The following is a 72,089-nucleotide window of genomic DNA, read 5'->3' on the forward strand; positions in this document are numbered from 1 at the left end:
AATGCCTCTTTTTGGTCTGATGATATCTAACAATCCTAAGATGGACTGGTATAACATATTGTACTTTAACTATGAACATAATGTGACTTTTAATTTTGATTAGGTTTTAACTTGATTTGATGACTATTTTGCCTTAAATTTGTAACTGTAAAATGGGGTTTGTTTCTAACCATCTGAAAGCTTTTAAATTACAAATGGTGGTCTAGGCTCCTACGAGTGCCACAGCCTCCTCCAACTATTACTTGGGGCTCCTGGATCAGAGACCCTCATTATGAGGGTTAGGAGAATATGTTGCCTCAACAATTTAGGGACCATGCCCCTCAACAGCAGGAAGTAGTTATGGAATGAAAACGACCTTCTTTTCCCTTGGCAACATAATTTTCCTATAAGAAAAGGGTTGGAGAGGGGGGAAATGAGAGAGTAAGGCAGGTTGATAAGAAGTCCGGGGTCCCCAAGGAGGAGAAAGGAGTCTGGGGCTCTCAAGGAGGAGATAGGGGTCTGGAATTCTCAAGGAGGAGGAAAGGACAAACATTTTTTTCCACATTCCTTGGTAAGGATTATATAACATAATGTATCCTGCTTAAGGACATGTTTCTCCTTCCTGAAAGCTTTCTGACTAATCCTGTTATCTTAAAATGTATATTATGGGAGTGGGTCTAGTAAGATCTTTACAACCTTGTGACATTCTTTTGCTTTATTTTAATAACCAATTAAAAAGTATATAATTCCCTTGCTAAGACTAGGGAAGGGGGCATTCTCCATCTCCCTTCTGAAGTCTATGTCAGAAGCTTTCTCTGTCCCTCTGCTACACAAAAGCTCTTGAGTGATCAAGCCTGGCCCTTGGACCAAGGCTGAATTTTCTTTTTTGGAGATCACAAATTCGATATCATTCACTGTAAGCTATCACCAGCATCAGGGTTTTTCCCAGTGAGTTGGCTCTTCATATCAGGTGGCCAAAGTATTGCAGTTTCAGCTTCAGCATCAGTCCTTCCAGTGAATATTGAGGGTTGATTTCCTTTAGAATTGACTGGTTTCATCTCCTTGCTATCCAAGGGACTCTCAAGAGTCTTCTCCAGCGCCTCAGTTTGAAAGCACCAATTCTTTGGCACTTGGCCTTCTTTATGGTCCAGCTCTCACATTCGTAAATGACTATTGTATTATTGGGGGCATGTAATTTAGACAGACTTCCTAAAGCACTTAGCACACTAGCAGGTATCTAGTAAGTGTCTTTAGAAGAGTTAGCCCTGGTATTGCAAGTAGACCCAGGACTTGGTCTTCTTTAAGTTTTTGGCAGAAGCAGCCATTTTCCTGCCTTTCTGTTATTCATATTTGTTTCATCATTCCCCTCTGCCATAGCCTTGTTCCCAGCTGTAGTGCACTGAAGGTTGCTAACTTAGAGTATGTCGTTGTGTCAGGGGAAAATCAGTTCCCTTCTTTCACATTCATGACAGTTAGACTTAAATTTGTTTTCTTTTTGCCCACAAAATAACAACGGAATTTGAGAAACAAACAAACAAAAAGAAAGCTAAAAAAATTAGCCATTAAATCTTTTTTGTAAACTTTCCTTGTAGCCACTTCACTTCTAGTTCACTCATTTGTCCATAATGCTGACAGATATATTAAGAGATATGACAAGCACAGTACTGTATCCTGGATTGGATCCTGATTTGGAAAGGGAAAAGGAAAAGTGAATGTCTTAACTCCAAATGCCATAAAATACCGTCTGGGTAACCTAAAAAACAAAAGTTCATTCTCTGCTTGTTCTGGATGCTGGAGTTAGAGACTAGGGTGGCAGCATGCTGGATTCTGATGAGAACTTGCTTCAGGGCTTGCAGATGGATGCCATCTCACTGTGTATTCGTAAGGCTTTTCCTTTCTCTTCCTCATTTTATAAGGTCGCTGATCTCATCGTGAAGCCCCTACCTTCATGGTGTACTCTAACCCTTTAGTTCAGTTCAGTTCAGTCGCTCAGTCGTGTCCAACTGTTTGTGACCCCATGAATCCCAGCACGCCAGGCCTCCCTGTCCATCACTAACTCCTGGAGTTCACCCAGACTCACATCCATCGAGTCAGTGATGCCATCCAGCCATCTCATCCTCTGTCGTCCCCTTCTCCTCCTGCCCCCAATCTCTCTCAGCATCAGAGTCTTTTCCAATGAGTCAACTCTTCGCATGAGGTGGCCAAAGTACTGGAGTTTCAGCTTTAGCATCATTCCTTCCAAAGAAATCCCAGGGCTGATCTCCTTCAGAATGGACTGGTTGGATCTCCTTGCAGTCCAAGGGATTCTCAAGAGTCTTCTCCAACACCACAGTCCGAAAGCACCAATACTTAGGCGCTCAGCTTTCTTCACAGTCCAACTCTCACATCCATACATGACCACTGGAAAAACCATAGCCGGACCTTTGTTGGCAAAGTTATGTCTCTGCTTTTGAATATGCTATCTAGCTTGGTCATAACTTTCCTTCCAAGGAGTAGGCGTCTTTTAATGTCATGGCTGCAATCACCATCTGCAGTGATTTTGGAGCCCCCAAAAATAAAGTCTGCCACTGTTTCCACTGTTTCCCCATCGATTTCCCATGAAGTGATGGGACCAGATGCCATGATTTTCATTTTCTGAATGTTGAGCTTTAAGCCAACTTTTTCACTCTCTTCTTTCACTTTCATCAAGAGGCTTTTTAGTTCCTCTTCACTTTCTGCCATAAGGGTGGTGTCATCTGCATATCTGAGGTTATTGATTTTTCTTCCAGCAATCTTGATTCCAGCTTGTGCTTCTTCCAGCCCAGCGTTTCTCATGATGTACTATGCATATAAGTTAAACAAGCAGGGTGACAATATACAGCCTTAACGTACTCCTTTTCTTATTTGGGACCAGTCTGTTGTTCCATGTCCAGTTATAACTGTTGCTTCCTGACCTGCATATAGGTTTCTCAAGAGGCAAGTCAAGTGGTCTGATATTCCCATCTCTTTCAGAATTTTCCACAGTTTATTGTGATCCACACAGTCAAAGGCTTTGGCATAGTCAATAAAGCAGAAATAGATGTTTTTCTGGAACTCTCTTCCTTTTTTGATGATCCGGCAGATGTTGGCAATTTGGTCTCTGGTTCCTCTGCCCTTTCTAAAACCAGCTTGGACATCTGGAAGTTCATGGTTCACGTACTGCTGAAGCCTGGCTTGGAGAATTTTGAGCATTACTTTACTAGCATGTGAGATGAGTACAATTGTGCAGTTTGAGCATTCTTTAGCATTGTCTTTCTTTGGAATTGGAATGAAAACTGACCTTTTCTAGTCCTGTGGCCACTGCTGAGTTTTCCAAACTTGCTGACATATTGAGTGCAGCACTTTCACAGCATCATCTTTCAGCATTTGAAATAGCTCAACTGGAATGCCATCACCTCCACTAGCTTTGTTCGTAGTGATGCTTTCTAAGGCCCACTTGACTTCACATTCCAGGATGTCTGGTTCTAGGTGAGTGATCACACCATTGTGATTATCTTGGTCATGAAGATTTTTTTGTACAGTTCTTCTGTATATTCTTGCCATCTCTTCTTAATATCTTCTGCTGCTGTTAGGTCCATACCATTTCTGTCCTTTATCAAGCCCATCTTTGCATGAAATGTTCCCTTGGTAGCTCTATTTTTCTTGAAGAGATCTCTAGTCTTTCCCATTCTGTTGTTTTCCTCTATTTCTTTGCATTGATTGCTGAGGAAGGCTTTCTTAACTCTTCTTGCTATTCTTTGGAACTCTGCGTTCAGATGCTTATATCTTTCCTTTTCTCCTTTGCTTTTTGCTTCTCTTCTTTTCACAGCTATTTGTAAGGCCTCCTCAGACAGCCATTTTGCTTTTTTGCATTTCTTTTCCATGAGGATGGTCTTGATCCCTGTCTCCTGTACAATGTCACGAACCTCCGTCCATAGTTCATCAGGCACTCTATCTGTCAGATCTAGGCCCTTAAATCTATTTTCACTTCCACTGTATAATCATAAGGGATTTGATTTAGGTCATACCTGGATGGTCTAGTGGTTTTCCCTACTTTCTTCAATTTAAGTTTGAATTTGGTAATAAGGAGTTCATGATCTGAGTCACAGTCAGCTCCTGGTCTTGTTTTTGTTGACAGTATAGGGCTTGTCTGTCTTTGTCTGCAAAGAATATAATCAATCTGATTTTGGTGTTGACCATCTGGTGATGTACATGTGTAGAGTCTTGTCTTGTGTTTTTGGAAGAGGGTGTTTTCTATGACCAGTGCGTTCTCTTGGCAAAACTCTATATTAGCCTTTGCCCCACTTCATTCCATGTTCCAAGGCCAAATTTGCCTGTTACTCCAGGTGTTTCTTGACTTCCTACTTTTGCATTCCAGGCCCCTATAATGAAAAGGACGTCATTTTTGGGTGTTCGTTCTAAAAGGTCTTGTAGGTCTTCATAGAACCGTTCAACTTCAGCTTCTTCAGCGTTACTGTTTGGGACATAGACTTGGATTACTGTGATATTGAATGGTTTGCCTTGGAAACGAACAGAGATCATTCCGTCGTTTTTGAGATTGCATCCAAGTACTGCATTTTGGACTCTTTTGTCGACCATGATGGCTACTCCATTTCTTCTAAGGGATTCCTGCCCGTAGTAGTAGATATAATGGTCATCTGAGTTAAATTCACCCATTCCAGTCCATTTTAGTTCGTTGATTCCTAGAATGTCGATGTTCACTCTTGCCATCTCCTGTTTGACCACTTCCAATTTGCCTTGATTCATGGACCTAACATTCCAGGGTACTATGAAATATTGCTCTTTACAGCATCGGACCTTGCTTCTATCACCAGTCACATCCACAACTGGCTATTGTTTTTGCTTTGGCTCCATCCCTTCGTTCTTTCTGGAGTTATTTCTCCAGTGATCTCCAGTAGCATATTGGGCACCTACTGACCTGGGGAGTTTCTCTTTCAGTATCCTATCATTTTGCCTTTTCATACTGTTCATGGGTTTCTCAAGGCAAGAATACTAAAGTGGTTTGCCATTCCCTTCTCCAGTGGACCACATTCTGTCAGACCTCTCCACCATGTCCTGCCCGTCTTGGGTGGCCCCACAGGGCATGGCTTAGTTTCATTGAGTTAAACAAGGCTGTGGTCCTAGTGTGATTAGATTGACTAGTTTTCTCTGATTATGGTTTCAGTGTGTCTGCCCTCTGATGCTCTCTTGCAACACCTACCATCTTACTTGGGTTTCTCTTACCTTGGATGTGGGGTATCTTCATGGCTGCTCCAGCAAAGTGGAGCCTCTGCTCCTTAGCTTGGACGAGGGGTGTCTCCTCACTGCCACCCCTCCTGACCTTGAATTCATCCTGATATGAATTTCATGGGGACACAAAGGTTTAATCCAAGAAAGGAGTAAAGTTTATTGATAAAATTATTTATTTCAATAGGTGACACTATTGGACATTGAATTTTATTTCATTTTTTTATTGATACAAATTTAGATTCATTGTGTTAATAATTTACCCAAAAATTAGGTATTCAAATGTGTTTATTTCTTATTGTCCTTACAGCTAGCTAGTGCTTTAGTAAATTTTATCATGTTGGGTCATTTTTTAAAATTAAATTTGTTTATTTATTTTTGGCTGTGCTGGGTGTTCCTTGCTGTTTGAGGGCTTTCTCTAGTTTCAGTGAGCGGGGGCTACTCCCTAGTTGCAGTGTGTGGGCTTGTGGGCTTCTCATTGCTGTGACTTTTCTTTTCTTGGAGCCTGGGCTCTAGGATGTGTGGACTCCGTAGTTGTGGTTTACAGGTGCCCTGAGGCATGTGTGGTCTTCCTGGATCAGAGATCAAACCCGTGTCTCCTGCATTGGCAGGCAGATTCTTAACCTCTGGACCACCAAGTAAGTCCCTTAAAATATATTTTTTAATTGGAATATAATTGTTTTACAATGTTGTGTTTGTTTCTGCTGTACAACAACATGAATCATCTGTAAGTATGCATATATCCCCTTCCTCTTGAGCCTCTCTCCCACCCCCACCATCCCACCCCTCTAGGTGGACACTGGGTTTTAAATGATGTGGAATTAAATGATGATGCGGCTCTTCTAGATAAAGTGATACACATAATTTTCAGAAAAAAACTGGATGTATTTAAGGGCTTTAAACAACAACAGTGCTGTTATCCAGAGATTAAAATAGGATGATTTCTACTGCAGATTCTCCTTTCCTTTTGTTGGATTTCATGAAGAATCTTAGTACAGAGCTGACTGGCCACCTTGGCCTCCCTAATTCTAACAACCTCCAGATCATGCCCTTTCCATTCATGTCTATATCCTCAGACACAAGCACAGTGCCTGGTGCAGGATAGGCATCCCATACATCTGTGTTGAGTATGAATGACTGGGTTAGGCCAGACCCCAGCGAAGCATCTCTGCTTCATCTTTCCAATGTTTCCATTACCTGTGTTTTTCAGGGAGGGGAAATTAATTTCAAACCTACAGAAAAGATGCAAGAATAATAAAAAGACCTATCATGAACCCATTACCCAAATTCACTGATATTTTTCAATTTTTAGCAGTTTATTTTAAAATAATTTCATTCTTAAAGATTTGCAAGACAAATACAATCTAATAATGATACAAAGAACTACTCTCTACACTTCACCCAGGTTTCCTAATTATGAACATTTGTCTTCATTCTCTCCCATATATCATTATTTTCTTTTTGAAATGTTTGAGGTTAAGTTGTAGACATGTTTCCAAATTACTCCTGAATACTTTAGTGTATATATACTAAAACAATGACACTTGCATACGTAAATTCAGTATCCCCATTGAATTCAGGATATTAACATAGCAACAATACTTTTATCTAATCCACAAAATCCATGCAAATTTCTCCAGTTGTCTAATATAGAAAGGAATAGAGGACTTCCCTGGCAGTCCAGTGGCTAAGACTCTGTGATTGCAATGTAGAGGGTACAGGTTCAATCCCTGGATGGAGAACTAAGATCACACGTGCCATGTGGTGTGGCCACAAAAAAAAAAAAAAAAAAAAAAAGAATAGTAGTAACAAAATTATTGCCCTTCCCTCCTTTCCTTTCTGGTTCAAAATCCAATTCAGAAAATCATGCGTTGTATTTCATTGTCATGTCTGTTTAGTTTCTTTCAATCTACTTCCTTAGGTTTTCTTTGTTTTTCATGATTTTGACATTTTGGGAGTATATATTGGAGAAGAAAATGGCAACCCACTCCAATATTCTTGCCTGGAGAATCCCATGGACAGATGAACCTTGTGGGCTTCAGTCCATGGGGTCGCAAGAGTCGAACACGACTGAATGACTTTGACTTGACTAGAGTATATATAGGTTAGAATTTTATAGAATTTCCTTCAGTTTGGATTTCTCGGATTTTTTTTTTTTCATGGCTAGATTCAGGATATACTTTTTGGTGTGGATACCACAGAAATGGTGCTATTTTCAATGCCTTATGTCAGAAGGCACATTATTTTTTTCTCATTACTAAAGATAGTCGGTTGAGGAATTAATAGATTCTGGGGGGAATTTATTTTGAGACTCTGTACATACATATTCTTTTTCTCATCAAAATTTTATCCTGTGAATCCTCCTACACTGCTGGTGGGAGTGTAAATTGGTACAGCCACTGTGGAGAACAGTATGGAGGTTCCTTAAAAAACTAAAAATAGAAGCACCATATGACCCTGCAATACCACCCCTGGGCATATATCTGGAGAAAAACATGATCCAAAAGGATACATGCACCCCAGTGTTCACTGTAGCACTGTTGAGTCAAGACATGGGAGCAACCTAAATGTTCATTTACAAAGGATTGGATAAAGAAGATGTGGTATGTATATTTATGACAGAATATTACTCAGCCATTAAAAGGAATGAAATAATGCCATCTGTAGCAACATGGGTGGAACTAGATAGAGACTGTCATACTGAATAAGTCAGACAGAGAAGGAGAAATATTGTATCGTTGCTCTTTACTCGCTAAGTGGTGTCTGACTCTTTTGCGACCCCATGGAGTACAGCCTGCCAGTCTCCTCTGTCCATGGGATTTTCCAGGCAAGAACACTGGAGTGGATTGCCATTTCCTTTTCCAGGGGATCTTCTTGACCCAAGGACTGAATCTGTGATTCTTGGATTGGCAGATGTGTTCTTTACCACTGAGTAACCAGGGAAGCCAAGAAATATCATATGACATCCCTTATATGTGGAAACAGAAAAAGACTCAGACTTAGAGAGTGAACTTATGGTTGCCAGGGTAAGGATGGGTGAAGGGATAGTGGAGTTTAGGGAGTGGTTTGAAATGTTTGAGGTTAAGTTGTAGACATGTTTAGGGTGGACATGCACACACTACTAGATTTAAAGCGGATAACCAGTAAGGACCTACCGTATAGCACATGGCACTCTGCTCAATGTTATGTGGCAGCCTGTATGGGGGGAGTTTGGGGAAGAATAGATAAGTGTATATGTATGGCTGAGTCTGTTCACTGTTCACCCGAGACTGCACATTGTTAGTCGGCTATATTCCAGTCCAAATCAGAAAGTTAAAAAAAGTAAAAGAAAAAAAAAATGAAAAAAAAATTACCCTGTGATTATAATATGCATTGATATCTTTTGCCTCAATCATTTATTACAATGGTGATTGATGAATTTATTTTCTAATTCTATCATTCTGTCTATGTTTTTTAGTTGGAATTCAATTTTAAGATGGAGCTTTCTGTTTGTATTTGTTTACTTATATCAGAATGGGATCAAATTCTTATTTTATTGAATTAGTTATACTATATTGTTAAATATTATTTTATTACAGCTTTATTGAGGTGTATTTGACACATAATAAATTGCATACATTTAAAGCATACAGTTTGAGGAATCCTGGTGTGTATATACAGTGAAAAAAACACCACCACAATTAATAAAATGAAACCCTAACTTTCCTGTACTTCTTAAAATCCTGTCTTACTTCCTCTCTCCCTGTCCTCAGGAAACCAAAAATTTGATTTCTGATACTGTAAATTTGTTTTCACTTTATTCTATTATTTTATATAAATGGAACTGTACAGAATGTTTATTTTTTGCTGGGGTCTGGTTTCTTTCATTCAGTGTAATTACTTTGAGATTCATCCATGATATTGAGTGTATTCATAGTTCATTATTTTTATTGTTGAATAGTGCTGTATTGATTTGCCACAGTTTGTTTACCTATTCACTTACTGATGGACATTTGCTTATTCCTAGTTTGCGATTATTACAAAGTTTCCAGGAACAGGTACAAGTCTTTGCACTGTACATGTCCTTGTATGGACATATTATTTAATTCTCTTGGAAGGGCTGGATCATACAGTTGATATATATTGAGTTTTAAGAGAGCTTCCCTGGTGGCTCAGACATTATCAAATTGTTGTGGTATTAATATTTAGATTCACCCAGGCCTGGGACATCCCATGGACAGAGGAGTCTGATGGGCCACAGTCCATGGGATCCCCAAAGAAGTGGACATGACTTAGTGACTAAACAATAACAAAGCAGCATATAAATACTTCCACTGTTTGATGTCCTTTGGATTGGTTAGGAAGTGAGCTGAGGAAGTTTACAATTTATATTGTTTGCTTACCTTCTCTTGGGAGTCATTGCCCTGATTTCCAATGTCTGGAAAACCATTGTTTTACTTTTTCTTATTTTTAATGCAATAGATTTTATTTTTTAGAATGGTTTTAGATTTGCAGAAAAAAATGAGATGATAGTACAGAGTTCCCTTATACCCACACCTTGTTTTCCCTCTTATTAATATCATTCATTAGTATAATATATGTGTCATAACTAATGAACCAATATCAATACATTATTACTATTGTTCATAGTGGGTTGTTGGTGGTTGTTGGTCCCTCAGTTGTGTCTGACTCTGTGACCCCATGAACTGTAGCCCACCAAGCTCCTCTGTCCATGAAATTTTCCAGGCAAGAAAGAATACTGGAGTGGGTTGCCATTCCCCAGGGATTGAACCTGGGTCACCTGCATTGCTGGAGGATTCCTTACTGGCTGAGTCACCAGGGAAGCAGCAACTATTATTCACGGTTCATTTATATCTTTAGTTTTTAACCTAATGTCCTTTTTCTAGGACCCCATCCGGGGTTCTGCATTTCATTTAGATGTTGTATCTCTTTAGACTCCTTTTAGTTATGGCAGTCTCTTTCAAATTAGAATGAAAAGTAGGATGTTCTATCTCCATGGGACTAATTTTTTTTTTTTTTTTTCATGATAAGACTGGGCTTGTGGGTCACTGGGAGAAAAACCATAGGGGTAAAGTGCCATTTTCATCTCCTCCTAGCAAGAGTACATATTATGGTCATGACTTATGCCTGTCGATGTTGACCTTGATCACTTGACTGAAGTAGTACTTGTCAGATTTTTCCACTGTAAAATTATTCTTTTCCCCACTTCATTAAAATTTATTTGTTTATTTATTGGCTACCCTGGCCCTTTGTTGCTGCATGTAGTCTTTCTCTCCTTGCTTTGAGCAAGGCCTACTCTTTGCTGCAGTGCTTGGGCTTCTCGTTGCAGTTGCTTCTCATGTTATGGAACACGGGCTGTAGGGCATGCAGGCTCCATAGCTGCAGCGCACAGGCCTAGTTGCTCTGCAGCATGCGGACTTTTCCTGGACCAGGCTTAAACCTGTGTCCCCTGCGCTGGCAGGCAAATTCTTAACCACTGGACCACTGAGGAAGCCTCCCACTTTCCATCTTGTACTCTTTGGAAGGAAGTCATTATTTACAGTCCTCACCTACAGAATGGGGAGGTTTATTTCCCCTCCTTAAGGGCAGAATATCTACATATATTTTTTTTGGAATTCTGCACAAAAGATTTGTCTCTTCTCCTCCATTTATTACTTTACTCAATCATTTATCTATTTTCATATAGACTTATGGATATTTATTTTATACTTTGGTTTATAATCCAGTACTACTTTATTTTCTTGATCAAATTATTTCAGCTTTGGCCTTTGGATGTTCAGTGGTTTCTGTGCTCATTTGACATATCCACATCTTTTTTTTTTTTTGAGTACTTCCTTACTTATTGATACTACAAAATGCTCCAGGCTCATCTTCTGTAATTCTTGTCCTTGTCTTAAAATCAACCATTTCTCCAAGGAGCCCTTTCTTTTTATCAGAAAATCATATTAGAAACCAAGATCTGGACTCTAGGTTTGCTTGCTTCTACAGGAATATCTTTACTTTTTTACATACTTTAAGTTGACAGAGCAAAAAATAGTAATATATGTGTATATAGTAAGCTGTATATATATACATATCTATAAATATTTCTATATGTAACCATCTGTACCTATATTAAGTCAAACATAAATTCATACTTATGTCTCAAGCTATAATCTATTACTGTAAGGATCATTTGAGGAAATAATTTCTAATTAAATTTTATTTGTTTGATCAGATAAAGTAGTTAATATAGTTTGGAAGAGTAAAAGGACGTGTAATAAAGGTCTTCCTTTCTACCCTTTCTTAATATCCTCCTGGTTCCCCTCCTAAAAGAAACTAATCTTACCAGTTTTTGCAGGGCTATTGAGATGGGTAGAAGACCTTCATAAAACCTGCAAAAAATTTATTTTTTAAAGAAGTTTTACATATCTACTTTAATTTTAAACTACATATGAATCAATCAAAGAAGTCAATACCAGTTCCATTTTATTTTATTTTGAAGTTTTTTTCTTTTTCTCTTTCTGGCCATGCCCTAGGTGGCCTGTGGGATCTTAGGTCCGCCATCAGGGATCAAACCTGGGTCTCCTGCAGTGGAAGTGTGGAGTCCTAACCACTGGACTGCCAGGGAATTCCCCCAATACCATTTTAACAGTGAGAAAACTGGGGAATAAAAATATGTTTTCCTCCTTAAAAAAAAAAAAAAATTGTGTAAGCGTGTTTTGTGGACAATTTAAGAAGCAATATAGGAACAACAAAACTTTAGAGTCAGGATTTGACTGTATTATAGATCTCTTCTCTGCTGGTTTCTAATGATTTGACCATGACATATGTTTTAAACTCTGAGTCTCAATATTTTTTTCTGAACATTGAGACAATAAAAACCATCTAATACAGTCATTATTTCCATTTGCAATGCACTCAATGTTGTGCCTGACATAAAATAACTGCTCAATGAATGAGAGTTATTATTAAGTTGTAGTGGTTGAGCAGAAGACACTAAACTGTTTCATTATATGGCAGTGATATTTATTTAAGTTAGCCTCAAATATTACATGGCAAAAACTCTAGTTATTTCTTTCCCCCCTGCCATCTAAGCAGGTCAATTGGCAGAAAAGTATTATGTTCTGTATTTTTATAGTAAACCTTTGGGGGAATGTTCTTGCTTCCATCTCTTGATAGAAATGCAAAGTCAAATTTTTATAAAATAAACTGCTAAAATTGCTTTATGCCATCAATAACTACATACTGGAGTTCCCTTCAAGTATTTTAAGCATTTAAGGGGAGAATTTTAGTTTATGAATTTAAAATATGCTTGTCCTTGGAAGGAAAGCTATGACAAACCCAGATAGCATATTAATAAGCAGAGCTATCACTTTGCTGACAAAGTTCTGTATAGTCAAATCTATGGTTTTTTTCAGTAGTCATGTACGAATGTGAGAGTTGGACCATAAAGAAGGCTGAGCACCAAAGAATTGATGCTTTTGGATTGTGGTTTTAGAGAAGACTCTTGAAGTCCCTTGGACCGCAAGGAGATCCAACCAGTCAATCCTAAAGGAAATTAATCCTGACTATTCATTGTAAGGACTAACACTGAAGCTGAAGCTCCAAAACTTTGACCACCTGATGAGAAGAGCCGACTCATTGGAAAAGACATTGAGGCTGGGAAAGATTAAAGGCAAAAGGAGGAGGGGCAGCAGAGGATGAGATAAATAGCATCACTGTTTCAATGGACATGAATTGAGCAAATTCCAGGAAATAGTGGAGGACAGAGGAGCCTGGGGTGCTGCAGTTCATGGGATCGCAAAGAGTTGGACATGACTTAGCACTGAATAACAGTAACAACTTGAATTTATACCCTGCACTGAGAACTTTAAATGCGAATAAGATTCTAAATAAATCTAAATGACAGTTTGGCAGTAAGTGAGGACATTTCTCTCTTCTTAAGCTACTCTTGACAATGGACACTTAACAAGGCTAATCAAATGTGACTTATATCATCAAAATTAGTAAGGCATGAAAAACCTTTTTCATATCATTCCTTACACTTCCCATTTGAAAACATGATACCTTCTTAAGAGTGTACCTTCTTAAGAGTCATCACTTGGTGATCCTTCAGTAAAGTGAGAATTTTAGGTTTTTCGGGACAGTGTTTAACAGTCCAGAATTTACCAGTCCCTATGGAAGTCCTTTTATGTTTCGGACACGACTGAGCGACTGATCTGATCTGATCTGATCTGATGGAAGTCCTTTTATGTTCAGGTTTGCAAAAGAGCTATTGACTTCTTGCATAATTAGAGTTCTTTATCTTCTACTCTTTTTAACTTGGGCAATTTGTAAATGATTTAGCGCTACTTTCTCCAAAAGTCATACTATACTGTTTCCCAAGTTTGTAACCTTATATAGTTACAAACTTATAAGTTTGGTATTATATAGTCCTTGTTAAGAAGAGAGAACTCACTAATACCCTTTGTAGGGAAAAGTTAATTAAGGCAAAGAGGATAAGCAGGTATTTCCACACTTACTTATACTCCGACCCTTTTTTCTTTTTGTATATGAAAAATATAGCTTTTATATATACACATATCCAAATTAGTGTATTATTTTCTTCTATTTTAAGCTTTGTTTTGTTTTTCATTTCCAGGTGAGGTTTCAAATTAACCTCTAATTTTGTCATAAAGTCATTCACTTAAAAACATTATTTATTTAACTGTTGATTACACTGGGTCCGCGTTGCTGCACGCGGGCTTTTCAGTGAGTTGACTTCTCTAGTTGCAGAGCACAGGCTCTCGGGCTTTCAGGCTTCAGTAGTTTTGGCACATGGTCTTAGCTGCCCTGTAGCATGTGGAATCTTCCTGTACCAGGGATTGAACCCCTATCCCCTGCACTGGCAGGCAGATTCCCTTTTATTGGACCCCCAGAAAAATCCAAAGTCATTCACTTTTGTAATTAGTGATTATGCAATGGTGCTTGCCCAGTTTATGTCTCACTTTTTATAATTTACCAAGGGGATTTCTAGCTAAATAAACCTCACTCAGCTTGTTTTAAGATAACGCAGATTGCATCTAATTGGTGAACCAAATTAGATAACCTCATGAAGTGCAGATTTTAAGGGAATACTTTTTGTACCAGAGACTTTCCAGTTTGAGTAAAAATTCTTCTATGGGCATTTAGAAATAAAATGCAACTTTGGCTTGGTAATTGTGGTGTGACAGATCTATTACTGAATCCCAGTACACAGCCAATCTTAAAGGTGAGTTGTCAAATTGTTACAAGATTTTCAACCAGTGTCTGTAAACAGGTAGATGCAAATCCACAAGCGTGAGGATTTGGCAGATAAGATATTGCTTGATAAGATTGTACTGGGTTCTGGAAAACTGGATACAAATACGTGATAATATATGGTTCTCATGTTTTCCAGTGATTGCTAGACATATATGTGGAAAATTGTCTTTACGGAAAATTATCTTTACTAACTTAAATAAAAATTCATGTGACCTTTGACCAACGTGGGTGGAGGGGTGCCCACCCCTTATGCAATCAAAATTTTCATATAACTTTAAAAAATTATTTGATTTATTTATTTTTGGCTGTGCTGGGTCTTCCTTGCTGCACGGGCTTTTCTCTAGTTGCAGAGAGTGGGGACTACTTTCTAGTTGCCATGTCTAGGCTTCTCATTGTGGTGGCTTCTTTTCTTGCCAAGCTCAGGCCTAGGACACCTGGGCTCAGTAGTTGGGGCTCCCAGGCTCTAAAATACACGCTCAACGGTTGTGGTGCATGGGGTTTATTGCTCTGAGGCATGTGGGATCCTCCCTGATCAGGGATTGAACCCATGTCTCCTGGATTGGCAAGCGGATTCTTTACCTCTTATCCACCAGGGAAAACCCAGCATATAACTTTTGACTCCCTCAAAAACTTAACTACTAATAGCCAACTGTTGACCAGAAGCCTTACTGATGAACTATCTATTAACTCTTATTTTGTATGTTATATGTATTACATACAATATTCGTACAGTAAAGTGAGCTAGAGAAAAGAAAATGTTATTAAGAAAATTACAGGAATAGAAAACACATTTACAGGCAGCGGCTAAGAGGAATTACCCCACGTCCGAGGTCAGAGGCAGCGGCTGAGAGTGCCAGGCTGAGATGGCACAGGAACAGCCGAGAGAGCTACCCCACGCCCAAGGCCGGGGCGGCAGCTGGGAGGAGCAACCCCACGTCCAAGGAACCATGGCTGCATGGGCGCAGGAGGGCCTAGAGGAGCTATTCCACGTTCAAGGTCAGGAGGGGCGGCAGTGAGGAGATACCCCCTCGTGGAACGTAAGGAGCAGCGGCTGCGCTTTGCTGCAGTAGCCGTGAAGAGATACCCCACATCCAAGGTAAGAGAAACCCAAGTAAGATGGTAGGTGTTCCAAGAGGGCATCAGAGGGCAGACACACTGAAACCATAATCACAGAAAACTAGTCAATCTAATCACACTAGGACCACAGCCTTGTCTAACTCAATGAAGCTAAGCCATGCCCTGTGGGGCCACCCAAGACAGGCGGGTCATAGTGGAGAGGTCTGACAGAATGTGGTCCACTGGAGAAGGGAATGGCAAACCATTTCAGTATTCTTGCCTTGAGAACCCCATGAACAGTATGAAAAGGCAAAATGATAGGATACTGAAAGAGAAACTCCCCAGGTCAGTATGTGCCCAATATGCTACTGGAGATCAGTGGAGAAATAATTCCAGAAAGAATGAAGGGATGGAGCCAAAGCAAAAACAATAGCCAGTTGTGGATGTGACTGGTGATAGAAGCAAGGTCCGATGCTGTAAAGAGCAATATTGCATAGGAACCTGGAATGTTAGGTCCATGAATCAAGGCAAATTGGAAGTGGTCAAACAGGAGATGGCAAGAGTGAACGTCGACATTCTAGGAATCAGCGAACTAAAATGGACTGGAATGGGTGAATTTAACTCAGATGACCATTATATCTACTACTGTGGGCAGGAATCCCTTAGAAGAAATGGAGTAGCCATCATGGTCAACAAAAGGGTCCAAAATACAGTACTTGGATGCAATCTCAAAAAAGACAGAATGATCTCTGTTTGTTTCCAGGGCAAACCATTCAATATCACAGTAATCCAAGTCTATGTCCCAACCAGTAACGCTGAAGAAGCTGAAGGTGAACGATTCTATAGGGACCTACAAGACCTTTTAGAATGAACACCCCCAAAATAGGTCCTTTTCTTTATAGGGGCCTGGAATGCAAAAGTAGGAAGTCAAGAAACACCTGGAGTAACAGGCAAATTTGGCCTTGGAACATGGAATGAAGTGGGGCAAAGGCTAATAGAGTTTTGCCAAGAAAATGCACTGGTCATAGCAAACACCCTCTTCCAACAACACAAGAGAAGACTCTACACATGGACATCACCAGATGGTCAACACCAAAATCAGATTGATTATATTCTTTGCAGCCAAGGATGGAGAAGCTCTATACAGTCAACAAAAGAAGACCAGGAGCTGACTGTGGCTCAGACCATGAACTCCTTATTGCCAAATTCAGACTTAAATTGAAGAAAGTAGGGAAAACCACTAGACCATTCAAGTATGACCTAAATCAAATCCCTTATGATTATACAGTGGAAGTGAGAAATAGATTTAAGGGCCTAGATCTGATAGATACAGTGCCTGATGAGCTATGGAATGAGGTTCATGACATTGTACAGGAGACAGGGATCAAGACCATTCCCATAGAAAAGAAATGCAAAAAAGCAAAATGGCTGTCTGAGGAGGCCTTACAAATAGCTGTGAAAAGAAGAGAAGCAAAAAGCAAAGGAGAAAAGGAAAGATATAAGCATCTGAATGCAGAGTTCCAAAGAATAGCAAGGAGAGATAAGAAAGCCTTCCTCAGCAATCAATGCAAAGAAATAGAGGAAAACAACAGAATGGGAAAGACTAGAGATCTCTTCAAGAAAAATAGAGCTACCAAGGGAACATTTCATGCAAAGATGGGCTTGATAAAGGACAGAAATGGTATGGACCTAACAGCAGCAGAAGATGTTAAGAGGTGGCAAGAATACACAGGACAACTGTACAAAAAAGATCTTCACGACCCAGATAATCATGATGGTGCGATCACTCACCTAGAGCCAGACATCTTGGAAGGTGAAGTCAAGTGGGCCTTAGAAAGCATCACTACGAACAAAGCTAGTGGAGGTGATGGCATTCCAGTTGAGCTATTTCAAATCCTGAAAGATGATGCTGTGAAAGTGCTGCACTCAATACGCCAGCAAAATTGGAAAACTCAGCAGTGGCCATAGGACTGGAAAAGGTCAGTTTTCATTCCAATCCCAAAGAAAGGCAATGCCAAAGAATGCTTAAACTACCTCACAACTGCACTCATTTCACACGCTAGTAAAGTAATGCTCAAAATTCTCCAAGCCAGGCTTCAGCAATACGTGAACCGTGAACTTCCTGATGTTCAAGCTGGTTTTAGAAAAGTCAGAGGAACCAGAGATCAAGTTGCCAACATCCGCTGGACCATGGAAAAAGCAAGAGAGTTCCAGAAAAACATCTATTTCTGCTTATTGACTATGCCAAAGCCTTTGACTGTGTGGATCACAATAAACTGTGGAAAATTCTGAAAGAGATGGGAAAGCAGACCACCTGACCTGCCTCTTGAGAAACCTATATGCAGGTCAGGAAGCACCAGTTAGAACTGGACATGGAACAACAGACTGGATCCAAATAGGAAAAGGAGTACGTCAAGGCTGTATATTGTCACCGTGCTTATTTAATTTATATGCAGAGTACATCATGAGAAACTCTGGGCTGGAAGAAGCACAAGCTGGAATCAAGATTGCCTGGAGAAATACCAATAATCTCAGATATGCAGATGAGACCACCCTTATGGCAGAAAGTGAAGAGGAACTAAAAAGCCTCTTGATGAAAGTGAAAGAGGAGAGTGAAAAAGTTGGCTTAAAGCTCAACATTCAGAAAACAAAGATCATGGCATCTGGTCCCATCACTTCATGGGAAATAGATGGGGAAACAGTGGAAACAGTGTCAGACTTTATTTTGGGGGGCTCCAAAATCACTGCAGATGGTGATTGCAGCCATGAAATTAAAAGACGCTTACTCCTTGGAAGAAAAGTTATGACCAACCTAGATAGCATATTGAAAAGCAGACTTTGCCAACAAAGTCTAGTCGAGGCTATGGTTTTTCCTGTGGTCATGAATGGATGTGAGAGTTGGACTATGAAGAAGGCTGAGCGCCGAAGAATCGATGCTTTTGAGCTGTGGTGTTGGATAAGACTCTTGAGAGTCCCTTGGACTGCAAGGAGATCCAACCAGTCCATTCTGAAGGAGATTAGCCCTGGGATTTCTTTGGAAGGAATGATGCTAAAGCTGAAACTCCAGTACTTTGGCCACCTCGTGGGAAGAGTTGACTAATTGGAAAAGACTCTGATGCTGGGAGGGATTGTGGGCAGGAGGAGAAGGGGACGACAGAGGATGAGATGGCTGGATGGCATCACTGACTCTATGGACGTGAGTTTGAGTGAACTCCAGGAGTTGGTGATGGACAGGGAGGCCTGGCGTGCTGCAATTCATGGGGTCGCAAAGAGTCGGACATGACTGAGCGACTGAACTCAACTTCTTGTATTACTGATACCGTAAGTTTATGTCATCTGTTTAGAAGACTAATCATCTGTTAGTACTTACATCCTTGTTATCTTTAATTATACAAAGCACTATAGATGTTATACGTATTACTAGACATCAACAGTGAAAAAAAATTGGAATTGCCCAACAGACCAGTGGTTAGGATTCCTCGCTTCTATGTAGGGGGGCACTGGTTTGATCCCTGGTTAGGGAAGTAAGATCCTCATGTTGTGGCATGGCCAAAAAACAAAAAGAATGTGAAAAAAAAATCATCTTTATTTACAGATATAATGACTCATACATTGATAACGAAGAAGCAGCAATATAGATTGCTTTATGGTGGTGTAGTAGTTTATACAATTGCTTCAGAGTAGCCTGGCACATACACTAATGAATGAATCATCTGCAAGTGTATGTACAAGTTTTGATACATTTTAACATTTTGATAATAGATATGAGCATATTTTATGGCAGTAAATGATAGAATAGGTTAGTATCTACATATATTTTATGGATTTGTGACATACTTAATTTTTTTCACATTTTAGGCTATACAGTTTGTGAGTTTTTTTCAAATTGTCTCAGATCTCTGAGAAATTTTCAAATATATTTATTGAAAAAAATCCATGTAGAAGTAGGCCTACATAGTCTAAACCTGTGATATTGAGGTTCAATTGTATTTGGGAAGAAGGAAGATTTATCAGAAACAAAATTGACTTGTCTCCTTTAGATGCTGAGTTGATATGGAACGATTTAGCTCTGTGTGTGTGTGTGCGTGTGTGCACACTTTCTTATTTCTCTCATTTATAAAATTCTGGCTATTTTTATCTTTTAATGTAGCATGGTGTGGAAGAAAGCAGTATAATTGAGTTTTCTAGGATAATGGTAGCCACTAGACATTGAACTGTGGCTAATGCAAGTGAGTAACAGAATTTTAAATTAAATGTTAAGTAGTTTAAATCTGAGTAGGTGTCTGTGGCTAATGGCTACTGTATGGGACAGTGCAGTTTTAGATGCTGACAAATACCAGCAAGACTCCCAAAACAGTTAGGATTGCTAGGTTAGCGTATACTGTAGGGAAGTGGCTACTGAACCCTGCTACTAAACATTTCAGGTGTGAAACAGTAACATTCTCTCCTTTCTTGCCCAAGGTAAACCTTACCTGTATCATTGATTTGATTAGTATCATGTGTTATATCAACTTTTTGAAGAATTGATAGCCCTTGACTTCCCTGTATTTTTTCTTCATTCATTAATGAGTCTAGGTGCAGGATATGCAACAGTGAATAAGAATGGTCAGATCCCTGCTTTCACAGGGAAAGGTTAGCCTGTCCACTCCCTCATCCCAACCTTCACCATCCCCATGTGTCCAGCATCTGGGAAAGTATCAACTGGGCATATTGCTAAATGAACAATAAAAGTATTTCTAGATTATTCCTTTGAGATTCTTTGTTTCTAGACTGTATGAGGAACTTCATTGATCTTTTATGATTCTACAGTCCTTTTGATGTTTACCTTATTTACTTTTTCCCTTTAACCAGTTAGGTGCTTCATGTAGGGCATGCATGTCTACTCAGTCGCTCAGCTGTGTCCCACTCTTTGTGACCCCACAGACTGTTGTTCTTTAGACTCCTCGGTCTATGGAATTTTCCCAGCAAAAATAATGGAGTGGGTTGACATTTCCTCCTCCAGGGGATCTTCCTGACCCAGGGATGGAGCCCAAACCTCTTGCATATTCTGCATTGGCAGGTAGATTCTTTACCACTGAGTCACCCAGGTGTTCTATAGATAGGGCAGTTCAGTTCAGTCGTTCAATTGTGTCCAACTCTTTGCAACCCCGTGGACTGCAGCTTGCCAGGCTTCCCTGTCCATCACCATCTCCTGGAGCTTGCTCAAACTCATGTCCATCAAGTCAGTGATGCCATCCAACCATTTCATCCTCTGTCATTCCCTTTTCCTCCTGCCTTCAATCTTTCCCAGCCTCAGGGTCTTTTCTAATAAGTCATCTCTTTGCATCAGGTGGCAAAAGTATTGGAGTTTCAGCTTCAGCATCAGTCCTTCCAATCTAAAATATTCAGGACTGCTTTCCTTTAGGAATGACTGGTTTGCTCTCCTTGCAGTTCAAGGGACTCTCAAGAGTCTTCTCCAACATGATATTTCAAAAGCATCAATTCTTTAGTGCTCAGCTTTCTTTATGGTCCAACTCTCACATCCATACATGCCTACTGGTAAAAATCATAGCCTTGATAGATCTTTGTTGACAAAGTAGTCTCTGCTTTTTAATATAGCTAGGGCAGCCTTGTCCAAATAGAAGTGGCTGAAAATAATTATGGAATCACACTTTATTATGCTGTTTATTTTCTTCTTTACCTCTTGGTCTGTTTTCATATTAAATTTGAGATAGGAGATGAGTAAAGGGACAGATAGCCAAGCAGAAGACTCATGGGCAGAGGTCTAGAGTAGTGAGGTACATGACTCTAGTCCTTTTCTCTCTAATTTCCTCTCTTTTCCCTTCAAGCCATGGATACATGACTGACTTTTCCCTGCATGTTCTTTATATTAGAAGACTCTTTCCCAGTATTCCTAATACTTGTCTCTTTCTACTATAACACATTGTCTCACTTTTTTTTTGAACGGCAGGTCAACATAAAAGAAAACTAACATTCAACCTTGAGGTTGTTCATTATAAAGTTCACTTTCTTGACTGACCACATACTTGTAAAACATTCTTCTACTCAACATTGTTAGTAGATATCCCTATAGGAGTTTTCTCCTATAGGGATTTTTTTGACTTTGTGGTGATTATCAATGCAGGTATCTAATCAAATCTACAAGAAGTCTATATTTGTTTCATTAGGAACACTTTGGTTTAGATGAACAATAGTTTTGTGGTAGTTAATTATACTCAAAATTGCTACATCATCAAAAGTCAGTCTTGGTTCTGTTTAAAAATCAAATTTGAAACTAAAATCACATTTTCAATAATCTCACTCCAGGAGCTCTATATGTTTTTGTGACTGGAGGTCCATCTAGGAGGTTGATCTTCTTACCGCATAACTGATTTTGAATAGTTTGGTGGGGTTAGGATGCTTTCAGTTATGTGTCATAAAGCCAACTACTTTCTTTCCTATTGCTTCTGTAACAAACTATCACAGACAGTGGCTTAAAGCAACACGCATTTATTCTCCTACAGGTCTAGAGGTCAGATGTCCACAAATTAATCTTGGGCTAAAATCAAAGGATCAGGAGGCTTGCGTTCTTTCTGGACGCACTTGGGGAGAAGTTTTACTGTCTTTCCTAGCTTGGCTGCCCACATTCCATAGCTTGTGGTCCTGCATCTCCTTCCTCTGCTTCTGTTGTCATATACCTTCTCTGATCCTGACCCTCTTGCTTCCATGGTAAAAAAAATCCCTTGTGATTACATGGGGCCTATGTGTACAATCCAGGATAATCTCTCACTGTCAAGATGCTTAACTAAATCATGTCTGAAAAATTATTTTTATGGCGTAAGGCAACTTATTCACAGGGATTAGGATGTGGGCATCTTTGGAAACTCATTTTGTGTTAACCGTATCAACTTTAACTTAAATGAAAAAAGGGCACATGTGCTTTGGAGCTTCATTTGTTCTTTTGACATGTCCCCATCCTTTTTTTCTTTCCTCCCAGTCATTTAAAAGCACTTCCTTACTTCTTGGTTAGCCATAACTCTTAATATCTGATTTGTGTAAACTTTCTTCTTTATTTTTATTAAAAATTTTTTTTGGCTGTCCTGAGAAACTTGTGAAATCTTATTTCCCTGACCAGGGATTGAACCTGGGTCCCAGCAGTGAAAGTACTGAGTCCTAACTACTGGACCACATCCTAAGGTTCTTTAAATCATGAAGAATGGCTTAAGGAACTACAAACTTGGGTGCTAAGGTGTAAATTCAGACTACGAAGGCTCTTGTTACTGATTTTCACGTTGTATTTAATGTAGACATTAGGAGAACATTTTTCTTTGCTAAAGGAAATTGTTTTTCCTTCTGAAACTCTAAACCCTACATCTTTGTTTTTAAGTTTTTAAGTCTTGGCCTCATAGTCACTTAATCTCTTCTTATACAAGTGGATGGAAGATACAGTGTCTCTTGTTTCCTTTCTCTCCCTCACCAAACTAAGATCATGACATCCGGTTCCATCGCTTCACGGCAAATAGATGAGGAAACAGTGGAAACAGTGACAGACTTTATATTTTGGGGGCGCCAAAATCACTGCAGATGGTGATTGCAGCCATGAAATTAAAAGACGCTTGCTCCTTGGAAGGAAAATTATGACCAACCTGCTGCTAAGTCGCTTCAGTCGTGTCCGACTCTGTGCGACGCCATAGATGGCAGCCCACCAGGCTCCCCCATCCCTGGGATTCTCCAGGCAAGAATACTGGAGTGGGTTGCCATTTCCTTCTTCAATGCATGGAAGTGAAAAGTGAAAGTGAAGTCGCTCAGTCGTGTCAGACTCCTAGCCACCACATGGACTGCAGCCTACCAGGCTCCTCCGTCCATGGGATTTTCCAGGCAAGAGTACTGGAGTGGGGTGCCATTGCCTTCTCCAATGACCAACCTAGACAGCATATTAAAAAGCAGAGACATTACTTTGCCAACAAAGGTCTGTCTAGTCAAGGCTATGGTTTTTCCAGTAGTCATGTATGGATGTGAGAGTTGGACTGTGAAGAAAGCTGAGCGCCGAAGAATTGATGCTTCTGAACTGTGGTGCTGGAGAAGACTCTTGAGAGTCCCTTGGACTGCAAGGAGATCCAACCAGTCCATCCTAAAGGAGATCAGTCCTGGGTGTTCACTGGAGGGACTGATGTTGAAGTTGAAACTCCAATACTTTGGCCACCTGATATGGAGAGCTGACTCATTTGAAAAGACCCTGATACTGGGAAAGATTGAGGGCAGGAGGAGAAGGGGATGACAGAGGATGAGATGGTTGGATGGCATCACTGACACAATGGACATGGGTTTGGGTGGAGTCCAGGAGTTGGTGATGGACAGGGAGGCCTGGCGTGCTGTGGTTCATGGGGTCACAAAGAGTCGGACACGACTGAGCCACTGAACTGAGCTGAATGTATATCCAAAATGAACAATATTCAAAATGCTTGTAAGTAAATCAAACAAAGCAAATAAATAACATAAGCCAATAAAAGAAACAAAAACAAACCCAAAAGCCCTCTATTAACAATGGAAGATGGGGGTTTCAAGGCTCATGTTGAGGATTTGATAATATTGAGAAAGAATGGCAAATGTGTTTATTTTGTCTCCTGATTATTTTAGTAGGGTGATTTTTAGCATAAATTGTCTTCAGGGAGGCAATTAGAGACCTCTAATTGCTTGGTGCTACTGGTACATAATATAAACAAACTATTGTGTATGGAAGGAACAATTCTACTATAGCTTAGGGTCAAACTAGAGTTGGAATATAGATTGAAAAGTCAAATTTATAAAACCAAATATAGGGACTGTAATACAATAGTAATTGAACTTCTGATAAAAAGAAAGCTATTTCAAGAGAGAAATATAAAGCTGACTTTATTCTTTAGTAAATATGAAACATAAAGCATATAAAAACTGCTAAATGTAATTCTAAATATCATTTTAACATTCAAAGACTATATAATTTTAAAAATGTATTTTTAATTGGAGGATAATTGCTTTACGATATTATGTTGGTTTCTGCTGTGTATCAACATGAGTTGGACGTAAGTGTGTGTATATTCCCTCCCTCTTGAACCTCCCGCCTACCTCCCCACCCCATCACACCCCTCTAGGTTGTCACAGAGCATTGGATTTGAGCTGCCTGCGTCATACAGCAAGTTTCCTTTGGCTGTCTAATTTTACCTATGGTAATGTATGTTTCAATCTACTGTCTCAATTCAGCCCACCCTCTCCTGCCCCCTCTGCATCCACAAGTCTGTTCTCTCTGTCTGCATCTCCTTTGCTTCCCTACAGATAGATTCATCAGTTCCATCTTTCTAGATTCCATATATATGCATTAATATATGATATTTGTCTATCTCTTTCTGATTTACTTCCCAGGTCTCCCACATTGCCGGTGGATTCTTTACCAGCTGAGCCACAAAGGAAGCCCAAGAATAGTGGAGTGGGTAGCCATCCCTTCTCCAGTGGATCTTCCCAACCCAAGAATCGAACCAGGGTCTCCTGCATTGCAGGTGGATTCTTTATCAACTGAGCTATCAGGGAAGCCCTCTGACTTACTTCACTCTGTATAATAGGCTGTAGGTTCATTAGAACTGAGTCAAATGCATTATTATTATTTTTTTTTATGGCTGAGTACATATTCCATTGTGCATATGTACCACAACTTCTTGGTCCATTTATCTGTCGATGGACATGTAGGTTGCTTCTATGTCCTAGCTATTGTAAATAGTGCTGCAGTGAACATTGGGGTACGTGTGTCTTATTAGCCCAGAACCTGATGCTGGGAAAGATTGAGGGCAAGCAGAGAAGGAGGCGACAGAGAATGAGATGGTCGGATGTCATCACAGACTCAAAGCACATGAGTTTGAGCAAACTCTGGGAGATGGTGAAGGACAGGGAAGCCTGGCATGCTGCAGTCCATGGGGTCATAAAGAGTCAGACATGACTTAGCAATTGAACAACAGCAAGCTATATATATGCTCATACATGCATGCACCATATAATTCGCGAGAATTATATAAACTAAAAACGTGCAAAGTTTTCGGCACTAGGTAAATGATAAATAAATGCTAATTACTGCCTTTCCTCCTTCTCTGTTTATATGTGCATATATATACTGTTGACAAAATACATATAATACATGTTTATACATGTATTATAAACATGTATAATACATGTTTATGTTTATTTATTTATACATGTATAGATATGATATACAAGGACATATAAATGTGTGTGTGTTTGTATGTGTGTATGGTATATCCATGATCAGTAAACTTTTCTGTGAAGAGCCAGATTGTAACTAGTTTAGGATTTGAGGGCCACTCATTCTCTATCTCACCTATTCAACTGACAGAGGATGAGATTGTTGGTTGGATGGCATAACTGGCTCAATGGACATGAGTTTGAGCAAGCTCTGGGAGGTGGTAAAGGACAGGGAAGTCTGGTGTCCTGTAGTCCATAGGGTCACAAAGAGTCAGACACAACTGAGCAACTGAACAATAACATAACATATATATGAGATAGTTAAAATTTTATCTTTTTAGAGAGAGGAAACTGGGGCTCAGGGAGATGAAATGACATATCCAAGATTGTGCAGCCAATAAGTAGCAGTGTGTGTGTGTGTGTGTGTGTGTGTGTGTTAGTCGCTCAGTCTTGTCTGACTCCTTGCAAACCCATGGACTGTAGCCCGCCAGGCTCCTCTGTCCATGGAATTCTCCAGGCAAGAATACTGGAGTAGGTTGTTACTCCCTTTTCCAGGGGATCTTCCCAACCTAGGGTTCAAAACCAGGTCTCTTGCACTGCAAGCAGATTTTTTACCATCTGAGCCACCAGGGAAACCCAGTAAGTAGTAGAGTGGTATCTTAAACTCATGCAGTGTAACCTAAAGATCCAGCTTTCTTAGACCAAATGATGGTGTAGCTTCATACAGGCCTTTACTGCATGAAGTCCCATGTGGAAAGGGGGCCTTGGGATTTGTAGCTTCTCGCCCCACTCCAGTACTCTTGCCTGGAAAATCCCATGGACAGAGGAGCCTGGTAGGCTGCAGTCCATGGGGTCATGAAGAATCGGACATGACTGAGAGACTTCACTTTCACTTTTCACTTTCATGCATTGGAGAAGGAAATGGCAACCCACTCCAGTGTTCTTGCCTGGAGAATCTCAGGGACGAGGGAGCCTGCTGGGCTGCTGTCTATGGGGTCGCACAGAGTCCGACACGACTGAAGCGACTTGGCAGCAGCAGCCACAAGTAGGATTTACAGAAGATGAAAGGGTGTTATGCTGTCCAGGTCATTCAGAAAGGTGTATATGAGTGAGTGGGTGTGTATGTATGTTCTGGGGAGTGTACTGTGATCACTTAGAACTCTAGAAAGGCCATCTTTTGTTTGCTCTAAAAGCAAGGTGAGGCTTATTTCAAGCTTCTCTGGGGTTGGTGTGAGTTTGCGCCAGCACAGGAACATATAAGCATCTGTAATCACATGGAAATTGTTAGTTTACTAAGGTGACACTGAAAATGGCAGAAAGTAATGACTTTTTATAAGAATCATAGGCAGTTCTGGTCTATGGGGTCGCACAGAGCCAGACACAACTGACACGACTTAGCAGCAGCAGCAGCAGCAGACAATTCTGCTCAGTTATGACCTTATATTTTGAAAATAAGTGTTAGAATTTCTGCCAGCTTGTAATGTTAACTATATGTCACCTTTTTGGTAATTTATGATGATCAGAAGTTTACAAGTTAAATATTTTACTGAATCTTTCCCAAGGACAAACTTTTGATACAATTTGCTTTCCTATTTCAAAATTTGTAGTTAGCCATGGGCAACTGGCTCTTTCAGAATTCTAACATTATACTCGTAAGCATTACATCTGAGAAGAAAAAGAATTGAACATTTGTATTCACAATGAAATACATAAGTGGGTGTCTAAAATGAACTAGTATTTTATTAATAGTGCCCAAAGATACTAGATTTGGACATACTACTCTGGGTAAGGATAATTAACTTTTGCAAGTCCCTGTCAGTGGACCAATTTTTGGTGTGTGTATTTATAAATCTGGTTTCTTCTTTTGTGCAGCCTATTGTATATACAACTTAAAAAACTGAACCAGGTCAATTCTGTGAGTGTCCCATAGGTGGTTTATTGATTTTTTAAATTATAATGATCAATCGGGTAAGTATATATCTTATAGCAGTAATTGCAACTTAAAAGCATGAGAACAGTTTTATTACAAATGCAATTAGAGAACTGAGGAGATTGTAGCTTAAAAACATCTCTTTGTGGAACCTGAAATTTAAGCTAATTCCTAGTATGAAGTCATATTCAATGTGGGTGCTTAAACACATTTATATTCTTGTAGTTGGTAAAAAAATTCCCAATAAAATCGCATATTTAAAAAATGTGTTCGTTTTTACTTCAGTGTGCACAGACAAATGTAGGTCCTTCCTTGCATCACCCAGTTTTAGGAAATTCCCTGGGACTTTGTATGTGTGGCGACTGCATCCAGACAAAAGCAAATTTGTCTTTGAAGCTCATGTTGGGAATCTTAAGTGAAATCTTGATTGCTTTTCAAGCCTAAAATTTATATGTAGATATCCTTTCTATCCTATTGATATTCAAATGTTCATTTTGTATCTTCCAGTCACCCTATGACTGTTTGTAATTTCAACACAGCCTTTTTATGTGCTTTTTGGTTTTGTTCTTAATACTACTAGTGACAAATACACTTTAACACTGGCAAATAACCATCATAGGGGGAGTTATTTATGCTTCTATAAATATAATGTTTAAAAAATATTTTTCAAGTGTTTACATCTAGACTTCAGTGTGTCTCAAACTTCAATTTCAAATAGAGTAAAGAAAAATCAAGTAGAGAAGAAGCGAAAGTTAGCTGATGGTGAACTTATGGATGATATAAATTTATGTGAATCTCAAAATTATAAGGAAGACCAATACAACTCTCCATGGTTGAATAAACAAGGTGGTAACTGTCTCTTCCCAAAATGTATTTAAACCTTTTCAATCTTTCTGCTGCCTCTTCACATATTAGTGGTCGATAGTTATTAATTTATTTGGCATTTATCATGCGAGTGTTAATTCATAAATATCTAATATGCCTTAAATAGAGTTGGGAGGAATTTTCTGATATGATGGGCTAAATCTAATGTAGTATTTATTGAGAGAAAATGAATATTTTCACATGAATCCCAGTGTTCAGTTCAGTTCAGTCGCTCAGTTGTGTCCAACTCTTTGCGACCCCATGGACTGCAGCACGCCAGGCCTCCCTGTCCATCACCAACTCTGGGAGTTTACTCAAACTCATGTCCATGGAGTCAGTGATGCCATCCAACCATCTCATCCTCTGTCATCCCCTTCTCCTTCCGCCCTCAATCTTTCCCAGCATCAAGGTTTTTTCAAATGAGTCAGCCTTTCACATCAGGTGGCCAAAGTGTTGGAGTTTCAGCTTCAACATCAGTCCTTCCAATGAACACCCAAGACTGATCTCCTTTAGGATGGACTGGTTGGATCTCCTTGCAGTCCAAGGGACTCTCAAGAGTCTTCTCCAACACCACAGTTCAAAAGCATCAATTCTTCGGTGCTCAGCTTTCTTTATGGTCCAACTCTCACATCCATACATGACTACTGGAAAAACCATACAGTGGAATCCCACTGTAGTTTATTAATAAACTCTAAGTCTAGGATACACAGAGTGACATTGGAATCTGCACTAAATTAGCAGCAGTTTGTAAGTTGGTTAGTATTTATGTTGGTACTCCATTCCTCTAGGAAGCTGTATGTAAGAACAAACTACCAAGCAACCACCAGGTTTCCTTATAAGCCATATTTTAAAAATTTATTTTTTAATAAATTTTAAAATAATTTTATTTATTTATTTTTGGTTGTGCTGGATCTTTGTTGTTGTGTGGGGCTTTTTCTAGTTGCAGTGTGTGAGGGCTACTCTTGGTTGTGGTGCTTGGGCTTCTCATTGCGGTGATTTCTCTGTTTGTGGAGCACAAGCTCTAGGTGCTTGGGGTTCAGTCATTGCAGCACGTGGTCTCAGTAGTTGTGGCACATGGACTTAGTTGCTCTGAGGCAAGTGGAATCTTCCTGGACCAGGGATTGAACCTGTGTCCCTTGTGTTGGCAAGCAGATTCCTATCCACTGCGCCACCAGATAAGTCCTTTTATTTATTTTTTATAGTTTCTTTCCTTCTTTCTTTCTTTTTTATTAGAGTATAATTGCTTTACAATGTTGTGTTAGTTTCTGCTGTACATCAGCAGAATATGTAAATCAGCAATATGTTTATGTATATCTCTTCCTTCTGGGACTTCCCACCCATCTAGGTCATCACAGAGCATCAAGCTGAGCTCCCTGTGTTACACAGCAGGTTACTACTAGCTATTTATTTTACACATGGTAGTATATTTGTGTTTCTATGTAGATTGGAAATCTTACAAGTTGAGCTAGTCTTCAGTTAGTGGTGAAATGATAGTTGAATCAAACGCAAATTCTCTTGGTCATTGTTTCCTGGACTTTCTTTTCCTTCCTGTGCTCATCTTCCCTCCACTGTTCCCTGCCTCTTGCTCCTCTTCCATATTAGAATCTCAGTATTTGGCCTTTCTTCAGTTTGAAATTTAGTGTATAGTTTAAGAACTCTGCAGAGTCAGAGTTGAGTTTAAAGAAACTAGAACCCATGTTTTTCTGTGATTGTCATACAAAGCTTGATAAAGTCAGTATTTTCTGCCTTTGGTACAAATAATTACTTCCTCTATGTTATTTCTATGAGTTGACTCCATTTTTAATGCTTGGGAAGAATTATTTAGAACTCAGGTTTCCATGACCATGTTTTTAGGCTATATTATGTGTTTCCATCTTTGCTATTACTAATGAAATTTCTTATTCTATTTGTTCTTTTACAAAAAGCATTCTGATCACTTGAACAGGTTTTAGGTGTGAGAGTACAGCATCAATTTAAAATCAAGAGTTATATACTGAACATTGTAGTCAAGGGGAACAAAATAAGATGGATCTACATTTTATAATTCAGCATTTTATTATTCAAGAAAAGCAGAAATATTTCCAAACTGACTACCTGAGTTTTTAAAAACAAATTTATAAAATAGCACATAACCATGTGAAAATGTAAATTTACTGCTAAATATGCTATCAGATGATAAACAATTTAAAGGTTGAGACTGTCTTTTTCACTTTTTTTTTTTTTTTTGGCCAAACCTACAACATAGCATGCACTTAGCAAAATTTTTAAGGGAAATGGGTAACTTTTGAAATTAATTTTTTTGTCAAATTAAAACATGTAAGTAAAACATAAATGAATTTGTGATCAATTTTCAACATATTCCATAATTTTCTCATCTGAAGACTTTAGATCTTCACTGATTTAAAAATATTTAAAAATTATAACAAATCTACCTCTAAAATTTTAGGTAATACTATTTTGTAGTAACAAATTAGCTTAAGTCAAGGGTGGAACAGCAAACAAGCCTATTATTTTGACATTTAAGTAGACTTACCCAATGGTTTCAAACTAGAAACTGTTTTATTCTGAGTATCAGTAAAAAATAAATCACATAGTGCATAAACTTGAATAACTATTATATTATGTTTTCCTTTAAAGACAATTATGTAGTGACTTAACAGTACTAAGTACCTCCTAAGGTTATGGAACATAGCAAATAACGTAATTAATATCTAGATTTTTTAAGATTTCAATCACCACTCTTGTCATTTGTACTTAAAAAACAATTACTTTTTATTACCCAGAAAATGTTACTCTCATTTTGCTATTCATTGAGAATTAGAGGTTAAATTCAAAGACTGAATCAAATTGTCCTTTCCAAAGTACTTGATTTGGCTTCCAAGGTGGCTCAGAGGTAAAGAGTCCACCTTCCAAGCAGGAGACATGGGTTCCATCCCTGGATAGGGAAGATCTCCTGGAGAAGGAAATGGCAACCCACTCCAGTGTTCTTACCTGGGAAATCCCACGGATAGAGAGCCTGACGGGCTATTGTCCATGGGGTCGAAAAGAATCAGACACGACTTAGCAACTAAACAACAACTACAGTAACAAAGGACTTGAATAGACTGCTGCTGGCAAAGTTGTCCCTTTCTCTCCAACCCTAACATGGCGGACTTAATCAGGCCCATTTCTGGTCTCCTGGAATAAGATGTTTATTTCCCTAAAGTAATGAAATTGATAGTATTAGAGGCTACCATTTATTGAGTGGGAATCTTTACTAATTATTTTCATATATTATCGCTCCTTCAGCCCTTTCCCAGTTCTAATTTCACATAGAGTAAATCCAAAAGATTTACTGACAAGAGGTTCTCTTTTGAAGCAGGTTGCTGATAGCCACCAAGTTTAATTATATTGGAAGTTGCAGGAAAAAAAATGCAACAAGTTGAACTCTCAGTATAAAGCTGCCTATCAGACATAATCAAAATGCAGATGTGAGTATTTAAATATGTTTTGCTATAGCAGAACAAAAAAGAAACAATTCAATAATATACACTGCAGGAAACTGGGGTGACAAATGCCTTTTCAATTTTCTGAAAGTTGTATAGGAGTAAAAACATACTCCCAATAAATTAGGCTTTTACTATAACAGATTTGGTTTTTCATTTAGGAAGGCAAAAATAAGATCAGACTTCAAGTTTCTACCTATTTCATCCATTCTGACAACTTTAAATGAAGTAAAGTAGTTTTTTGACTATAACCTTCTATCATAATGTTTTTCTCATACTTCTCTAGCACACATGACTTATCCTTTGCTTTTGTCAATGTCATAGCATTTCCCTCCTTATTTAACTTGCTTTGTTCTAAACCAACTGTATCAAGTAGATATAATTTCATGAAGCTACTTTTCTAGCAGCATAACCTGACATGTGAGTGGAAACACCAGGTAAACAGAATTTAATTTTCTTAGACTTTGTGGAAATTCAGGCTTGCATTTTCTTTAATTTTCCACTGAGTTCTGTGCTCACAAGATAAGTGATCCTTTCTGGGAACTGAGGTTTATTTAGACCACAGGAGCACCTTGGTTTATGAAAACCCGTATAAGAAAATCTACACACAAAAAAGAAGTTGAAGAATTGTTTTTCAAAAGAGATCTTTAGTTTCCTGAATGGATTTGCCAAGGGGTTGCTTCCAAAAGCCAGCTCTAAAAGTACATCTGCTTATTTTACACACCATTAACTATTTGTCAGAGAAAATTAAAGAATTAGGAATCCACTGCCAATTACAGAGCAGTTAAAAATGAAAGCCCTTTTATTTGAAATTATAGTGGAAATAAACATGAAAACATGCTTGCCACACCTAATGATAGAAAAGTCAGCTTAAGAACATGACATTCCTGATATCCTCTGAGTTACTGGTTATCCTGAGCTGGGCTGTGTTTGAAGGCCACAGAAGTTGTTATAGTTTAAAGCAGATTTTTGTTCTCAAAGGATTTATAATGTAGTGAGAAGGATCAAATTCATGAATGCTGAGATAGTAGGGAGTAAGCTGCTCTGGAAATGAGATTTGATAATATAGTTAGCAATTCTTGGTTAATCAGAGAAATCTTCCAGAAAACAACTTTTGATTTGTGATCTGACTATTGAAGGGAAATATCGCAAACCCTACAGGACAAACTGAGGTAAGAAAAGCATACAGTTTGACATCTAGAAATGAGATTTGTCTCTTAACTAGCCATGTGCTTTGGGGGAAGACACTTTACTTCTCTGAGCTACACTTTTCCTCATCTTGAAACATGACTGATAATCTTTATCTACCTCATAGTGCTGTTGGGAAACCGAGTGAGATAGAGTTGTAAAGTGCTTCACACAGTCCTCAGTGCAATTTCCCTGAGAATTAGGTGGTGTTCTCCAACTTCACATGAAAGGTATCAAGCCTCAATCTGATTTAGTCAGATTTAGTGCCTCTAAGCTGAACAGCCCCAATCCACAGGCTGTTCTTCATTAGTGGCAATCATGTTCTCAAAGTCTCTCCTCTCAGCCTCCTTTCCACTTCTGGCTGATTTTCCACTAACCTGGACCAGGTACTCCAACTCAGGGCCAGATGTGGATTTATAGGGAAGCCCATTCCCTAAGAACTTGATTACTTGCTTACTAAGTGCCCAGTCAGGCTTCCCAGGTCATGCTGGTGGTAAAGAACCCGTCTGTCAGTGCAGGGGACATAAGAGATATGGGTTCGATTCCTGGGTTTGGAGGATCCTCTGGAGGAGGGCATGGAAACCCACTTCATTATTCTTGCCTGGAGAATCCCTTGGGCACAGGAGCCTGGCAGGCTATAGTACATAAGGTCGCAAAGAGTTGAACATGACTGAAGCGACTTAGCACTCACACGTGAGTGACCAGCAGCTATAGTGTAAAGACCACAAATAGTCTAGTAGTCTACTAGAAGTATAGACAGATGTCAGAGATATTTCAGGTTTCAGTTCCAGACCATAATAAAGCATAGATGGCAATAAAGTGAGTCACACAAATTCTTTGGTTTCCTAGTGCTTAAGTTTATACTACACTGCAGTCTAATAAGTGGACAAAAGCATTATGTCTAAAACAAATGTACTCACCTTGACTATTAATTAAAATATTTTATTGCTAAAAAATGCTAACCATCCTCTGAACCTTTAGCTAGTGGTAATCTTTTTGCTGTGGAGGGTATTGCCTCAGTGTTGATGGCTGCTGACTGGTCAGGGTGATAGTTGTTGAAGATTGGGGTGACTGTGGCAGTTTCTTAAAACAACAATGAAGTTTGCAACATTGACTGACTCTTCCTTTCATGAATGATTTCTTTGTAGCTTGTAATGTTTGATAGTGTTTTACCTACAGTTGATCTTCTTTCAAAATTGGAGTCTGTCCTCTCAAATCCTGCTGCTGCTTTATCAACTAAGTTTATGTCATATTATAAATCTTTTGTTGTCATTTCAGTAGTCTTTATAACATCTTCACCGAGTAGATTTAACTCAAGAAATCTCTTTCTTGGGACTTCCTGGTGGTTCAGTGGTTAACACTGTTCTCTCAATGCAGGGAGCATGGGTTTGATCCCTGGTCAGGGAACTAAGATCCCTCATGCTGCCTGGCACAGCCATAAATAAATAAATAAATAAATAAGGCTCCCATGGGGAAAAAAAAGAAACTACTTTCTTTGCTCTCCAGGAAGCAGGTCCTCATCTCTTCCAAGTTTTATCTTGAGACTGCAGAAATTCCGTCACATCTTGCTGTGACTCTAAGTCTCCACCTCTGAGTCTTGTTCTCTTGCTGTTTTCATCTGCAGTTACTTCCTCCACAGAAGTCTTGAACCCCTCAAATGCACCCATGAGGTTTGGAATCAACTTCTTCCAAACTCCTATTGATTTTGATGCTTTGACCTCTTCCCATGAACCATAAGTGTTCTTAATAGCATCTAAAATGGTGACTCTTTTCCAGGAGATTTTCAATTTATTTTCCCAGGCCCATTAGAGGAATTGCTATCTATGGCAGTTGCAACCTTACAAAATATATTTATTAAATACTGAGTCTCCAAAGTCGACATGACTCCTTGACCCATGGACTTCAGATTGGATGCTGTGTTGACAGACATGAAAAACATTAATCTCATTCTACATCTCCATCAGAGCTCTTGGTTAATCAGGTTCATTGTCTATGAGAAGTGCTATTTTGAAAGGACTTTTTTCAGAGTAGTTAAGTCTCAACAGTCAGCTAAAATATTCAGTAAACCATATTGTAAACTGATGTGCTGTCATCTAAGCTTTCTTGGTATGTTATAGACCACAAGCAGAGTAGATTTAGCATATTTAAGAGACCTAGCAATTCCAGAATGGTGAATGAGCATTGGCTTTAACTTAAAGTCATGAGGTACATCTTTTAAAAAAATTAATTAATTTCTTTTTTTAATTGAAGGATAATTGCTTTACAGAATTTTGTTGTTTTCTGTCAAACCTCAACATGAATCAGCCATAGGTATACATATATCCCCTCCCTTTTGAAACTTCCTCCCATCTCCCTCCCCATCCCACCCCTCTAGGTTGATACAGAGCCCCTGTTTGAGTTTCCTGAGCCATACAGCAAATTCCTGTTGGATATCTATTTTACATATGGTAATGTAAGTTTCCATATTACTCTCTCCATACATCTCATCCTCTCCTCCCTTCTCCCCATATCCATAAGTCTATTTTATATGTCCATTTCTCCATTGCTGCCCTGTGAATAAATTCTTCAGTACCATTTTTCTAGATTCTGTATATATGCATTAGAATATGATCTTTCTCTTTCTCTTTCCGAATTACTTCACTCTGTATAATAGGTTCTAGGTTCATCCACCTCATTAGAACTGACTCAAAGGCATTCCTTTTTATGGCTGAGTAATAATCCATTGTGTATATGTGCCACAACTTCTTTATCCATTCATCTGCTGATGTACATTTAGGTTGCTTCCATGTTCTAGTTATTGTAAATAGTGCTGCAATGAACAGTGGGATACATGTGTCTTTTTCAATTTTTGTTTCCTCAGAGTATATGCCTAGGAATGGGATTGCTGGGTCATACGGTGGTTTTATTCCTAGTTTTTTAAGGAATCTCCATACTGTCTTCCATAGTGGCTATATCAATTTAAATTCCCACATTCCCACCACTCTTGGGAATTTAAAGAGTGTTCCCTTTTCTCTACACCATCTCCAGAATTTATTGTTTGTAGAATTTTTGATGAGGGCCATTCTAACTGGTGTGAGGTGCTGTCTCATTGTAGTTTTGGTTTGCATTTCTCTAATAATGAGAGATATTGAGCATCTTTTCCTGTGTTTGTTAGCCATATCTATGTCTTCTTTGGAGAAATGTCTGTTTAGGTCTTTTTCCCACTTTTTGATTTTTTTTTTTTTTTTCTGGTATTGAGTTGTATGAGCTGCTTGCCTGTTTTGGAAATTAATGCTTTGTCAGTTTCATTTGCTCCAATTCTGAGAGTTGTCTTTTCACCTTGCTTAGAGTTTCCTTTGCTGTGCAAAAGCTTTTAAGTTTAATCAGATCCCACTTGTTTATTTTTGATTTTTTTTGTTACTCTAGGAAGTGGGTCATAGAGGATCTTTCTTTGATTTATGTCATTGAGTATTCTGCTTATGTTTTCCTCTAAGAGTTTTATGGTTTCTGGTCTTACATTTAGGTCTTTATTCTGTTTTGAATTTATCTTTGTGTATGGTGTTAGGAAGCATTCTAATTTCATTCTTTTACATGTAGCTGTCCAGTTTTCCCAGCACCACTTAATGAAGAGGCTGTCTTTGCCCCATTGTATATTCTTGCCTCTTTTGTCAAAAATAAGGTACACATAGATGCATGGGTTTATTTCTGGGCTTCCTAGCTTGTTCCATTGGCCTATATTTCTGTTTTTGTGCCAGTACTATACTGTCTTGATAACTGTAACTTTGTAATATAATCTGAAGTCAGGAAGGTTGATTCCTCCAGCTCCATTCTTCTTTCTTTTCTTTGGCTATTCAGGGTCTTTTGTGTTTCCATATGAATTATGAATTTTTTTGTTCTAGTTCTATGAAAATGTCATTGGTAATTTGATAGGGATCACATTGAATCTGTAGATTGTGTTTGGTAGTATAGTCATGTTCACAATATTGATTCTGCCTACCCAGGAACATGGAATATCTCTCCATCTGTTTATGTCATTTTTTTTCCTTTCATTCAGTTCAGTTCAGTTCAGTTGCTCAGTCATATCTGACTCTTTGCGACTCCATGAATCGCAGCATGCCAGGCCTCCCTGTCCATAACCAACTCCCAGAGTTCACTCAGACTCATGTCCATTGAGTCAGTGATGCCATCCAGCCATCTCATCTTCTGTAGTCCCCTTCTCCTCCTGCCCCCAATCCCTCCCAGCATCAGGGTCTTTTCCAATGAGTCAGCTCTTCGCATGAGGTGGCCAAAGTACTGGAGTTTCATCTTCAGCATAATTCCCTCCAAAGAAATCCCAGGGCTGATCTCCTTCAGAATGGACTGGTTGGATCTCCTTGCAGTCCAACGGACTCTCAAGAGTCTTCTCCAACACCACAGTTCAAAAGCATTAGTGTCTTAATATTTTCTGTGTATAGTTCTTTTGTCTTCTTAGGGAAGTTTATTCCTAGATATTTAATTTTTTGTTGTTGCAATGATGAATGAGATTGATTCCTTAATTTCCCTTTCTGATTTTTTATTGTTAGTATATGGAAATGCAAATGATTTCTATGTATTGATTTTGTATCCTGCAATTTTGCTAAATTCACTGATTAGCTCTAATAATTTTCTGATACTATCTTTAGGATTTTCTATGTATAGTATTATGTCATCTGCAAACAGTGAGAGCTTTACCTCTTCTTTTCTGATCTGGATTCCTTTTATTTCTTTTTCTTCTCTGATTGCTGTATCTGAGACTTCCAAAACTATGTTGAATAATAGTGGTGAAAGTGGACACCCTTGTTTTGTTCCTGATCTTAGCAGGGAGTGCTTTCAGTGTTTCACCATTGAGAATAATGTTTGCTGTGGGCTTATCATATATGGCCTTTACTATGTTGAGGTAGGTTTCTTTTATGCCCATTTTTTGAAGAGTTTTAATCAGAAATAGGTATGAATTTTGTCAAAGGCTTTTTCTGTATCCATTGAGATGATCATATGGTTTTTATCCTTCTATTTGTTAATATGGTGTATCACACTGATTGATTTGTGTATATTGAAGAATCCTTGCATCCCTGGAATAAACCCAATTTGATCATGGTGTATGAACTTTTTGATGTGTTGCTGAATTCTGTTTGCTAAAATTTTACTGAGGATTTTTCCATCTATGTTCATCAATGATATTGGCCTGTAGTTTTCTTTTTTTGTGCTGTCTTTGTCTGATTTTGGTATCAAGGTGATGGTGGCCTCACAGACTGTTTGGAAGTGTTCCTTCTTCTGCAATTTTTTAAAGAGTTTTAGAAGGATAGGAACTAGCTCTTCTCTAAATGTTTGATAGAATTCTTCTGTGAAGCCATCTGGTATTGGACTTTTGTTTTTTGGGAGATTTTTGATCACAGCTTCAATTTCAGTGCTTGTATAATTGGGTTGTTCATAATTTCTATTTCTTCCTGGTTCAGTCTTGGAAGATTGAACTTTTCTAAGAATCTGTTCCTTTCTTCCAGGTTATCCATTTTATTGCCCTATACTTGTTTGTAATAATCTCTTTTAATCCTTTGTATTTCTGCATTGTCTGTTGTAATCTCTCCTTTATCACTTCTAATTTTGTTGATTTGATTATTCTCTCTTTTGTTCTTGATGAGTCTGGCTAAAGTTTTGTTAACGTCTTCTCAAAGAACCAGTTTTTAGTTTTATTAATCTTTACTATTGTTTCTTTCATTTATTTCTGCTCTGGTCTTTATGATTCCTTTCCTTCTGCTATTTTGTTGTTGTTCTTCTTCTTTTTCCAAGTTGTTTTAGGTGTAAAGTTAGGCTGTTTATTCGATGTTTTTCTTGTTTTCTGAGGTAGGATTGTATTGCTGTAAACTTCCCTCTTAGAACTGCTTTTGCTGCATCCTGTAGGTTTTGAGTTGTCGTGTTTTCATTGTCATTTGTTTCTAGAAATATTTTGATTTCCCTTTTGATTTCTCCAGTAACCTGTTGGTTATTTAGAAATGTATTGTTTAATCTTCATGTGTTTGTGTTTCTTACAATTTTTTTTCTTGTAATTGACATCTAGTTTCATAGCGTTGTTGTTGGAGAAGATGCTTGGTATGATTTCAATTTTCTTAAATTTACTAAGGTTTGATTTGTGACCCAAGATGTGGTTTATGTGTTCCTTGTGCACTTGAGAAGGTGTATTCTTCTGCCTTTGGATGGAATGTCCTGAAGATATCAGTGAGATCCATCTCATCTAATGTATCATTTAAGACCTGTGATTCCTTATTAACTTTCTGTTTTGATGATTTGTCCATTGGTGTGAGTGGGGTATTAAAGTCTCCTACTATTGCTGTGTTACTGTCAATTTCTCCTTTTATGTCTGTTAGTGTTTGTCTTGTGTATTGAGGTGCTCCTGTGTTGGATGCATAGATATTTACAATTGTTATGTCTTCCTCTTGGATTGACCCCTTGATCATTATGTAGTGTCCTTCCTTATCTCTTGTAATTGTCTTCATTTTAAGGTCTATTTCGTCTGATACAAGGATTGCTACTCCAGCTTTCTTTTGCTTCCCATTTGTATGGAATATGTTTTTCCATTCTCTTACTTTCAGTCTATATGTGTCTTGAGATCTGAAGTGGGTTTCTTGTAAATAGTATATATATGGGTCTTGTTTTTGTATCCATTCAGCCAGTCTGTGTCTTTTGGTTGGAGCATTTAATCTACTTACATTTAAAGTAATTATTGATATGTGTGTTCCTATTGCCATTTTCTTAATTGTTTGGAGTTGATTTTGCAGATATTTTTTCTTTTCTTGTATTTCTTGACTGCATAATTCCTGTTGATATTTGTTGTAAAGCTGGTTTAGTCATACTGAATTCTCTTAACTTTTGCTTGTCTGAAAAGCTTTTTATTTATCCATCAATTTTGAATGAGATCCTTGCTGGGTGCAGTAATCTTGACTGTAGATTTTCCCCTTTCAGTACTTTAAATATATTCTGCCACTCCTTTCTGGCCTGCAGAGTTTCTGCTGAAAGATCAGCTGTTAAATGTATGAGGTTTTCCTTGTATGTGACTTGTTGCTTCTTCCTTGCTGCTTTTAATATTCTTTCTTTGTGTTTAGTCTTTGTTAGTTTGATTAGTATGTGTCTTGGCATGTTTCTCCTTGGGTTTTTCCTGTATGGGACTCTTTGTGTGTCTTGGACTTGATTGACTATTTCCTCTTCCATGCTGGGGAAATTTTCAATTCTAATCTCTTCAAAGATTTTCTCATACCGTTTCTTTTTCTCTTCTTCTGGGACCCCTATAGTTCCAATGTTGGTGCATTTGATATTGTCCCAGAGATCTCTGAGACCATCCTCCATTCTTTTCATTCTTTTTACTTTATTCTTCTCTTCAGAAGTTACTTCCACCATTTTATCTTCTAGCTCACTGATTCATTCTTCTGCTTCAGATATCCTGCTATTGATTCCTTCCAGAGTATTTTAAATTGTGTTGTTAGTCTCTGTGTGTTTATTCTTTAATTCTTCCAGGTCTTTGTTAATTGATTCTTGCTTTTTCTCCATTTTGTTTCCAAGGTTTTTGATCATCTTTACTATCATTATTCTGAATTCTTTTCAGGTAATTTGTCTATTTCTTCTTCAGTCATTTGGACTTCTGTGTTTTTAATTTGTTCCTTCATTTGTGTAGTATTTCTCTGTCTTTTTGTTATTTCTTTTAACTTATTGTGTTTGAAGTCTCCTTTTCCCAGGCTTTAAGGTTGAATTTTTTCTTTCTTCCTTTTGGTTTCTGCCCTCCTAAGGTTGGTCCAGGGTGTTTTTTTAAGCATCATATATGGTGAATTTGTGCTGAATTTTTTTTTTTTTTTTCTCTGATGGGAAAGGATGAGTGAGGTGGCCATCCTGTCTGCTGATGACTGGGTTTGTATTTTTGTTTTGTTTCTTGTTTAGATGAGGCATCCTGCACAGGGTGCTACTGGTGGTTGGGTGATGCAGGGTCTTGTATTCAAGTGGTTTCCTTTGTGTGAGTTCTCATTATTTGATACTCCCTATGGAAAATTCTGAAAGAGATGGGAATACCAACCACTTGACCTGCCTCTTGAGAAATCTATATGCAGGTCAGGAAGCAACAGTTAGAACTAGACGTGGAACAACAGACTGGTTCCAAATAGGAAAAGGAGTACATCAAGGCTGTATATTGTAACCCTGCTTATTTAACTTATATGCAGAGCACATCATGAGAAATGCTGGGCTGGAAGAAGCACAAGCTGGAATCAAGATTGCTGGGAGAAATGTCAATAACCTCAGTTATGCAGATGACACCACCCTTATGGCAGAAAGTGAAGAGGAACTCAAAAGCCTCTTGATGAAAGTGAAAGAGGAGAGTGAAAAAGTTGGCTTAAAGCTCAACATTCAGAAAACAAAGATCATGGCATCTGGTCGCATCACTTCATGGCAGATAGATGGGGAAACAGTGGAAACAGTGTCAGACTTTATTTTTTGGGGTTCCAAAGTCACTGCAGATGGTGATTGCACCCATGAAATTAAAAGGCGCTTACTCCTTGGAAGGAAAGTTATGACCAATATAGACAGCATATTCAAAAGCAGAGACATTACTTTGCCAACAAAGGTCTGTCTAGTCAAGGCTATGATTTTTCCAGTGGTCATGTATGAATGTGAGAGTTGGACTGTGAAGAAAGCTGAGCACCAAAGAACTGATGCTTTTGAACTGTGGTGTCGGAGAAGAGTCTTGAGAGTCCCTTGGACTGCAAGGAGATCCAACCAGTCCATTCTAAAGGAGATCGGTCCTGGGTGTCCTTTGGAAGGAATGATGCTAAAGCTGAAACTCCAGTACTTTGGCCACCTCATGTGAAGAGCTGATTCATTGGAAAAGACTCTGATGCTGGGAGGGATTGTGGGCAGGAGGAGAAGGGGATGACAGAGGATGAGATGGCTGGATGGCATCACTGACTCAATGGCCATGAGTTTGTGTGAACTCCAGGAGTTGGTGATGGACAGGGAGGCCTGGCGTGCTGCAATTCATGGGGTCACACAGAGTCGGACACGACTGATCGACTGAACTGAACTGAACTGAGGGTTAGTTCTCTGGTAGGGTCTTAGAGTCAGTTCTCCCACTCCAAAGGCTCAGGGATTGATCTCTGGTCAGGAATGAATATTCCACAAGTAATTTGTTATGGCATTAAGTAATATTAAAACAAATACCCCAAAATAAGAAACCAAAGTTGAATCCCAGACAAATGGCAGTTACAAAATCAGGTGAATAATAATTAAAGTAATGAAATATGCACATATACATATACACCCTTGAGCAAAGTCGAAACAGTCCATCAAAAATAAAGTACAGTAGATTTACCTGGCAAACAAAGGAAACCATAAATTATATCTACCAGTTAAGAACAAAACTAACTAAAGCATAAACTGGAAAACAAAACTAAAGCAAGTTGCCAATTGGGGAATAAAGCAATGAAAATACAACTAACAAATGGGTTGAGAGGAAAGGAAAGAAAGAAAGAATAGATATGCAAAGTTAAATAGAGGTAGATGAAGATTTGTATACATTAAACATTAACTGCAAGGGGAAAAGATTAGTAGCAACATAAAACAAAGGAATAAATGTAGAAAAAATAATAGGTTTAAAAATTAAAATTAAAAAAAAAAAAAAAACTCTACAGAACTGCAAAAGCTGAACGTAGAGGCAGAGGTTTATAACAACAATAAAAAATGTGACTGAGAAAAAAAGTAGCTCAAAAGGTTAATTAGATTTCATAGTGCCAATAAAATTGACAACTACGACAGAGGGGGAAAAAAAAAGAGAAAAAAAAAAAAACCTAAAGAATCTACAGAATAAGTCAAAACATAAAAATAATAAATGTTTTTTTTGAATCACTGCTGTCCGAGATATTTCCCTTGCTGGGAGTTACAGTCCACCTCACCTCCCTAAGATGACCTCAAACACTGTGCTGGTCTCTGGACCTGCTTTAGGGGCAGCTCAGATTCTAATGTAGTCCCACTCCTGTGTGTTTTTGCCTCCAATGTCCACAGCTATCAGAACTAGTGCATTTTCTTTTGTGGGAGCTCTCAATGTGCTTATATATATTCCATAGACACAGAGTGCCTATTGATTGTATGGATTTAATCTGCAGCTTGTACAGCTGGTGGGAAGGTTTTGGGTCTTCTTCGTTGGCCATATTGCCCCTGGGTTTCAATTGTAGTTTTATTTCCACCTCTACATGTGGATCGTCCATTGGGATTTGCTCCTGAGGCTGCTCTGGAGGACTTGGGTTTGCGCCTGTGAGGGCCAGGTGTGGAGGTGGTGCAGCTGCTTGAGTCATAGGGGTTCTGGCAGCACCAGATACCCAGGGATGTTGGCGGCTAGGGCAGCAGGAAATATAGTACCCTTGCATCTGGTCCCATCACTTCATGGGAAATAGATGGGGAAACAGTGTCAGACTTCATATTATAGATATGCAAGGTTCAATAGAGGTAGATGAACAAGGTTTGTTTAAAGTTTAACTGCAAGGGGACAAGAACAGAGGAAAGGCAAACAATGGAATAAATATAATAGGTTTAAAAAATTAAAATTTAAAACAATAAAAATAGAAAATAATTAAAAAATCAAAAATAAATGGGAAAACAAGGAATCCTCCAAAGAACTGTAAAAATCCAATGTAGAAGCAGAGGTTCATCACAAGAGTAAAAAGTATGACTGAATAGACACATGTACATATACACCCACCAGCAAAATCAAAACATTCCAGCAAAATTAAGTACAATAGATTGATTGACCTGGTGAACAAAGGAAAAAAAAATACATACATACCAGAATAGAACCACCTGAAGCACAAACTGGGAAACAAAACTAGAGCAAGGTGCCAATTGGAGAATAAAAGAATGAAAATAAAACTAACAAATATATTGAGAGAAAAGGAAAGAAAGGAAAAAATACATATGCAGAGTTAAATAGAGATACAGATGACTCTTGAGAGTCCCTTGGACTGCAAGTAAATCCAACCAGTCCATTCTAAGGGAGATCAGTCCTGGGTGTTCATTGGAAGGACTGATGTTGAAGCTGAAATTCCTATACTTTGGCCACCTGATGCGAAGAGCTGACTCTTTGGAAAAGGCCCTGATGCTGGGAAAGATTGAGAGCAGGAGGAGAAGCGAACAACAGAGGATGAGATGGTTGGATGGCATCATCAGCTCGATGGACATGGGTTTGGTTGGACTCCGGGGGTTGGTGATGGACAGGGAGGCCTGGCGTGCTGTGGTTCATGGGGTCACAAGGAGTCGGGCACAACTGAGCCACTGAACTGAACTGAACTGAAAAGATTTATATACATTAAAGATTAACTGCAAGGGGAAAAGAACAGTAGGGAAAGTAAACAAATAATAAATGTAGAAAAAATAATAATAGGTTTAAAAAATGAAAAAGAGAGAGAGAGAGAAAAGGAAACTCCACAGAATTTCAAAAGCTGTATATAGAGACAGAGATTCATAACAGCAATACAAATGTGACCGAAGAAAAATAAGGCTCAAAAGCTTCATTAGATTTCATAGTGCCAATGAAATTGGCAACTACACCGTGGGCGAGGGGAAGGAATTGAAACCAACCACACAAACAAAAATCCTAAAGAATCTACAGAGCAAGTCAAAACACGAGAATAATACAGGTTTTTCTTTAGTCATTGCTCTCAGAGTCCTTTCACCCGCTAAAATTGCAGTCCACCTCACCTCCCTAGGATGCCCTCCAAAACTGTGCTGAACTCTGAACCTGATTTGGGGGGAGCTCATTCCAATCCGGTCCTACTCCTATACGTTTTTTGTCTCCAATGTTCACAACTATCGGAACTAGGACGTTTCCTTTTGTGGCAGTTATCAGTGTCTTTTTATATATTATTCAGTTCAGTTCAGTCGCTCAGTCGTGTCCGACTCTTCGCGACCCCATGAATCGCAGCACACGCCAGGCCTCCAGTCCATCACCAACTCCCGGAGTTCACTCAGACTCACGTCCATCGAGTCAGTGATGCCATCCAGCCATCTCATCCTCTGTCGTCCCCTTCTCCTGCCCCGAAGCCCTCCCAGCATCAGGGTCTTTTCCAATGAGTCAACTCTTCGCATAAGGGGGCCAAAGTACTGGAGTTTCAGCTTTAGCATCATTCCTTCCAAAGAAATCCCAGGGCTGATCTCCTTCAGAATGGACTGGTTGGATCTCCTTGGAGTCCATGGGACTCTCAAGAGTCTTCTCCAACACCACAGTTCAAAAGCATGAATTCTTCAGTGTTCAGCCTTCCTCACCGTCCAACTCTCACATCTATACATGACCACAGGAAAAACCATAGCTTTGACTAGACGGACCTTTGTTGGCAAAGTAATGTCTCTGCTTTTGAATATGCTATCTAGGTTGGTCATAATTTTCCTTCCAAGAAGTAAGCGTCTTTTAATTTCATACCTGCAGTCATCATCTGCAGTGATTTTGTGAATGTGAATGTGAAATCAAGTGGGCCTTAGAAAGCAGCACTACGAACAAAGCTAGAGGAAGTGATGGAATTCCAGTTGAGCTATGTCAGATCCTGAAAGATGATGCTGTGAAAGTATTGCACTCAATATGCCAGCAAATTTGGAAAAGCTCAGCTTGTGTCCACAGGACTGGAACAGTCAGTTTTTCATTCAAATCCCAAAAAAGGCAATGCCAAAGAATACTCAAAGTACTGCACAGTTACACTCACGTCACATGCTAGTAAAGTAATGCTCAAAAATTCTCCAGGCCAGGCTTCAGCAATACGTGAACTGTGAACTTCCTGATGTTCCAGCTGGTTTTAGAAAAGGCAGAGGAACCAGAGATCAAATTGCCAACATCTGCTGGATCATGGAAAAAGCAAGAGAGTTCCCGAAAAACCTCTATTCCTGCTTTATTGACTATGCCAAAGCCTTTGACTGTGTGAATCACAAGAAACTGTGGAAAATTCTGAAAGAGATGGGAATACCAGACCACCTGACCTGCCTCTTGAGAAACCTCTATGCAGGTCAGTAAGCAACAGTTAGAACTGGACGTGGAACAACAGACTGGTTCCAATTAGGAAAAGCAGTACGTCAAGGCTGTATATTATCACCCTGCTTATGTAACTTCTATGCACAGTACATCATGAGAAAACCTGGACTGGAAGAAACACAAGCTGGAATCAAGATTGCCGGGAGAAATATCAGTAACCTCAGATATGCAGATGACACCGCCCTATGGCACAAAGTGAAGAGGAACTAAAAAGCCTCCTGAGGAAGGTGAAAGTGGAGAGTGAAAAAGTTGGCTTCAAGCTCAACATTCAGAAAACGAAGATCATGGCATCCGGTCCCATCACCTCATGGGAAATAGATGGGGAAACGATGGAAACAGTGTCAGACTTTATTTTGGGGGGCTCCAAAATCACTGCAGATGGTGACTGCAGCCATGAAATTAAAAGACACTTACTCCTTGGAAGGAAAGTTATGACCAACATAGATAGCATATTCAAAAGCAAAGACATTACTTTGCCAACAAAGGTCCGTCTAGTCAAGGCTATGGGTTTTCCTGCGGTCATGTATGGATGTGAGAGTTGGACTGTGAAAAAGGCTGAGCGCCTAAGGATTGATGCTTTTGAACTGTGGTGTTGGAGAAGACTCTTGAGAGTCCCTTGGACTGCAAGGAGATCCAACCAGTCCATTCTGAAGCAATTGAGCCCTGGGATTTCTTTGGGGGAATGATGCTGAAGCTGTAACTCCAGTACTTTGGCCACCTCTTGAGAAGAGTTGACTCATTGGAAAAGACTCTGATGCTGGGAGGAATTGGGGGCAGAAGGAGAAGGGGGACAGCAGAGCATGAGATGGCTGGATGCCGTCACTGACTCTATGGACGTGGATCTGGGTGAACTCCGGGAGGTGGTGATGGGCAGGGAGTCCTGGCGTGCTGCGATTCATGGGGTCACGAAGAGTGGGACAGGAATGAGCGACTGAACTGAACTGATCTGAACTGAACTGAACTGAAGTGACCAGGTATCCATAGACACAAGACTTTTTTGGCCTGTAGCAGCTCTGCCCCAGCAAGCATTGAGCATGAACTTGGCATAGCTTCTTGATTTCTGGGGACCGTGGTAGCGATAACTGTGCAGGGACAATGACCTCCTCTGTCGCAGAAGTTTTGACCCTATCAGAGTCTTTTCACCAGCCTCTTGTAGCTGGTGATAAGGATGCCTCTTTGCCACTCTTCCTCTATAGCTCCACTCTTTCAGGCACTTAGAGGCTCCCTTGCCTGGGGTACTTCTCTGTTGTTTGGAGCATCAGGCACATAGATGGGGCCCCTGGGTGGGGTCTAGTCTGCAGATCAGTAAGTCAGGCACTTGATTGGCCAGCCTCTCTATTGTTCAGCTGCCTATGCTGGTGTATGGGGAGAAAGAGACTATGGTGATGGCTCCACCTACTATGATTGACAGTAGGATCCCCTTGCTTCCATGCAAAGACTGTCTGATTTTCATTCCATTTAGGCTGCCACAGATCAGCTGTTTCATTCTTAGCCTTAAATGTTTCTCCTCTAACTCAGACAATTGCCCTAATGTGGGGATCAGACACTGGCTTCAGTTCCCCTACCTGCCGAGGTTTTTTTGTTTTTTCCTGTTTTTCCCCTTAGTTCTTTCATCCTACCTAGGTTTGCATGGTTCTAAATATTCTTTTACTCTGGTCAGGTACACCTGTCCACTCTCAGCTGGTGTTCACATGTACTTCTGTCTGAAGTTGTATTCCTGATATATACATGGAGAGAGATGTACTCCATATCCACCTACTCCTCCACCATCTTCTCTCCATGAGCTACATCTTGACAAGAGAGTCATCCTGTCCTTTGAATCTTTGAAGCCTGACATTGACTTCTCCTCTTTAGCTATGAAAGTCCTAAATGGGATCTTCTTCCAATATAAGACTGTTTTGTCTGCATTGAATATCTGTTGTTTTGTGTAGCACATTCATTAATTACCTTAACTATATCTTCTGGATAACTGGCTGCAACTTCTACCTCAGCTCTTGTGCTTCACCTTGCACATCAATGCTATGGAGATTGCTTCTTTCCTTTAACCTTATGAACCAAACTTTCATAGCTTCAAACTTTTCTTCTGCAGCTTCCACATCTTTCTCAGCCTTCATAGATTTGAAGAGTTAAGGCCTTGCTTTAATTAGGAGATTGGATTAAGAGTATATTGTGACTGTTTTAATCTTCTCTCCAGACCACTAAAACTTTGTCCATGTCGGCAATAAGACTGCCTCTCTGTCTTAGCATTTGTCTGTTCACTGTAGTAGCACTTTTAATTTCCTTCAAGAACTATTCCTTTGCAATCACCACTTGGCTTTTTAGCAGAAGAGGCCTAACTTTTGTCCTTGCTTGGCTTTTGACGTGCCTTTATCATTAAGCATAATCATTTCTAGCTTTTGGTTTAAAGTGAGAGACCTGCGACTCTTCCTTTCACTTAAACACTTTGAGGGTATTGAAGGACTATTATTTGGCCTAATCTCAATATTGTGCGTCAGGAAATAGGGAGATCCAAGAAGAGGGAGAGAGCTGGAGGAACAGCTGGTCAGTGGAGCAGTCAGAATGCATATAATATTTATTGATTAAGTTCATTATATTGGCACAGTGTGTCATCACCCTAAATCAATTCCAATGGTGACATCAAAGATCACTGCTTGTACATCACCATAACAAATTAATAATAATAAAAAAAGTTTGAAAGAATGTGAGAATTACCAAAATGTGACACAGAGACACAAAGTGAGCAAATGCTATAGGAAAAATGATGTCTATAGACTTGCTCAACAAACAGTTGCCACAAATCTTTAGTTTATAGAAAACACAATATCTTCAAAGCAAAATAAAATGAAGCACAATAAAATGAGGTTTATCTGTAGTTGCTTACATGTCAGTGGATGTGTGGCCTTTCATATTAACTTTTCTTGGGTATTACCTTTAGATGTGCAGCATTTGACCCAAGAGAGATGAATGGTGGCTGGAGGTCAAATTTTAATGCATCATGTCAGATTTATTTCTGAGAGGTCACTCATTCTGCAGAATCAGAAAGTCGTAGGGCTGAAGGGCAGAGTGGAAGGTCACCTACTTTACCCCTCTACCTCTGTGCAGTTCATGGAGTGACCCAAAATGTAATACTCATGTTAATTATACTTACTTTGCTGAGCTTGGTTGTATGCCATTTCCTGCTCTGTCCCTCAGCTGCAAATTTTGTGGCATGACATTTGTTTCACTGATAATTCTGATAACTGCTGTTGTAATGTCATCTCATAAAACATGATCTGGTTTTGTGATTGAAATGGCAGATGCTACAGTTATCTGATTTCTTTCTAAAGATACATTTGGCCTTTGTTTAATCCTCTCTGTTCTGGTTTTCCTGACATCCTAAGGCTGAGTGTATCCTGTCAATATATAAAGGATTCTTAGGGACCAGGGAGGAAATTGAAACCCTGGACTTCTGGACCTCAAAGCCTCCTTTTTGGTTCCTTTCAGTAAAATGTGCTCTTTTAAAAAAATTTTATTTATTTGACTGCTGGTTTTAGTTGCAGCCCGTGAGAGTTTTGGTCTTCACCATGGTATGTGGGATCTAGTTTGCTGACCAGGGATCAAAGCCAGGCCCTCTGAGTTGGGAGCACAGAGTCTTAGCCATTGGACCGTCAAGGAAGTCCCTGTAAAATGTGCTCTTGATAATACTTTTTAAATTGGAGAAAAACAAAGGTGGAGCTGGGAGTCAACTTCATTTTTTCTTTCTATGATAAAGCTTACCTAGACTTAAGATTCCTGGCTTATATTTAAAGTGAACTGAAGAGCCAGGCCCTCCAGCATCTCTGTGACCTCCACTGAGATCCAAAAAGGCTGGCTGAGCACTCTGCCTCTGACAGTTAGACAACAGGCACAATTTTCAGTATGATGCAGTCTAATTGCAAATAGACTTCACAAGGCACTGTCTGATGATCAAGTGTGAGTGAGACTCTCCTGTAGCTCCAGGAGCTCCTGAGACTATATATATAATATACATTCTCATAAATATGTATATCCATAAAACCATTGTTATCATTTGTTCTGTAGAATAATTACAAACAATACAATACAAAGGCATTCAGGAAGCAGTTATTGAGATTCTCATTTATTCTTTCCAAAGTTTAGAATTAGCTTGCATGTAGCTCTATTTGTATGTGTGTGTGTGTGAGAGACAGAGAGAGATTGATTCTTTGTACTCTACCATATAATTTAATAATTAGCATCTTTGCCAGTGATGGAATGGAGAGATTGCTCATTAAGTCTGCAGATGGGACTATACTGGGCAAGCTAACAAGATGTAAAGTTAGTTAATTTTGGAGCTGCACAAAGCAATGGAGAAGTAGATGAGACTGTCACTAAGTGTGGAAATCAGGCTAAATCATGAATGTGAAATAAAAGAACATGGTTTTCTAGGGAGAAGGCTTGAAAATTTAAATGACAAAGTGGAATAAATTTTTTAGAAATGGAGATTGCAGGAAAATGCTCCAGTGAAAATTGAGAAAGGAGCAAGGAAAATCATTATCCCTTTTAGATATAAGGCTGGAATATAACTGCTAAAAGTTATTAAGAATGTTTGGGGGTTTCCCTTGTGGCTCAGTGCTAAAGAATTCACCTGCCAACTCAGGAGACATGGGTTCAATCCCTGGTCTGGAAAGATCCCACATCCACGGAGCAACTAAGCCTGTGCTCTGGAGCCTGGGAGCCACAACTACTGAGCCCATGTGCTGCAACTACTGAAGCCTGAGCACTCTAGAACCTGTGCTCCCCAGCAAGAGAAGCCACTGCAGTGAGAAACCTGCACACGGCAGCTGGAGGAGAGCTGCCGACTGCCACAACTAGAGAAAAGCCTGCACAGCAACAAAGACCCAGCACAACCAAAAATAAATACAATTATGAAAATTAAAAAAAAAAATTGAATAAGGCTTCCTTGGTGGTCCAGTGTTAAGAATCTGCCTCGCAGTGCAGGGGACACTAGTTAGATTCCTGGTCTGGAAAGATTCACATGCCTCACTGTGGGCCACAGCTACTGAGCCTGTGTGCTACAGCTACTGAAGCCCCTGCACTCTAGAGCCTGTGCTCCCAACGAGATAAGGCATTGCATGAAAAGCCCTTGCACCACAAGCATAGAGTAGACCCACTTTCCAGTATTAGAGAAAGTTCATGCATAGCAGTGAAGACACAGTGCAGCCAAAAATAAATAAATAATTATTACAAAAGAATGTTTGAATAGTAAAACATCAGTTAAAAACAGATGACTACATAATGTCTTGTGCTGGGAAGTTAAAACTCAATTAAATCGGGTGATACTATGCTTGATTTACATGTCAAATTATATTAATTTATTACCTGGAGATATGCTTTGCTTGTCTACTTTATAACTTCCTCTAAAATATTTCTAATATTGTAAACAAAGTACTCAGTTTTTAAGGTTTTTATTTTGAAATAATTTTCAGTTCAGTTCAGTTTAATCACTCAGTCTTGTCCAAGTCTTTGCCATCCCATGGACTGCAGCACACCAGGCTTCCCAGTCCATCACCAACTCCTGGCGCTTGCTCAAACTCATGTCCATCCAGTCAGTGATGCCATCCAACCATCTCATCCTCTGTTGTTCCCTTCTCCTGCCTTCAGTCTTTCTCAGCATCAGGGTCTTTTCTAATGAGTGAGCTCTTCGCATGAGGTGGCCAAAGTATTGGAGTTTCAGCTTCAGCATCAGTCTTTCCAGTGACTATTCAGGACTGATTTCCTTTAGGATTGACTGGTTGGATCTCCTTGTAGTCCAAGGGACTTTCTTTAGAGTCTTATCCAACATCACAGTTCATCAATTCTTCGGCGCTCAACTTTCTTAATGGTTCAACTCTCACATCCAAACATGACTACTGGAAAAACCATAGCTTTGACTAAATGGACCTTTGTTGGCAAAGTAATGTCTCTGCTCTTTAAAATGCTGTCTAGGTTGGTCATAGCTTTTTTTCCCCCAAGGAGTAAGCATCTTTTAATTTCATGGCTGCAGTCACCATCTGCAGTAATTTTGGAGCCCAAGAAAATAAAGTCTGCCACTCTATTTGACATGCTGCTGCTGCTAAGTCGCTTCAGTCGTGTTCGACTCTGTGTGACCCCGTAGATGGCAGCTTACCAGGCTCCCCTATCCCTGGGATTCTCCAGGAAAGAACACTGGAGTTGGTTGCCATTTCCTTCTCCAATGCGTTTGACATGAAGTGATGTGATCAGATGCCATGATCTTTGTTTTTTGAATGTTGAGTTTTAAACCAGCTTTTTCACTTTCTTCTTTCACCTTCATCAAGAGGTTCTTTAGTACCTCTTTGCTTTCTGCCAAAGGGGGGTGTCATCTGTATATCTGAGATTATTGATATTTCTCCCTGCAGTCTTGATTCCAACCAGGCATTTTGCATGATGTACTCTACATATAAGTTAAATAAGCAGGGTGATGATATACAGCCCTGATGTACTCCTTTCCTTATTTGGAACCAGTTCATTGTTCCATGTCCAGTTCTAACTGTTGCTTCTTGATCTGCATACAGGTTTCTCAGGGGGCAGGTAAGGTGGTCTGCTTTTCCCATCTCTTTAAGAATTTTCCACAGTTTGTTATGATCCACACAGTCAAAGGCTTCAGCACAGTCGATGAAGCAGAAGTAGGTGTTTTTCTGGAATTCTCTTTTTCTATGATCCAACGGATGTTGGGAATTTGATCTCTGGTTCCTCTGACTTTTCTAAATTAGTTTCACAAAAATTTTCAAAAATAAGTCTCATATAATGTTTATCAAGATTTCCCAAATCTTAACATTTTACCACATTTATAATTTTCTCTCTTTTCCTTCTTACTCCCACCTTCCTTCCTTCTTCTGTTTACCTCTTTTTATATTTATACATTTTGAGGGGATCTCTTTGAAAGTAAATTGAAAGCATGATATATCTATCCCTCTAAACATCTCAGTGTATATTTCTTAAAAATGAGAAATGATTTAAAATAACCACAGTACTGTAATCAAAATCAAAGATTAATAATAACATAATACTATCATCTATTCTGTATACATTGATCAAATTTTCCACTTTCCCCACTAATATCTTTAATACAATAATTTTTTTCTCTGGTTCAGAATCCAATCCATATTCAATAAATTGTGTTTAGTTGTATCAGAGTAATCTTTTAAAAAACCAAATCTGTTAGTATCACTACCTGGTTAAACATGATGGTTAAACATCATATGATGATTTTGAATTCTTTTTGTTTAAATTCATATTTTAAATTTACATACAGTCAAAATCACTGTTTTTGCAGTACAGCACTTGCACAGAAATAGAAATATAGATCAAGGGAATGGATAGAAAACCCAGAAATAACCCAACGCACCTATGGTCGATCTATGACAAAAGAGGCAAGGCTACACCATGTGTAATGACAGTCTCTTCAACTAGTGATGCTGGAAAAATTGGACAGATACATGTGAAAATATTAAGTTAGGTCATTCTTTAACACCAAACACAAAAATAAGCTTAAGTGGATTAAAGACCTAAATATGAGATCAGACACTATAAAACTAGAGGAAAACATAGGCAGAACATTCTTTGACATAAATCATAGCAATATCTGTTTCAATCCATCCCCCAGAATAATGGAAATAAAAATAAACAAATGGGACCTACTTAAACTCAAAAGCCTTTGCATGGCAAAGGAAACAATAAAACAAAGACAACCCACAGACTGGGAGAAAATGATGTGATTGAAAAGGGATTAGTCTCCAAAATTTACAAATAGCTCATGATGCTTAATAGCACCAAAACAAAAACCCAATCAACAAATGGGCAGAAGACAAATTTACTTACTTACCAAACAGAGACTCACAGACTTAGAGAATGAACTTAAGTTTGCTGCGGGAATAATGGGGGAAGGGATAAGGAGTTTGGGATGATGGACATGTACACACTGCTCCTGCTAAGTCGCTTCAGTCATGTCCGACTCTGTGCGACCCCATAGACGGCAGCCAACCAGGCTCCCCAACCCCCGGGATTCTCCAGGCAAGAACACTGAAGTGGGTTGCCATTTCCTTCTCCAATGCATAAAAGTGACAAGTGAAAGTCAGGTCGCTCAGTCGTGTCCGACTCTTCGCGACCACGTAGACTGCAGCCCAACAGGCTCCTCCGCCCATGGGACCCTCCAGGCAAGAGTACTGGAGTGGGGTGCCATTGCCTTCTCCGCATGTACACACTACTATATTTAAAAAAGATAACCAACAAAGACCCACCATACAGCACATGGAACTGTTTTCAATGTTATGTGCCTTCTCGGATGGGAGGGGAGTTTAGGGAGAATCGATCCATATATATGTGTGTCTGAGTCCCTTTGCTGTTCACCTGAAAATGTCAGAACATTGTTAATTAGGCATATCTCAATACAGAATAAAAAGCTTAAAAAAAAAAAAACCCAAATCCCTCTTTCTGGTATACACTTCTGTGGGTAAGACAAATGCATGCAGTCAGACCACCATTATAAATATATAGAACTGTTTCCTCACACCCAGAGATTTCCTTGAGTTACCATTTTATAGTTGACTTCTCAAGCTACATTCCCCCCTGGCAACCACAGATATGTTCCTATAATTTAGCATTTTCCATAATGTCATATAATTAGAATCATACAAACCATAGCCTTTTAAGTCTGACTTCTTTCACTTAACACAAGGTGTTTGAGATTTATCCCTTATGTGAGCCAGTAATTTGTTCCCTTTTATTTCATTCTCGATAGTTTTCCAGTATTTGGATGTACTACAGCTTATGTATTAACCAACTGAAAGACATTTGGGTTGTTTCCAGTTTGTGGCATTCATGTACAAGTTTTTATGGGGACAAAAGTTTCCATTTCACTTGTGTTAATATATAGCAGTGAAATTGCTGGACTATGTGTTAGGTATATGTTTAACTTTATAAAAAATTGCCATTTTTTCCCTAAACTGGCTGTACTGTTTTCATTCCTACCAGCAATAAGTGAGAATTCAAATTACTCTGCATCCTTGAAAGCACTTAACTTTTGTCTCTTTTTTTTCAGATTGAGTTAGTTTTTATTATTGAAAATAAGATAAATATGTTTTTTTTTTTCCAGTTTTATTGAAATACAATAGACATACAGCACCATGTAAGTTTAAGGTGTACGGCATAAAGATTTGACTTTCATCATGGAATCATTGTCACAATAAATTTAGTTGAACATTAATCATCTCATATAGATAAAAATTAAATCAATAGGAAAAATATTTTTCCTTTGTGATGAGAAGTCTTAAGATTTAGTCTCTTAACTTATATACAGCATACAGCAGTGTTAATGATTATTTATCATGTTTTACATTGCACCTCTAGAACTTATTTATCTTATAATTAGAAGTTTACACCTTCTGACTACCTTTGGCCAATTCCCTTTCCATCCTACCCCCACCTCTGGTAACCACAAATCTGACCTCTTTCTTCTATGAGTTTGTTTGTTTGTTGATGTATAATTGACTTCCAACATCATGTTTGTTCTTGTTACACGACATAGTGATTTAATATTTCTATACACTTTAAGCTGACCATCATGATAAGTTTAGTTACCATCTGTCACCATACAAAGATATTACATAGTTACTATTTTCTCCACACTGTATACATTTCATATCCATGTCTCATTTATTTTGCACCTGGAAGTTTATACTTCTTAATCTCCTTCACCTACTTTTTTCTTCTCCCTACCACAATCCCTTCTGGCAAACACCTGTTTTTTCCTCTGTATCTATAACTGTTTATATGTTTTGTTATATTTCTTCATTTGTTTTGTTTTTTAATTTTTCACCCATAAGTGAAACCATAAAGTTTGTGTTTTTCTTTATCTCATTTATTTCACTTACCTTAATATCTTCTAGGTCTCTTCAAGTTGTCCCAAATGGCAAGATTCATTCTTTTTATGGTTGAATAATTCCATTGTGTGTGTGTATATGTATGTATATATACATGTATATATGTGATGGAATATATATATACACACATGGTGGAATATTATTCAGCCATAAAAAGAATATACACACACATCTTATTTATCCATTCATGTATTCATAGGTACTTAGATTGTTTCCATATCTTGTCTATTGTAAACAGTGCTACAATGTGCATAGGAGTGTTTATATCTTTTTGAATTAGTGGTTTTGTTTTCTTTAGATAAATACCCAGGAGTAGAATTGCTGGATTATATGGTGGTTTTGTTTTTAACTTTTTGAGGAACCTCCATACATTTTTCCATAGTGCTGCACCAATTTATTCCTACCAACAGTGCACGAGGGTTGCCTTTTCACCACATCCTTGCCAACACCTGGTATTTGTTGTCTTGTTGATAGTCACCATTCTTCTAACAAGTGTGAGGTGATATTGATAAAAATAAAATATTCACAGCTATTGCAACCAGTGCTACAATGAATACAGGGGTGCATATATCTTTTTGAATACGCATAAAGTATAAACCAACTAAATATATGTTGGTTTGTTAATGGCCCTTCTGAGTCTCTTGAGTTTATTCAAACTGGTCAGTGTCTATACCAGATGGCTGTTAAATACTTGCAATATTTGTCTTGACCATTTCTAATAAGATCCTGCTTTTCTTTCCTGATTCTTATTTTGCCATTTTCTCCCAAACTGTCTGCTTCACTCACCCTTGTCATGAAGTGTGAAGGGGCTTAGAAAGCTAACAATGTAGCCTGCTAACAACATACCTAACAACATAACAGTTTCATAGATGCTGGCAGGAGACACTAAGTTCCTAGGTTAGAGACAAAGGATATCACTGTGCATAGCTCAGCAAGAAGATTCATGTTCATGTTGGTTCTTCCTGCTTCCCAAGTCCCACGAGGGTGATGTGGATATAAGCTCAGCTGGATGCCATGCACACAATGCCATGCACACAGTGTTTCTCTGAGCTTAGGAAACCCTCAGTCTTATAAGTAGGCTGATAGTAAACTTGTCCATCCTTTGACCGGGAGGAAGATATTACCTTTACGTTTCTCTTTTGAGAGAGAGAGAGAGAGAGTGTCTGTATATTTCAAGATGGTTGGTTGCTATGCAAATATCCTTGGAAAGATGGTCCAGCACAAGAACTGATATGCTGATACAAGACGTCAACAAATGCCGTGGAGAATTGTCTCTAAATGACACTGCCCATCTTTCAGTCTATCTAATGGACTATACTTTCTTCAGGTGCCATTGCTTGTACTGTTTTCCTTTTGGAAACATTTCCTTCTCCTTCCTCTGCCTCATCTAATTAACTTTTCATCATTTTGTTGACTATCTTATACTGATAATTTTTCTTTAGTCCCCAGATTAAATTAGCTTTCCCTGTAGATCACTGCACATTTTATTAAGGGGAACTTAACATACTCTGTGATTTATGTTAGTGTAAGGAGACACAGGTTTGATTCCTGGGTCTGGAAGATCCCCTGGAGGAGGAAATGGCAAGCCACTCCAGTATTCTTGCCTGGAGAATCCCATGGACAAAGGAGCCTGGTGTCCTACAGTCCATGGGATTCAAAGAGTCAGACGTGACTGAGCAACTGAGCATGCATACATGGGCTTAGTTGCTGTGTGGCATATGGGATCTTCCCAGACGAGGGACTGAACCAGTGCCTCCTGCATTGGAGGTGGAAGAGCCCCTGGAGAAGGGAATGACAACCCACTCCAGTATTCTTACCTGGAGAATCCCATGGACAGAGGAACTTGGTGGGCTACAGAGTCCATGGAGTTGCAAAGAGTCAGACACAACTGAGCAAGTAGCACTTCTTTACCACTAGTCACCAGGGAAGCCCCAAAATGGAATGGATGGAAACATTTGATTAAGGTTGATTTACCTCTCATGGTAGATACAGTTTCATGCTTGTCAGGGAATGTACTGTATTGCTTGACTTGAATCTCTGTGGTCTAGCACAGTAACTGGCACATGGTAGATAGTTAATAAATATTTGTGGAGTGAAAAGAAGTGTATGTGTTAGGCATGTAGTATTTAAGTCAGCAAGACCTGTGGTTATGCAGTGTCTTAGTAAGTATTCTAGAATTTTCTAAGTATTTGATTTTGTGAAATCACCTGCAAATAATGAGTTTGGTCTATTTACTTCTACTGTTTATGCTTCATTTCTTTGGTATGTCTCTGTGTGTGTATGTATGTATGTACAGCTAACTTCAGAGGCTAGGATCTCCAGTGTAATGATGCAAGTACTAGTGAGTGGACATTCCTTTTCTGTTTCGACTAAAACAAGTATAGTTCTGATATTTCTTTAAGAATGGTTTTCTAGAAGCTAATGTTAAAGAAATTTAATTTTTAAAAATTAATTTACTTATTTTAATTGGAGGCTAATTACTTTACAATATTGTGGTGGTTTTTGCCATACACTGACATGAATCAGCCATGGGTGTACATGTGTCCCACCATTCTGGACCCCCCTCCCACCTCCTTCCCTGCCCCATCCCTCTGGGTTTTCCCAGAGTACCAGCTTTGGGTGCCCTACTTCATGCATTGAATTTGCACTGGTCATCTATTTTACATAGGGTAATATACATGTTTCAATGCCATTCTCTCATACAGTCCCACTCTTGCCTTCTCCCACATAGTCCAAAAGTCTGTTCTTTATCTTTATCTGAAGAAATTGCTTTTAATTTGTAGTTGGCTAAGATTTTTTTTTTAATGTATGTTGACTTTTGTCAATTATTTCTTTTCAGTATTTTCTCTTTTAATCTGTTGGCGACTGAGTAGAACAATTCTTACATTCCAAGAAAAAATTACATGTTTAGATATCACTTAGGAAGGATTTTGCCTGCAAATAACAGAATATCCAATTAAGAGTGAACTTAATAACAAAAACAGACATTACCTCATATTACAAGAAGTCTGGAGTTAAGTTTTTCCAAATTGGTTCAGGCTCAGAATGTTAAGACTCAGACCCAAGTCTCGGAGATTCTCATGGTCTTCCTCTTATGATCTTTACATGACTCTAGCAATTCTTAGCCTCATGTTTTCATACAGAAGCCAAAGCCATTATGTATACAACCTTTAAAAGCAAGTATATATTAAAAAACATCAAACTTGAAATTTGTTTCATTTCAGTATTAATCTACATGCTAATATATTGATTGAGTAGTATAGAAAAACATATACATCTCAATCATCAAGATATCAATCTAATAGTTGGTGATTACCTGTTAAAACATTCATATTGATGAAGGTTAGGTCTACATACATTAAAACCCAGTTACGTTTTTAACACTTTTAGAGAATCTATGTATATCCTTGAATCATTCATTTAACATCTGAAGTTTTTCCTAAAGCTGTAGATAACACTATAATCCGATAATCCAGATTTCATGAATATAGTTAATATACTGCATGATTATTTCAAACTTCTTGATAAATTTATTTTGTAAGCATCGTTTAAACATGTATTGGCATGTAGCTTAATATTTATAGGCTGAAGTTATATCCATTGAAATTTGATATATTTGAATTTATAACTTTTAAAAAGCAGCTTTTTTTGATAGGTTTGGATATGTACATCACAACACTAGGGCTTCAATTTGAACATTTAATCTATAATTTATAAACATTTATAAACATTGTACTTGAAAGGAAAAATAGTCTCTTTTTTTCCTTTGTGAATAGATGTTATTTTGAATCACAAGTTCAACATATCTCTCAGGATTCTACCTCAAAACTATGTAGAAAATGCTTGCCTTTCTTGGAAATATACTTGAATTAATTCCAGCTGAATATTTTAGATATGACTTATTTTGAAAATATGTAACACTTGGATAGTATAGGCAGTACTTCGTTATGAATCTTTGTCAAAATATGACATATTTTGCAAATAAAATCAAGCAGTAAAGAATTAAAGGACAACTAAATGATGAGGATAATAAAAATCTAAAGTGTAAATTATAAAATTATTGTTTATTCAGTGATTTGAATAATGTGGTAAATGCTAATGAGTATTCTCAAATTTACCAGTAAGTATAATTAAATTCAATATTATTTAAGCTTATGTATCCTTTTGAAATCTGGTAGTTTTGCCACCATTTGTATGGAGGTTTAGATAACCTGAATGGTTTTCACATAATGTCAAAAGTTTAAAGCAGACAAAAATAAACCAAGAAATTTTAGAAATAGCCATTTCTAGTGGTCTTATCACCTAAGATGAATTAAATAGCAACTGACACACACATGAGTTAAAAATTAGTGCATGGAAGGAAGACCTGAAGGAATTACACAGTAAGACACTGAGTGATAAGGATAGAAAATATAAAATACAAGATAGAAAATATAAAAGAGAGACTAAAATATAGATAGAATAAATAGGTCTGTCATAATTGAGGAAAAGAGAGACTGTAAAAGATAGTATCAAAGAAACAATAGCAGACCGTTTTCTGAAAACAGTCAAAAAACATTTCACTAATACAGAAAGCTCAAAGTTTAAAAAGAAAGGTAAATAAAAGTAAACCCACATCCACAATAATGTGGTGATATTTCAGCACACCACAGACAAAGAGAATATCTCAAATACAGTGGAAGGTAAAAACAGATTACCTACTGAGGAATGATAATTACATTAACATAAGATCGTTTTTAAAACAATGGATAAAAAAATAAAAATAAATAAAACAATGGATACTACTATGGAAAAGAACAATAACTTTAAAAATCCTGAGCGAAAGTAATTCTCAGCTTGTTTTTTCTGTCTTTGCTAATAGTTTAACTTTCAAGAATGAGGGTCAAGACTTTTTTTTTTTAAACAAACAAAAGCTTAGAGAAGTTACCAGCACAGAGATTCATAAAGGGGATTAAAAAAACAAAAAAAGAAAAGAAAAAAGAACTTCAAGCAGAAAAGTGAACCCAGAAAAAAGTCCTACATGCAGGAAGAAATGATGAGCAAAGACATTGGCAACCATGTAGATGAACGTAAAGCAACTTTGTCCCTATAATGTAATGAGGATGTAGCGCAGTAAAAGTATATCTTGCAGATCTCTAATACAGAGGAGCTTAACTGACTGAGAGCTCTGTTTTCTACACTCTGAAATCCATCACCCAAGCTCACTTTTCCCATGCACTTTTCCCAACCAATTACAGTGCACAGAGATACTAAGGCAAGCCTGTTCCTGGGAAATACAGGATTCCTTTCAAAAGGATCTTTCACTTGAAGACTCCTACAGCACTTAGAATGCCACAGCCCAAACAACTTCCCCTTTCTCCTTTGTTTAGGGTAATACTTGCTTTAGGGCCTGACTTTTCCAGCCTCTCTCCACTTTTTCCAAGAGAGGTTTCCCTTAATAAAATCCTCACTCATTTAATCCTGCTTCTTGAGGATTTGAACTAACACAATAATATTGTCTAATTTGTTGGGTTAACAACAAAGTCAGTTAAGCCGAGAAAAAAATAAACAGACATGAGTCATATATAGAACAAATGCAAAATGATGGATATAAATTTAAGCATATCCATACACTACCCAAAGTAAGTGGATTAAACTTTTTATCAAAAAGCAAAGGTTGTCAAACCTGATGGCAAAAATTAAATTATATGCCTTCTGAAAGGTACATTTTATTATTTTTATTATTTTATCTTTCCATGTTTTTCTATTTTCTTGAAAGGAAGTTACCACATAAATAGTGATGTGTAAGCCATGGATTCATTTCCAAAATAAATAAGATTTCATAGAAGACTGACTTTTAATATGTGTGATTCTAAGAAAACATAGGTTAACACATGTTTCAACTATATTAAACAGGTACTTTTACTTTCATAAAAAGCAATATTCAAATTATGTACCTTTTAGCAACCTGTTGTTTTTTTCAGCCATTTATCCTTTTTTTTAATCGTTTTTAATATTATTTTTAATTTTTTATGCAATTTAAAAATTTACTTTACATTTACAGTTATTACAAAATATTGGCTAGATTCCCCATGTTGTACAAAGCATCCTTGAGTCTGTCTTATACCCAGGAGCTTGCACTCTCCATTCCCTTACCTCTATATTGCTCTTCCTTCCCCTCCCCGTGGCAACCACTAGTTTGTTTTTATATCTGTGAGTCTGCTTCTTTTTTGTTAAAGTCATGAGTTTGTTTTTTTTTTTTAGATTTCATATGTAAATAATATCATACAGTATTTGTCTTTTTCTGTCTGACTTATTTCACTTTAGCATAATACCCTCCAAGTCCATCCACGTTGCTGCAAATGACAAAATTTCGTTCTCTTTTTATGGCTAATAGTATTCCACGGTGTATATATACCACACAAAATACATTTTAGATGAAAAGATATACACATATTGAAAACAAAATGATGCAGAATATATACAATGTAAACATGAAGCATATGAGAACTAGAATTGCTGTAGTCATCCTGGATAAATAAAATTTAATTTAAGGAATATTTCTAGAGACAAAGAGGGACATTTCATAATGTTAAAAAAGTCATTACATTAGCTGGATATAACAATTAAAAATTAATATGTATCTGACAATAGAGTGCTTGAGAGTACATGAAGCCAAAAGCCAGCTTAAAGAAGAAATAAGCAGTTCAGCAGTTATATGTACACCTATCTCTTCCCTGATATCTCAGTTGGTAAACAATCCACCTGCAATGCAGGAGACACTGGTTCAATTCCTGGTCGGGAAGATTCCCTGGAGAAGGGATAGGCTACCCACTCCAGTATTCTTGGGCTTCCCTTGTGTCTCAGCTGGTAAAGAACCTGCCTATAATATGAGAGATCTGGGTTTGATCCCTATAATTTTAAAATGTAAAATAATTTTAAATTATTGTCACTATAATTTTAAAATATAAAATCTTTTTTCTTATTTTGTTCAGATTTTTAAAATATAAAGTAATTAAGCTATTCTAAATAAGTTTAAATTCACCCTCTTCAATCTCTTCTCCTTTTTTCCCTCCTCAGAGACAACCTCTATGAAGAATTTAGGTTCATAATTTTCCTACATGTGCATGTAGCCTGAAACCTAAGCCTAATTTTTTAGTGCATGTAAATATAATACTGTACACATCTTTTTGCAGCCATTTATTTTACTTAAATTATCCCCTATGCTATTATGTATAGATCAATTTCATTCATATAACAGCACTGAATAAATATATTTTCTTTGTCTACTGATGAAAAAATAACCCTCTTCATTAAATAAGTGTTACCAAGTAAAACTTAGAGAAGCTTTAACAAAATGATTGCTTGTGTTTTTGAAAAGGCACTCTAATCTCCTTTCAAACATGTCTTACAAGCATATCTTTTAAATAACCTTTTGAAGATTGCTGACATGTGATGAAAAGGTCTGCTCTCCCCTCCCTGTGGAATATTAGGAGATCTACCTGTATGTCACAAAGCTTCTGGAACCCAAGAAAAGTTTTGGACAGGTTTTTTAAGGAAGTTTAATGCCATTCTTTGTAAATGATAAAGTTTTATTTAAAATTCTTAATCTGTGGTTCTTCTTGTCCAACATTATTCTGTGGTCAATTAACATTACATTTCCCCCAGCACTTTGCTATTACAAAAATGATGCATAGTGCATATTTTTTCATTTTATTATTTTTTTAACTTTACAATATTGTATTGGTTTTGCCATATATCAACATGAATCTGCCACAGGTATACATGTGTTCCCCATCCTGAACCCTCCTCCCTCCTCCCTCCCCGTATGTATGGCTGAGGTGAGTCCTGATTGCTGCGTGTGGGCTTTCTCTAGTTGTGGCCAGTGGAGACTCCTCTCTAGTTGCAGTGCGCAGGCTTGCTTCTTGCTGCGGTGGCTTCGCTAGTTGCTGAGCATGGGCTCTAGGGTGCGCAGGCTTCAGTAGTTACAGCACACAGGCTTAGCTGCCCGGAAGCATGTGGAATCTCCCCAGACCAATCACTGAATCTGTGTCCCTGAAGTAGCAGGTGGATTCTTAACTGCTGGACCACCAGGAAGTCACATAGTGCATATTTTTATGTCTCTTTAGACAGAGGTTTTGTGTAAGAAACCGAAAGTTTCTATAGAAAAAAATACTTAGAAGGTGAACGTTGGGTTAGAAGTATTTTGGGGTTCCTCTAAATACTGCCAAATTGCTCAACTATTGTGTCTGTTCTAGTTTGTCCCATTTTCTATATAAGATTTCCATTTCCTCAACACTCTTGTCAGCAGCTGGCATTGGCAAACATTTAACCTGGTTGTTGAAAGTGGCATCTCTGCTGCTTTCATTTACATTTTACATGGTTATTTGTGATATTATTCTCTTTTAGGTTGGAGAAGGAAATGGCAACCCACTCCAGTGCTCTTGCCTGGAGAATCCCAGGGACAGGGGAGCCTGGTGGGCTGCCGTCTATGGGGTCGCACAGAGTCGGACACGACTGAAGTGACTTAGCAGCAGCAGTAACTTCTCCCCTGGAGAAGGAAATGGCAACCCACTCCAGTATTCTTACCTGGAGAATCCCATGGACAGAGGAGCCTGATAGGCTATAGTCCACGGGGTCGCAAAGAGTTGGACACGACTGAGTGACTTTTTACTTTACTTTACTCTCTTTTCTGTACCCTTAATCTGCATCAATTCAGTTCAGTTGCTCAGTCGTGTCCAAATCTTTGCGATCCCATGAATCGCAGCACGCCAGGCCTCCCTGTCCAACACCAACTCCCGGAGTTCACTCAGACTCACGTCCATCGAGTCAGTGATGCCATCCAGCCATCTCATCCTCTGTCATCCCCTTCTCCTCCTGCCCCCAACCCCTCCCAGCATCAGAGTCTTTTCCAATGAGTCAACTCTTCGCATGAGGTGGCCAAAGTACTGGAGTTTCAGCTTCAGCATCATTCCCTCCAAAGAAATCCCAGGGCTGATCTCCTTCAGAATGGACTGGTTGGATCTCCTTGCAGTCCAAGGGACTCTCAAGGGTCTTCTCCAACACCACAGTTCAAAAGCATCAATTCTTCGGCACTCAGCTTTCTTCACAGTCCAACTCTCACATCTGTACATGACCAGGAAAAACCATAGCCTTGACTAAACGGATCTTTGTTGGCAAAGTAATGTCTCTGCTTTTCAATATGCTATCTAGGTTGGTCATAACTTTCCTTCCAAGGAGTAAGCGTCTTTTAATTTCATGGCTGCAGCCACCATCTGCAGTGATTTTTGAGCTCAGTCACATGAATAACACACTATTTCAATTTCTTTAACTTTAAATAACTTAAATAATACATTTTGATATTAGTAGAAGTCTATGTTTTTTCTATAATGCAACACTGCCTTGATATCCTACTTTTTACTTTTACTTAGCTCTTTCCAGTGTCTTTGTAAAATCTTTTAAGCTTCTGATGGTGAAGGAATGTTTATTAGGCCCCATCTGTATACTGTATATGGGTTCATTTCTGTTACACCTTTCTTAGCACTTACTAGGGTGTGATACATATAGCAGGTAAATGAATGAATGGATAAACTAGCAGATCTCTGCCTCAGTCTGTCAGTGGGTGAGTGAAAGATCTCATTAGGCATGGCCTTATTTGATGCAGTAACTCCTACCATCTATTTCACCAACACGTGGCATCTACAATAATAGGTCCTCTGTTAGCTTTATCAGAGTTCCTGGGAGTAGTGCTATTAAAGCTGGCCCCTGCTTTAGTTTCTAGAACATTATTCCACTGGGTCTTCCTGCCCAGAGTCAAGAGAGTATCACTGATGAGCTAGGACAGTAGGGCACCATCTCTGAGTGATACATAGAGCCGGGTATGTGCTCCTTGTACCTTGCCTAATGAACGCAGTTAAAAATGAATAATAATAGTGATAGGAGTGTAGAGAAAGCTAGACTCAGAAGCAATAACAATAAATGACAATATTTATTATAATAGTGTTATCATTTACCTTGCTCTTTTTTTTTTACTAGGGAATTTAATCTTTTAGCCTTGAGCATTATCTTTTTTTAACTGCTGAAATGATTTGCCCAAGGATACACAAATGAACCAGTAACTCAATTTTAATGAAACGCAGATCCATCTACAAATCCTGACCTTCAGAGTTTCTCCAGTTCCAAACCCCACTTGGAAAGGTACAGCATGCTTTATATAGCTAATTTAAATAGTGGTAAATAGCCCTGAATTTGATACATCAAATTTCTTCATCTTTTTAATCATGACGGCCATGTGGCATCACTAGGGCTTTCAAAATACTACAAGGACTCAATGATTACACCTACATAATTCTAGAAGTTTATAGCTCTTTGTTATATGTTTTACTCTTGCTCCCAAGTCTACTTTGTGGGAAAAGGAAGTTCTGGGTGGATTTACTTCTTGATATCTTCTTTTATTAATAATATCTATGGTGAGCTGGAGGCAGAGTTGTTCTAACCTAATCAAATCAGTTCAGTTCAGTTGCTCAGTCATGTCTGACTCTTTGCGACCCCATGATCCACAGCATGCCAGGCCTCCCTGTCCATCACCAACTCCCGGAGTCCACCCAAACCCATGTCCATTGAGTTGATGATGCCATCCAGCCATCTCATCCTCCACTGTCCCCTTATCCTCCTGCCCTCAATCTTTCCCAGAATCAGGGTCTTTTCTAATGAGTCACGTCTTCACATCAGGTAGCCAAAGTATTGGAGTTTCAGCTTCAACATCAGTCCTTCCAATGAACACCCAGGACTGATCTTCTTTAGGTTGGACTGGTTGGATCTCCTTGCAGTCCAAGGGACTCTCAAGAGTCTTCTCCAACACCACAATTCAAAAGCATCAATTCTTCAGTGCTCAGCTTTCTTTATAGTCCAACTCTCTCATCCATACATGACCATAGCCTTGACTAGACGGACCTTTCTTGGCAAAGTAATGTCTCTGCTTTTTAATATGCTGTCTAGGTTGGTCATAACTTTCCTTCCAAGGAGTAAGTGCCTTTTAATTTCATGGCTGTAATCACCATCTGCAGTGATTTTGGAGCCCAGAAAAATAAAGTCATAGTTCTAGTTTAAAGAATTTTCTAGTTGTATGGACTTTTATTAAAAGGGAAATGGCAACCCACTCCAGTATTCTTGCCTGGAGAATCCCATGGACAGAGGAGCCTGGTGGGCTACAGTCCATGGGGTCATGAAGAGTCGGACACAAATGAGCAAGTAACACACACAGAGCAAGGCAGATGTTGCAGTAAAAATTTTCTTTCTGCCTTAAGTAGTGATCTCTTAGGAAACAGAGAATTTTGTATTATTGAGCAAAACTGCTGAGGAGGGATTCACAATTCTCATGGGGTAGGTGGAGTCCCTGGTAGTGGAGGGATGACTTTCATCCAGAACAATGAGAAAACAAAAGTAGAATCTAAGGAGAGTCCAGGGGAAATCTCATTCTGGATTCTGAACTGCAGCCCAATGTGGTGAGACAGTGCAATTTCAGAGGTACCTCTGAAGTCTAAGATGTGCTTTTGGAGAAACTTCCTTCCTTTCTCTGAATAACAAAATATTGTATATGATGCAATGTGTGTGTGTGTTTGTGTGTGTGTGCTCAGTCACTAGGTCGTGACTGACTCTTTGTGACCTTATGGACTGTAGCCTGCCAGGCTCCTCTGTCCATGTAGACAAGAATACTGGAGTGGGGTCTTATTTCCTACTCCAAGGGATCTTCCCAACCCAAGGATTGAACCTGTATCGCCTGTCTCTCCAACACTGGCAGTTGGGCTCTTTACCACCGAGCCACCTGGGAAGCCTATTTGATGGGATTAGAAGTCATTTTAAATAAATGCTACAAAGAGACTTTCTAGAAGAATGCAAAGATAGTAATAATTCATCCTCGGGAATATTACCCAGAAGACGTAGCAATCTTCTCACAACATTTTCATATTCAAAAAGCAGTGATAAGTTTGAATTATCACTTTGCTTGAAACCGTCTCAGAATCACAGATTCCCTATCTGTTGGGATATACATGATTTTGGATTTCTGTACTATGATAAAAGGAAGTTAAAATGTAAAAACAAAAGGAAAAGATATCCCCTTGTACTAAGATTTATTCTTACACAAATAACCTTAATTATACCAATAACTCAAGACTCTTAGGCCAATGACAATTAACTTAATAACTACTTTAATTAACTGAACTATTTAAATGTGCCTATATATAAATTTACAAAATATACACATCCTATAATTTAGAGGTTAAGTTTTATTTAAGAGGCTGATTAGTGTAATTTATTTTTTAGTATCAGCATTCCAATAGAACATACTTTACAATGCATCCAAAGTTCATTTATACCTAATGCTTCATCATTTCTAAACAGCTTTCATTCTGAGTATACCTGTGTCTTGAACACACTATTTGTGGGAGCAAAAAAGAAAACTCCACTTAAAAATCTGTTATCTATACTTTAATTTTAGTTAGCATTTTAGAATTTATAAGCACTTACTATATATCATTTTCATGGAATCCTTTCACTAATATAATTGTTGGAATTTATTCAATCTTTTATCCACAATAGCTTTTCCCAGGGTCATATGGCCACAAATTGGAGAATTCAAGGAGGAAACAAAATACATCTTTTGGCTCCTGGTTCTTCCAAAATATATTATTCTTAGTAAAGATTCTAGAATTCTTATACATTAATTCAGCAGGCAAAACTTTTTTGGGAAACATTTTCTGCATTTCTTCTATCTCTTCTTGAATATTAAAGATTCAGGAGGCATCTACAAATTCAGAGCTAAGAAAGTATATGTTTTAAAGATTTAATAGATTTTAAGAAGTACAGATTGTTCTTTGTGGCAGAGAAAATGATAATGTAAAAAACTAGCATTTTTCTTTTTAGTTCAGTGAGTGAAATGAAGACGTGGATCATTTTGCTAAATACTATGCCTAAAACTCAGCTGTAGGGCATATTTGCAGACTGTCAGAAAGAACGCATTTCACATCTCAAACTTATCATTTTTGCCATTGTTGAAAACTACAAATACTCAAAACTCTTTGTAGCACTGTAGTCATCATCATTAATACACACTTTGTGCATTTTTGTATACTCTGTTGCCTGTCATGAAAATAAAAGCCCAAAAGACTTTAGAAAGTGACCTTGTGTCTATTTTCTGTTGCTGAGTATAACCAATTGCCCCAAATTAAAACACCAGTGAGTTGTCTCATGGTTTCTGTAGATCAGAAATCTCTGACAGACACAACTCTGCTCAGGAGCCCATGAGGCTGACATGAAGGTGCTGGCCAGTGCATGGGTCTCATTTGCAGTTTGAGAGTACTCTTCCTGGCTCATTTAGGCATTATCAGAATGCAGTTCCTTGTGATTATATGAGAGAGGCCCTACTTCTCTTGCTCGCTGTTGGCTGGGGTTGCTCATAGCTCTTAGAGGCCACCCTCAGGTCCTACCCTCATCCAAAGGCAATTTAAGACATGGTTATCCAATGAAGAGATCTCTGATGCTTCTGATAGCTTTTAAAAGTCTCATCTGATTAGTTCACCCTGGGAGGTGGGGGAAGATTCCAATTTGATTCACTTGAATCAGCTGAGAATAATTATATCTGCAAAATATGTTTTGCCACATAATGCAACATAATCATGGAAGTAATATTTTATTGTGTTTACAGGTCCTGATGACATTTCAAGAGGAGAGATTTACATAGCTGTGTACTCCAAGGAGCAGGAACCTTATGGGCCACTTTAGAAACCTACCCATCACAGACCTATAGTCTCAAGTATATCCATTAAAAAGGATATTACCCTTTATTTAAACATTTTTATTTTTGAACAGTTGGTGCTGTTCTCCTGGTTAGAGAATTCTGAGTGTTCTTGGGAATGTTGCCTTCCTTATGGAAAGACACTGATGACACTGACATCTCTGTGTCATCCTGCAATGTTGTTCCCTTCCTCCCTTTATTCCGGGTGTAGGAAGTGTATATAGTAGTGATGGCCAATCAGCATTTCATATCCCCTTAATAATGATTTATTTAGAGGCACATGACAAGAGGTTACCAGTTAGAGTGGTTTCTGAAAGTTTGGGTAGAATTAGTAGAAATAAGTTATCTCTTTCCCCTGAAATTTTTGGATGTGGAATGAGATAATATGTATGTGAGTAGCATCTGTGTGCTTGTCTGGTTGGCAGGTGTGGAGTGGGTGGCGGTGGTGACAGTTTTAGCCACTTGCTTCAAGTCTTCTTTAAAATGTTCGTATTCATGGATTTAAAGTACACATTTTATGATGAAAGTATTAATTAACTTTCATATAAAATTTCCATTGTCTTTCTTTTAAATTTATAAATGTTTAATTCGGCACTTTCTTTGATTGGGTTCCTTGGGAAGCAGTCTGCAGAGATGCACACAGATTTGGAGAAGGGCTCTCGGCAACAGTATCTGTGAGTGAATGTTAGTCAAGATTGTCCTTCAGATGTGACCAGAACAGCACCAAGGCATGCTCCAGGGAGTTATCTGGGTGTCAGTTTAAATAGTCGCTCACAAGCACATTCACAAGCAAAACAAAGATTTTCGTTTTGTTATGTCTATCCACATGCCTTTTTCTCAGACTTCTCTGTCTTTTTCATTTCATGCCCCATCCAACCAGCCAAGTCACTTGTTGTTGCTCATGAAACCATACATATCACAACCTTGGGACACTTTCTGCACAAAGCAGACGTCTGAGTGCACACTGAAGCTCTGCCCATTAGGAGGAATTTCATTTTAGTTGTTTGCAAGGTCATCTGTGAGTGAGATGCAGGAGCTGGTAATTTTCAGCTTGTACACATATACTGAGCCATGAATCATGAATCCATGAGGGAGGAATTTCTGGTATTTCTAATTCACCTAATGAAGTTGATCACTTTCTTTGTGTTTCCAAGGTCATCTGAGCAGCATGGTAGCACAGTCTCCTAAGGTCCTTGCAGAGTATAAAACCTTGTGTCGTAGGACGCATGTGGGCTAAGTTGCTTCAGTCTTGTTGAGTCTTCGCCACCCCAGGGATTGTAGTCTGCAAAGCTTCTGTGTCCATGGAATTCTTCAGGCAGGAATACTGGAGTGGGTTACCATTTCCTTCTCCAGGGACTCTTCCTTCTCCAGGGATTGAACCTGTGTCTCTTGAGTCTCCTGCATTGGCAGGCAGGTTCTTTACCACTAGTGCCACCTGGGAACAGTGTGTCATAGGATAGTGCTCCCATGTTAATAGTTTCTTCCTTATCCAACTTTATGTTCCACACCCCCTGGCTCCCTTTTCTGGCATCTGGAGATACAGGTCTACATGTACTTTCCCAGATTCTGCTAATGCATGTGGTATGTGATCCACATTTTGGGTAGTCTGCTTCAAAAATGCTTTGGTCCTGAAGGGGATCGGAATTGTTTACCAATCACTGCACCTTCAACAGGCATCCTTTTATGGCAGGGTCATCTTTCACTGACAGTTATTTTTCTGCCTAATGGAGCACATTCATATAATAATAATAATAGCTGCCATTTATTTGCCATATGATATATCCAGCAATTTATGAATGATTAATTTTTATACATATGCTTCAAGTTATGTTATAATTTTATAAATATAGAAACTAAATTTTAGTGAATTTCAACCCTTTACTCATGGCTATACACATAGCTAGTATTTAAACTGAGGTTAAAATCACTCGAAAACTCGTACTTCTTTTTTTTATTCAAATTTTATTGAAGTATAATTGATTTATAGTTATATATTATGGGGTACAGCTAAGTGATTCAGTTATACATATTCTTTTTCATGTTCTTTTCCATTATGATTTGTCAAAGGATATTAAATATAGTTCCCTGTGGTATATGGTAGAACCTTGCAAAACTCATACTTTTATGCTATGCATTGCTTAACTTA

The 72,089-nt window shown here is 38.5% G+C and overlaps 2 pseudogenes; one reads left to right on the plus strand and one right to left on the minus strand.

The window, feature by feature from the left end:
* Positions 1-4,015: 4,015 nt before the first annotated feature.
* LOC138984338 (craniofacial development protein 2-like) lies at positions 4,016-15,436 on the minus strand (annotated as a pseudogene).
* A 6-nt stretch (positions 15,437-15,442) lies between these two features.
* Positions 15,443-16,788, plus strand: LOC138984350 (craniofacial development protein 2-like; annotated as a pseudogene).
* Positions 16,789-72,089: the final 55,301 nt, after the last annotated feature.

The sequence above is a fragment of the Bos mutus genome, chromosome 1 (assembly GCF_027580195.1).
Source record: "Bos mutus isolate GX-2022 chromosome 1, NWIPB_WYAK_1.1, whole genome shotgun sequence".
In the NCBI taxonomy this organism is placed as follows: domain Eukaryota; kingdom Metazoa; phylum Chordata; class Mammalia; order Artiodactyla; family Bovidae; genus Bos; species Bos mutus.